This window comes from Callorhinus ursinus, unplaced genomic scaffold (genome assembly GCF_003265705.2).
Source record: "Callorhinus ursinus isolate GAN/ISIS: 27379988/994484 unplaced genomic scaffold, GSC_fseal_2.0 scaffold19, whole genome shotgun sequence".
Lineage (NCBI taxonomy): Eukaryota > Metazoa > Chordata > Mammalia > Carnivora > Otariidae > Callorhinus > Callorhinus ursinus.
The window spans coordinates 19,925,999-19,997,739 of NW_027397081.1; the positions used below are offsets into that span (position 1 = coordinate 19,925,999).

The following is a 71,741-nucleotide window of genomic DNA, read 5'->3' on the forward strand; positions in this document are numbered from 1 at the left end:
TTTGTCTAATGGAGACTCTATGTTTGTCTTGAATATATCAAATATTTATATTTAATGACATTAACCTTTTTAAATTAATGATTTTATTTATGTTTTACTCAGCAAAGCTATGTACTCAAGCCTTTTACTTTCTTCAACAGATGAGAGCACATTAAAGAAATGATCATACACAAAAGCATTTCACCCTTTAAGAAATTTAATTTATTAAAGACCAACATTTATTCAGAAAGTCTGGCAATGTACACAGCACTGCGTTTGATAGTAAAGGTCATACATAAAACTGAATGATAGAATGATGCACTTGATCTAGGTTCTCAATATGGGACAGAGAAAGGGTGAAGAGTGAGGAGGCCTATTGGGGAAAAAAAGCCATTCTCCCTTTCTCTCCTTGTTTCAGTGTTCTTTCCTGTGACTAGGTGGATAAATCAGGCAGCTCCTGTATTATAGGTCCTGCTGTCTCTAATTCAATCAGGAAAGAGGAAGAGTCTCCACTTGGACTCAGTTTAAGCCACATTTTCCATTCAACTTAGCAGAGAACGCTGTGATGGGGAATACGGAGATTTTGCTGATCTTTTAGTCCTCAGTTTGCTGGTGAATACTGTTTTCATTTTTTATGAGTTAGAACCTAGGAGTTGGGTAGAAGTCTAAGTACTAAGCCTATTACAAGTCGCTCCAATAGGGCATGAGAGCAATCCCAATAAGGAAAAGTCATAAGATTGCTAGCAAATGCTTGAGGTAGGTAACCATGAATTTATAGTATTGCTAAACTGTCTGGTTTGTGATTTTTCTCTAAGAAAGCCTCATGGGATGGGTTCAGGAATAGAGCAAGCAGGTGGGATCACTGAAGACTAGGTAGGAAGTACATGATGGAGGGAAGGATTCAAGTACTTTGGAACAGTTATAATAATAGTAAAAAATCTAAACTAAATAAGAAGCTAAGATAAGAAAGAGTTGACAGGAAGAAAGAAAGCGACGTAAACAAATTAGAAGTTTCAAGGAAGTCATTTATTCATTCTTGAAAAATTTAGTAGCAACTGTAGTGATGTGCTAAAACTGTTATGTTCTGGGGAGCCTTGATGGCTCAATTGGTTAAGCATCTCACTTTGGCTCAGGTTGTGATCTCAGGGTCCTGGGTTGGAGTCTCACATTGGGCTCCCTGCTCAGCAGGAAGTCTGCTTGTCCCTCTGCCCCTCCCCCACTCATGTTTTCTCTCTCTCAAATAAATAGAAAAATAAAAAATAATAAAAAATAAAACTGCTATGTTCTGGTGAACAGGGACTGTCCTTGGTCTCTGCCTTCAAAGAGCTGACAGTCTAGTAAAAGAAGAAAGACATTAATCAAATAATCATACATATAACTTATAATTATTTAATGTGGCAAATGCTAGGAAGAAAAGTTCAACGGATTGAAAAGTTATAATGAGAGAGTATTTGTGTTCGCTCATGTTTCTCCTTCCTGTCAGTAAACATATGTGCGCATTATGAATTATAGTTACGTGGTGTTCCCTGAAGGTCAGGGAGGAATTCCCTGGGAAAATGTAAACCAATCGGAGACCTGAAGAGTGAGTAAGGGTGCAGGAAAGGGAAAGCACAGCACATTTTAGGTGGGGCCAAAGCCTGTGCAAACACTTTGAAAGGGAGCACAGCCCACTTGAAGGACCCAAGGAAAGAGAGGAAAAGAATTGAGAGATCAGGCTTGAGAGGCTGAATGGGAAATGATTATTCAGAGCCCAGCTGATCCCTGTAAAGGGAAGGATGGTGTCTCTGTGAGGAGCTTTAAGAAATGCTAAGAAGGCTTTTAGCAGCATTGTATTTGAGTGTATTAAGGGAGTGAGGGAACACGAAAAGATAATCGTAGCTGTGGGAGGGAGCTAGACTACACCGGGGGTGACAAATAAAGATCTTTGCAGTACAGAATTTGAGATACTTATTCAGGAAAAAAGCAGAAAAGACAGTCACTAGGTCAGAGAGATGCTACTAAGAATGTATGTGGATTAATGCCCTGCTTTAGCCTAATCTGATGACACCAGAACAGAACTTCAATTTTTGCTCTTTGAGTTTCCATACCAGAACATACACTGAGAACCAGACTTTGATTCTGATAATCAGGTAAAGCCCCCACAAAGGTATCTTCTGGGAACACTCAGAAGACTAGAGCCAACTGAGGATAGAAAATAATGAGGATGAGAAAAACAGAACCAGACTCTGTGGGATTAAGATATTTTATTATGAATTAGTTCAGACACAATTTATAAACAACATAATACACACTACACCATTGGTTTTAGGAATGATTGTCCAGTTTTTCCTCCAAAGTAATTGTTCTTTTTTTCCCTTAAAACTTTCTGGTTTGCATAATTAGTCTCTCTTGGTCCCATAATGAGAAGTCTATTTTCTTTTTTCTCTTGAAAATAGCTTATAACCCTATGACCCAGCAATTGCACTACTGGGTATTTACTGTGAAGATACGGATGTAATGAAAAGAAAGGGCACATGTACCCCAATGTTCATAGCAGCAACGTCCACAATAGCCAAACTGTAGAAGGAGCCAAGATGTCCTTCAACAGATGAATGGATAAAGACAATGTGGTTCATATATACAATGGAATATTACTCAGCCATCAGAAAGGATGAATACCTACTATTTACATTGACGTGGCTAGAACTCGAGGGTATTATGTTAAGTGAAATAAGTCAATCAGAGAAAGACAATTATCATATGGTTTCACTTATACGTGGAACATAAGAAATAGCCCAGAGGATCATGGAGGAAGGGAGGAAAAACTGAATGTGAAGAAATCAGAAAGGGAGACAAACCATGAGAGACTCTTAACTCTGGGAAACAAACTGAGGGTTGTGTAAGGGGAGGGGGGTGGAGGGATGGGGTAACAGGGTGATAGGTACTGAGGAGGGCACGTGTTGTGATGGGCACTGGGTGGTATCTGAAACTAATGAATCAATGAACTCTACATCAAAAACTAATGATGTACGGTATGTTGGCTAATTGAATTTAAATTAAAAAAGAAAGAAAATAGTTCTTTTAAAAATTAAATGTTACAATCTCATTGCAAAATCGTAAAAGTAAAGCAGAACCGTAGAGAAGAAAGTGGAAGTCACCCCAGACTGGATTTCCCATTTTTAATATTTGGGTGAACACTCCTTCAACCATCCATTTATACATAGATACATTTATGTGAAGATAAAAAATAAGGCTTAGGTATTCACAGTCTTTTTGTTGCTTCGCCTGCTATAGGAATTTTGTCTTTGTCGTATTCCCTGGGCCTTTGTTTTATAGAATCAGTGTACTGGGTAAGGAGAAGGAAAGATTCATGAATAATAGAAAAGGTCGGAGTAAATTGTGGAAAATAGAATGAAGAGTTACAGTTGGTTAAGAGAAGGGATTTTTGAAGGGCTTGAAGACAGGAATAAGAACTAATGTGGGATAGCTCTCATACATCAGAGGTAGCAAAATGAAAAAAGCTGGAATAAGGTTTTTGGGCTGTGTGTGTAGAAGGTCAAACATTTATTTTCAAAGTTTCAGCAAAATTGCTGGATTATGTACAACTGCACGAGGATGTGAGCTAGAATCCTAGTTCTATCTATAAGCAAGCTGTGACTTAGGGAAATTTACCTGATATCCCTAAACTTTGTTTCACCTTCTGTAAAATGATCTCAGCATTCTTACATAGATAAATTAGATAATATACATAAATCAATTGCACAGTGCTGGTTAAGGGGTAAGGACTCAGTGAATGGTAAGACCAGGCAGATCACCTGAAGTCCACCTTAGGCTACATTCTTCTCTACCCACACCAAACTGAGGTATTTAACAATTAAACTGTGACCTGAGAGGGTTCAGTGATATACGTAGTTACAAGACAAGGGAGAGAACTAGCAAACTCAAAAACCACAGGATATGTGAAAACTGGATAAGCAGGTTTATTTTTAAGTTGTGGTCACATAGCATAAAATTTACTATCTTTACCATTTTTAAAAGATTTATTTATTTGAGAGAGAGAGAGCATGTGTGAGCCAGGGGAGGAGCAGAAGGGGAGGGAGAGAGAATCTCCAGCAGATTCTGTGCTGAGCGTGGAGCCTGACAAGGGGCTCAATCTAATGACCCTGGGATCATGACCTGAGCTGAAACCAAGAGTCAATGCTTAACCGACTGACCCATGCAAGTAGTCCTATCTTTACCATTTTTAAGTGTGCAGTTCAGTAGTGTTAAGTACATCTGTACTGTTGTGCAACGAATCTCCAGAACTTTTTGCAAAACTTGTTGTGAAACTGCAACTCTATATCCATTAAACAACTACCCATTTTCCGCTCTCCCAGCCCTTGACACCCACCGTTCTATTTTCTTTTTCTATTGATTTGACTACTCTGAATGCCTCATGTAACTGGAATCACACAGTATTTGCCTTTTTATGACTGGTATATTTCACTTAATATCATATCCTCAAAGTTTATCCATGTGGTAGCATGTATCAGAATTTCCTTCCTTTTTAAGGCTGAATAATATTCCATGTACATATATACCACATTTTGTTTATCCATTCACCATCAGTGGATACTTGGATCGCTTCCAGCTCCTGGTTATTGTGAATAATGCTGCTATGAACATGTTATGAATATGAATATCTTTTCAAAACCTTGCTTTCAATTCTTTTTGATATATGCTCAGAAGTGGAATTACTGGATCAGATGGTTATTTTAATTTTTTTGAGGAAACACCATACTATTTTCCACAGTGGCTGCACCATTTTACATTCCCACCTATAGTGCACAAAGTTTCCAATTTCTGCACATCCTTGCCAACACTTATTATTTTCCTTTTTAAGTAATAGTCATCTAAAGTGTATGAGGTGATGACTCATTGTGAGTTTGACTTACATTTTCCTAATGATTAGTGATATTGAGCATCTCTTCATATGCTTGTTGGCCATTTGTATGTCTTCTTTGGAGAAGTATCTATTTAAAAATGGAACTGTCCATTTCTAGAATGGTTAAGTAGTATTCATTCATTCATTCCACAAACTTACACTGGATGTTTACTATGCCAGTGGGTGTCCTGAGTACACGACAGTGAAGAAGACAGAAAAGAAATCTGCTGAACAAATATCAGTACTAGTTTGATGAATATCTGCCCATAAACACCATGCAGGCTTTACCAGATACCATAGCATGTGAATTCTTCCACCAATAGCTAGCATTAAAGGGGCAGCAAACTAATGCTAGAATTGCTTGGATCCAGCATATTAAGTAGGATAGGCATTTTCAAAGTGTGGGAATAAAATTCTTTGTGATCTTAGGTTTTGCTAACCAGGTTAGAAGGGGCCAGAGAACCTCCCTATTGCACCTTAAATCATTTATCTACACGTAAATGAGCTTCATTTTGTCTCATGCCTTTTGTAAGGGCAGCAATATATTTTATTTGAGGTCTTCACTTTTTTGGTTTTGTTTTAATGGTTTCAAATAGGATGGGAAACTTTGTGAGTAAAAATGGAATACAAAAACTACAAATCACTAAAATGTCTGTGAAAGCTGGTATGTTATACAGCTAAGGGCTGGTATGTCTGTGAGATTTCCAGTAAATAGTACCCACTTTTTCCCTAGATTCTGGAAAAAAAATTGAAAAATAATGATCAACTCTAGTATCACTGGAGACCAAGTTGGGAAAAGTAACTTGGTGGGAGAACCAGATGATCATGGTAATAGAATCCCAACCCCATAATTAGGCCATCGTCTTTTCTTTTCTTTTTTTTTTTTAAGAATTTATTTATTTATTTGACAGAGAGAGACACAGCGAGAGAGGGAACACAAGCAGGGGGAGTAGGAGAGGGAGAAGCAGGCTTCCCGCAGAGCAGGGAGCCCCATGTGGGGCTCCATCCCAGGACCCTGGGATCATGACCTGAGCCAAAGGCAGAGGCTTAATGACTGAGCCACCCAGGTGCCCCCATCTTCTTTTCAAACAACACAGACGGGAAGACTTTCCCAATCCCTTCACATTAAGGAGTAACATTGGTGGGATGGGGTAGTAGGAAAACCATGACAACAGGCGTTAATAGGGCTTGGGTCTAGGCTGGCTTTACCATAAATAGATGTGTTAAAAAGGGTAATACAATTATTGCTATAGCTTAGTGCCACTAACTCCATATGGGAGAATGGACAGTGACAGAATAAATGGGGATAATAATGAAGTCCATATATGAACATGACCTTTGTCAGTGCATATTTTCCCAGTTATTTATTGAACACCTTCTATGTGTCATGAGCTCTGGAGAGAGGTCATGAGGATGAATATATTGCCAAGCAGGACCTTTAGGGAGTTATGTAAATGAGGAATTAAGAGTAGGAGATTTGGAGCTAACTGGATCTGAGTTTGAGGTTTGGTTTCCTACTTACTGTGCAAATTTAGGTCCATTATTTGAAACCTCTAATCCTCAAAGCTGTTTTTTTTGTTTGTTTGTTTCCTTTAAAAAACAAAAACTCTACCATATGAAGGTGATGTGAAGATTAGATAATATCTGTGAAATGTTCATCATAGTGCCTGGAGAATAGATCATGCTCTATAAATGTTAATTAATACTATTCTTGGCAACGTGGAGGAACTGAAATGTTTATAGGCAGAAAAGAAGAATATTTCAAGTTCAGCAAGAGAAATGAAATGAGAGTGATCTGGCATAGAGATGGACTAATGAGGGGTGCTTCTGGGACCACCACAGGTCCTCACTATCTTCAACCAGACAAAATTGGCTGCCCATTAGAGGAATAAGAAATCTGTCTCCAGATGCTTGCTATGCCCTATGGATTCCTTACTCAGGAATAAGGCACTGAGGATAATATTAGTTGTAGAGTTATTTATAAGGCTGCAGGGGTTAAACAAACAGAGAAAACAAACACAGAAAATCTTATTAGGCAAACAAAACAGAATGCTTTCAAGGAAGCATTTTCTATTGTTTAAAAGGAGGAAATATGTGGATGATGTTGAGAAATAAATTTCCATAATCCATTTTTAAAAACCCATAATTTATTCCCGAGAAATAAATACTACATTGTGGAACACTCTTTTCAGGGACCTTTTCACTTCTCTGTTTCTTAAGGAATAGATTAATGAGTTCAGCATGGGTGAGACGATGTTATTTAATATCTGCACCATGGCACCAAGCAAGGGGTTGGGTGTGGGCTGCAGATAGATGATGATAACAGGACCATAGGCACAGAGGATTGCAGTGAGGTGGGCACTGCAGGTGGAGAAAGCTTTCTGCCTGCCCTCTGCTGATTGGATTCTCAGAATGGCAATCCCAATGCGCGTGTAGGAGACACAAACACTGAACAAAAGCATTAAAGCCAGAAAGCCAACATTAGTGGAGCCCACTCTCTGGGCCAGGGAGCTGTCAGCACAGGCCAGGGGTGAGACAGCAGGAATGTCACAGAAGAAGTAGTCCACCCGGTTGGAGCCGCCGTAGGTTAACTGAAAGGTGAAGGAGGTCAGGATGGTGGCATGAAGGCAACCCACCAACCAGGCTGCCACGACCAAGCTGACACAGACCCCAGGTCTCATGATGAGCATATACCTCAGTGGGTGACAGATGGCCACAAAGCGGTCATATGCCATCACAGAATAGAGGCAGCCTTCACTAGACCCCAGGAAATGGTAGAAGAAGAGCTGAGCCGCACAGCCCTCATAAGAAATGGCTTGGCTTTGGCCAGAGAGATAGAATAGCATCTTGGGACAGGTTACAGATGGGAACAACATGTCAAAAATAGATAGGAGTCCCAGGAAGAAATACATGGGGGTGTGAAGGGTAGAGGAAGAAACAATTGCTGTAAGGATGAGTAAATTGCCAAGCAAGGTGAAGAGGTAAATAGATGAGAAGATGACAAACAGCACAGTCTCCAGTCCCTCTGTCTGAGGTATTCCCAGTAGAATAAACTCATGGAGCTCTGTGTGATTCCTCATGTTCCTGGAGCAGACAAGATGATGAAAGCATGAATGTAGAGGCTGACTCGTGGCAGACACAATACCAACACATTAATCACCACCAATATTTTTTTTTAATTTCTTTTAAAGATTTTATTTTTAAGTAATCTCTATACCCAATACGGTGCTTACACTTAAAACCCCGAGATCAAGAGTCACATGCTTGCCAACTGAGCGATCCAGGTGCCCCAGTCTTTGTTTAAATATAAATACGATGCTGAAATTAAGATTTAGGGATTAGATCAAAGACACTTAGGGGGTGGTAAAGCAAGTCTATGCTTTTGTATCTCAAGATATCATCTTCCTTCATGAATACGGATATACAAAGCAATATGAAACACCACCATGGTGAAATACTGAATGGGCTAAGGGAACAAAGACCTCAATATTGAACAGATGAACATAATTTCATTAACATCCACAACCAATTATACAGCAACAAATGCCTTAAACTAGACTAGCCTGGAAGCCTCATCCTCCTGATTCCTTTTCAGAACATCCCTAGGGTTACTCAAAGCCATTGTCAAATGCCCTAAATATTCATCAAAGGTTAATGTGGGCACCCACATCTTTGATGACAGCAATGCATTGTGGTTCAGTGCAATGAGCATTAGAATTTGGATCATATTAATATTATTCTAATTAAATATATTTCTTAGTTCGAGCATTTTCTTATTTGGTAATGCTCATTTGAAAGAAAAGAAACTGAATCTGGATGTCATCCTGGGGTTTTAAATTGTTTAGAGATTAGCAGCTAAGTTGTATTATTGGGAAGGTTGATTTTAGTGAAGTTACATCATATATAAAAATGCAGCTATGGGATATTTAATATTTGCTAACAGTTGGAATTTTTGAATTCTTAGTGCAATAAAAGTATTTTAATTCTGCAACTGTTCTGTGTTTTCTGCTTTTTATTTTTATTTGATTCTGGTAAGAAAACTTACAATGAGATCTACCCTCTTGACAGGTTTTTAAGGGTACAATATTGTTAACCATAAGCACGATGTTGTGCAGCAGATCTCTAGAATTTATTCATTTTGCCTTACTGAGAGTTTATACCCTTTGATCTGCTCCCATTTTCTCTCTCATCCCTGCCCTGGCAACCACCATTCTTGACTTTGTTTCTTTTTTTTTATGTTCAGTTAGCCAACAATAGTACATCATTAGTTTTGATGTAGTGTTCAACAATTCATTAGTGGCCTGTAACGCACAGTGTTCATCACAGCACGTGGCTCCTTAATGCCCGTCACCCAGTTACTCCATCCCCCCACCTGCCTCCCTTCTGTAACCCTTAGTTTGTTCCTGGATTCCAGAGTCTCTCATGGTTTGTCTCCCTTTCTGATTTCTATGAGTTTAACTATTTGTTTCATTTTAAAGGAAAAAGTCCCAAAACAGAATATGCTGAGAATCAGGAACTGCTGCTAGGGTGTGCTGTGGTCAGTTAGCTGTCTTTTACAGTGCTGGCATTCAAAGGTGCTTGTGACTTGTCCCAAAAGAGATGATGTTTTCACTTTCAGCTTTTACTTTCATGATTTGTTTTTTGGAAATCCAAAGTATATGAAAATTGCCTAATTATAATTTCCTGACTTCTAATTATAATTCCTGATTGAGGGGCACCTGGGTGGCTCAGTTGTTAAACATCTGCCTTCGGTTCAGGTCATGATCCCAGGGTCCTGGGATGGAACCCCACATGGGACTCCCTGCTTGGCGGGAAGTCTGCTTCTCCCTCTCCCACCCTGCTGTGTCTGTCGCTGTGTCTCTGTCTGTCAAATAAATAAATAAAATCTTTTAAAAAGATAATTCCTGATTGATTTCTCTGATCCTCTTTTACACCTGAATTTGTCGCTAAATCTGTAGTATTGATCACAGTGCTTGTAAATAGCTGGCATTTAAATATTTCCTGGATAACAATAGCCAAACTGTGGAAAGAGCCAAGATGCCCATCGACAGATGAATGGATAAAGAAGATGTGGTCTGTATATACAATGGAATATTATGCAGCCATCAAAAGGAATGAGATCTTGCCATTTGCAACGACGTGGATGGAACTGGAGGGTGTTATGCTGAGTGAAATAAGTCAATCAGAGAAAGACATGTATCACATGACCTCACTGATATGAGGAATTCTTAATCTCAGGAAACAAACTGAGTGTTACTGGAGTGGTTGGGGGTGGGAGGGATGGGATGGCTGGGTGATAGACATTGGGGAGGGTATGTGCTACGGTGAGCGCTGTGAATTGTGCAAGACTGTTGAATCACAGATCTGTACTTCTGAAACAAATAACGCAACATATTTTAAGAAAAAAGAAAAAGAAGAAGATAACAGGAGAGGAAGAAAAGGGGAGTATGTCAGAGGGGGAGACGAACCATGAGAGATGATGGACTCTGAAAAACAAACTGAGGGTTTAGAGGGTAGGGGGGTGGGGGGATGGGTTAGCCTGGTGATGGGTATTGAGGAGGGCACGTTCTGCATGGAGCACTGGGTGTTATGAACAAACAATGAATCATGGAACACTGCACCAAAAACTAATGATGTAATATATGGTGATTAACATAACAATAAAAAAATTAAAAAAAAATTTAAATATTTCCTGGATAGGTAAATGAACAAAAAGTTGGAAATTAGTTTATGGTTATAGTTTGACTGTAAGTTCCATGAAGAGACCGTGTCTATTCTTGTTCAGCCCTATATCTCTAGAATTTAGAAAGTAGTAGCACCCCCCAAAATGTGCGTGTTTGAATAGAACTTTAGAATGCTCTGAAATGATTCCTTTTGTCTTCAGACTATTTTAAGTCTTTTTTTATTAACCTTGGGAATCAATGGCTGTGGTGAGCCTCCTTTTGGCTTGAGGGTCCATGAAGGGAATTTAGGTACACAACGTAGAGTATCTAATTCCTGAACTAGAAAAGATAGGATGAGCCTTGAACATCTTCATAATTGCCAGTAACTCATCGTTGTCTCTTGCTGGGGGAGAAACATGTAAGTGATAGGAAGAAGAATGGACTTTCCTGAAGAGAAGGAAAAGGAGGAAGTCATGATTGGTGGAAAGTTCTGTAGCAAAAATAAAAGGACGTAAAAAGGAATTAGTGTAAAAATACTAAAATCAGACAAAAATTATTCACACAACCATAGTTCTAGATTTAGATTATGCATCTTAGTTCATGTGATAATTAGAGCTAGAACAGCATTATCGCAATATATTGATGCAATTGATTTACTTTGTTATTACTGTCTGACGGTATCGAGTCTCTAGAGAGACTCGGTTTATTGTATTCAGTTCTTTAAGTCGTTGGGTTTCTTGTTGGAGGGAAGCCAGTGTTCCTTAGTTTTTTCTCAGATGACTTTTGAGTGCTTCTGGTGAGAGATCAGCTGAACCTGAAGTCAGTTTGTACTTGTGCTGAAGCTTGCACCATAGGCACCCTTGTGGACTTCAGAACAATTTCGGTCTAGGTTCCATGAACAGAGAGTTAATAGAATGCTGCTGTGAGGGAATGGTGATAAGGGAAGACAAGACTTTTGTGCCAGGCAGATTTGATTTCAAGTCTAGGCTCTTGGGGTGCCTAGGTGGATCAGTCAGTTGAGCGTCTGACTCTTGGTTTCAGTTCAGGTCATGATCTCAAGGTCATGAGATCAAGCCCCATGTCAGGTTCTTGCTTAGTGGGGAGTTTCCTTCTCTCCCTCTCCTGCCCCTCCCTCCTTCTCTCAAATAAATAAATAAATCTAAAAAAAAATATATTTTCTCCATGTCAGGGAATATATTTAATTCTTTAATCGTAAGCAACTGTGTGGTGCTTGGAACATGAAAGTTACTGAATTAAGGCTTAATGAACAAAAAAGAATAAATGAATGCATTCCTGCGTGCTGTTTGATAGAGTGAATGGGGGAAAGGATTCTAGTCATTGCCTAAAATGAGAAGGAAGCTCTTGACTGTGATTTCTTCCAATAATCCTTGCTACCCAGTACTCCAGGGTGAAAGTCAAAGTGAAAAATTGAGAAAGATGGGGAGATGCTCTGAGACTTACGTGGTCAAATGGTCATGACTGGCTCAAGTAAGGAAAACAAAATTTTCCCTCCTTTTATCTTCAGCTTCTTCTATAGAGGTGTGGGGCTCTCCATTTCAAATATCTCTCTTCCCTAGGACTGGACTTGGGTGGTCTATCTGTAGACTCCAACTGCTCTTTTGCATTCAGACTCACACAGAAGGAGGATGCTATACATTCGACGACTGTCCTATCACGTAGTGTGATTTCCTCGGAGTTAGCAGAAGCAAAATGATCTTCTACCTTTGTAGGACTTTAAATTATCTCATAGTCCCTCTGGATCCCCATCCATGATGTAGTCCAAGACTCAGGGAACAGGAGCTCTCCGAGCACAGGGAGCAATTAAATGCTGGGTGTTGAGAGAGTTTAAGAGTGAAAAAATAGTACATGGTAATCAAGATAATCTTGAAAGGAATTGGGAGTCAAAGAGCTTGTGGTTCCTCCAACCACCCAATTTTTCTGCTGAGTAGACTTTTTTGTTCTTTACAAGCCTCAGAGATTTGGCCACTTCTCTGTCATTTTTTTCCCCCCAATTTCTACCTATTCCCTTTTTGGTTGTAGAAGAAATTCTAGCATGGTGGAAAAGCATCCACCTTGGAGCCAGAAGGTTCTGGTATAAAGAACAAGCCTGTTTCTCATCAGCTATAAGCCCTTGAGAAGGTCAGTAGTCCTTTCTGAACCTTAATATAGGTTATAATATGGAACTATAATAGTATTTCACAGGGTGATTATGAGGAGTAAAGGAAACAATGCTTACACAGTTCCTGACACAAACTACTTGCTCCTACAATTTTTACTGAAAATGGAGGGAATGTAGATTTCTCTTCATCATTAGAAACTTTGCTCCCCCCCCACTCCTGCCTTACCCAATTTTAGGATGAAGTTTTGTTTTCTTTGTCTGTTGGCTCAATTTTTTGTTTGTTTTTTTAGTTTTGTTTGTTTTAACTTCGAGTAATTATAGTGAAAGACATGGTAAGTAACAGAAACAAACTAACATTTCTGGAGTTGGTAAAAATGTAAGAAGTCTAGGAATCCTTCTCATAATAATAGCCTGTTCGCTAGAGACTCTAAATGATATAAGATTTTCAGACTCTCAGCATTTAACCAGGCCAACCAAGAAAGGGAAAAAAGTCCCAGGAAAGGGAAAGTGGAACTAACATTTAAAGAGTGCTTACTTGTGACAGACATCTTTAAAAATCTTATTTTATTTAATTCTCACCACATAGATATAGGGTAAGTATCATTAGTCTACTTCGCAAATGATGATATGGATCACCAGAGAAGTTAAGTTCCTTCCTCGAGATTACACAACTCTTCAGTAGTAGAGGTAAGAATGGAGCCTAGACTCATGGACTGAATTCAATGGCAAAACCAAGTTGATATGAAAACATCAGAACCTGACTCCTAGTTTTCTTTACAGTTTTTGAGCCTCTGGATAAGGAAGGTATGCCTTCTATTGGTCCTCAGGGATTTAGACCCATGGGCTTCATCCTGCCTGTCTCCTTTTGTACTTATTTGTGCTTCTTTGCCCAAAGTATATTTGCTTATAGTCGATGGAAATTATTACTCTTAAACAATAGTCAGCATCTTCTAAGGAGTTTCTGACAAGCAACTAAGTGGTTTTGTGATGACAGCCATTATCCCTGTGTGAAATTAAAGCTCTTCATCTTACTATGTAAATTACTTAGCACTGGTTTCTCATAAGAATTCAATATACAGTAGTTAGATCTGTATTTTTTTCCAATTCATCCCATTGATTATTCATCCATCTATGCTAAATTCCTGTTGGGCTCCATTTTCATGTGATCTCTCCAAGCATAAAATTTGCAAGTTACCCCAGTGATTACATAAAAATGATGGCTATTAATTGCAATTGTTATCACTGATAGGTCAGGTAATAAATGCTTATAAGACTTGTGTACATTTCTAAGCATTTATTCATTTGATCTGTCGAAATCTATCTTACAATATCTATGATGGAGAGCAATCACAAGTCCTAAGAGGAAACAGCCATCAGCATTTATATGTATTTATTCATTAATCAAATAATTTTATGCATTTTAGGCATTTCTTTACTTATGGTTTGAAAGTTTTAAGAACACATAAGGGCTCAAGTATGATAAGAACAAGAGGAAGGCTTAGATGAATCACTGAGGAAACATCAGGAGAGAGAAAAACAACAGGAGACTTAGATGAAACTCCATCATGATAAGAGACATGAGAGAGAGAACAGCAGGAAATGATAAGTGACATAAGAGAGAGAACAGCAGGAAATGATGACCAAAACAGCTTGTTCTGACCTTATTAAGTATCTCCCCTTTTTAAAAAAAATATTTTATTTATTTATTTGAGAGAGAGAGAGACCACATGAGCAGGGGGAGGGGCAGAGGGAGAGGGACAAGCAGACTCCCCACTCAGCAGGAAGCCTGACATGAGGTTCCAACCCAGGGGCCCTGAGATCACAACCTGAGCCAAAGTCAGACATTTAACCAACTGAGACACCCAGGTACCCCTGTGCTAAGCATTTCTATGCAGTAACACCAACAACTCTTCTGTCAGGAAGGGAAATGACTGTCAAAAGAACTGGATGAAAATAAGCAGCATTCTATGATCAACACACACGAACATAAATAGGGCATATGTGTTGCCTTGGTAGGTGCTGAAATGGATCAGACACTCTTCTCATAATTACAGAACTTTCTTTCCATTTTGTGTAAATATACTTTTCATATTCAAAAGAAGATTGTTGGCCTTAAAAGTTTACTCTTCTTATTGATCATAATCAGGTATTAGGGAAGATAAGGAGTGTGTGGCACAGAGCCCAAATACCTGTTATGAACCATAGAGAAATTCATTACTTTCTCCTGTAAAATCTGTGCAAATGCAGTGGTTCTACTCCATGAAAGCCTCAGGGACTTAGGACCCTTCTGTCTCGTGGATTCTCCATTCTTAGGGGTTTTCACCCTAGTCTTCATAGTCTAAAGTGGCTCAGAATATATCTGCATTCCCATAAGTGAATAGGAAGAGGGTAAAGTGAGGATGAGGTCATAATCTTTTCTTTGAAAAGGTGTGGTGTGAAGTTGCACACGTCATTTTTTATTTCTCATTGGCCAGAACTTAGTCCTAAGGTCACACCTAGTTTTAAGGGAGGCTGGGAAATGTCTTTATTCTGAATGGCCATAGACTTGGCTCATCTTGTGCTAAACTTGAGAATTGACACTGGAGGATACTTAGCAACATGCAGTCGTGAGGACAGATTTTTGAGTGGAGACACCTAATCTAAAGTAGGTTGTATTATACAACCTATTATATTACAAATTTTGTTTTCCTTAAGCATTTATACCACTAGATATTTTCTTGTTTATTTACTTGTTTATTTGTTTATTGAATATTTCCTCCCCCTGCAATGTAAACTCCAGCTAGGGAAGGGTCTTTGTGTCTTGTTATTGCCACTATGCCAATGTTTAGAACAATGCTTTGCCTACAGTAGAAGTCCAATAATTTTATGTTGACTAAAGGAATGAATTACCTGTTCTCTTTCAAAATCTGATCATTGGATTCATTTAATAGTCTGTATGCAGAGAGTGAAATTCTTCATGTGTTTACACTAAGTATGAATAAACAGATAATAAAATGTATTCATATTTTTAATAGCTATAAAGGTCTGTTTAATTATGTATATTGTGCCAGGTTCAGAGGCTTTTCATGTAAGTGTCCTTCCAATAACCAGCATCATATGTATGTTTCCTGATTCAGTTCCTTCCAACCCAGCTGCCATGTATAGTCTGTGGAATTTCTCTAGTCCAGCTGGGTCAGATGATTTTTCCAGTATTTCCGTGTTGTTGACCAGACACTGTAGCCAACAGAAGTTAGTCAGGAGAACCAACACCAGATGTGATTTCTACCAAGAGAAAAGGATCATTCCCTCTCACAATGAGTTTGGTACATGTAAAGAATGTAGTCCTAAAGCCTAATAATGATAAAATAGAATCTGTGCTTATATTGTGCTTTACTGTACATGGGTCTACACACGCGCGCGTGCACAGACTCACACACACAGATATCACCTCCATTAAGATCCATTGGATCTTTAATATAAACCCAGGGAGGTAAATATGCCATTATTTTCATTTTACAAATAAGACAACAAACTCAGAGAAAGTAAATATGAATGACATCGCAGAGACCAAAATCAACCTGAGTTTTTCATACGCATATTCTCTTTATCCTATACCTATTCTCAATGGCAATATGATTCTTTCTTTGTCAGATTTAACATCGTTCTGAAATAAAGAAGACATAAGAAACTTGATCCCTTCTAGCGTCTTTTAGCCAGGAAAATGAGCATAGGTGTTCTCACTTACTTACATTGTTATCCCCACTATCAAAAAACCCAAAAAACAAAAAACAAACCCCCTCCCCAAAAAACAAAACCAAACACCTTAATTTTATGATCCTGATGAAAAACCCATAAACCACCCATGACTGGAAGCCTTGGTCCCTGTGAGCATTGCCCTGTTTCCTCGCCACCCCCCCACCCCCACCCCAAACCCTTCTCCCCCACGATGTTAGGAAGGATGCACTCTTGGGACAAATGACTCAAATTAGAGATGAAGAGTCAATGATATAATGTCCATAAAGTTCACGTTCTACCACACAGTATTATTAGCAGGGCCTAGTGCACAGTAAGCCTTTGATAATTAAGTCTGTTACAGAAATAGGATGTGATTGTTGATGTTCAAGCATTTCACTGGTTAAAAAAAAAAAAATCTTCCCTTTGCCTATCCTCTGATGGTTCCCTCACTGAGACTAGGCAAAGGAAAACAAACAACGAATCATGGAACACCACATCAAAAACTAATGATATACTGTATGGTGACTAACATAACATTATAAAATAAAATTAAAAAAATAAGAAAGGAAAACAAGCAAACATTCTAGGGTTGAAGAATTTTCCCTTGATCCCTTAATCAAATAGTTGCTACTTTATAACCGGTCCCTAGAAGGGGCAGGTCTTCTCAGAAATTTTGAACCGCAGCTGTTTTCTCCTGGCTGTGACTCAGAGCTCTCAGACTGCGGGAGAAGGTAGGGGACTGGCAGGCCTCGCTGGGGCTGGATCCCACCCCTTCACCCTGATGGCTGAGACCCGTTCTTTCCCCAACGCCAAATATGCAGGGGTTTGTTTTAACTGCAAGCCCAACGGGGTGGGGTATTGAGTTCTGATGTTAGGTCCCTGGGAGTTTTCTGCAGGTTTGGCTGTTTAGGGGGAGTCTTATGGGGGCTGGATAAGGGATTAGGCATCCCTGATCCTCTCAAGGTCCTTTTTTTTTTTCTTAAAACTTTCCTTCTCTTTTATTTTACTTTTCTTTCTTTCTTGTAGAAAATTGATATTTTCTCAATTTTATCTGAATTTATGCTGTGGAAATGGAGTTTAAAACCTCCCCCACTCGCAACCGCAGCCAGATTGCAGCCCCTAACCCCTTTCATATAGAGATATTCAAGGGGCCGACTCTGATCCCTTCTGTTAATGCTTGGACACTGCAAATCTAGAACTGAAACTTTAAAGAGTAAATCTACGTAAGCCCCACTCCGCATTCAAATCGCCTCTTGGTCTGGATCACGAGTTTTCAGGTTTCCTGCAACAGGCTGCAGGGGTGTGGCTCGCTGCGCCAGAGCTCGCCGGCTCCTCCCTCTCCCTGGCGGGTGCTGAACCGCAAGGTGCCGGGATTCCTGGATTTCTGAGGGTCCACCTTAACACGCAGCCCCCGGCTCAGGGAGCCCCCCCCCCCCATGTTCCCAGCTGCCTCGTATTGGCTTTGACCTTGGTCAGCTGCTGTGGTCAGTCTTTGCCTACCTGTTGCTAGGTGCATTTCTGAAATGGTGGGGGAGAAGCTGCAGAAGAACAAATTTTCCTCAGAGAGGGATTTGTTCTGAGGGCATAAGGCTGTTTATTTTTGTAGGAGACACCTCTCTGCTCTGTCTTTTCACCTGAAGCCACCCTTGGTGAGTACTGCCAAGCCTTAGAGCTTTGCTTGCCTGTCGGGTTTCTTCAGCTGTTGTACACCTGTATCCTGGGTCCTTCTCCTGCTTTAAGCTTCCTACTGATGTTACTAAAAATTCTTCCTTCCCCAGCGCCAGCCTGTTGCACCAGAGACCTGACCCCAGTCAAGCATCTGCAGGATAACCCTTTTCCTGAGCATTCTCTCCTCTCCCTACAGCTGCTACTTCCCTCTGTGTTTCTATCAATTGCGAGCCATTTAGTCACCCGCAGTTTTTATCCAGTTCTGCAAAATAACAAACATGGAACCAAAAGCCTGATGTATTGGTGCTGATTTGTGGAGATGGGACACGATGTGCAAGAAGCACCAATGCTATCAGACAGATGAGGCACATGGACATTGCTCTGGATGGGGGTAGGGTGTGAGGTTTAAATGGTGATTGGGATGAGCATAAAGGGCCTAGAAGTATTTCTGCCAGAATCTTCAGGATCCTTGAGGGGGGATGTTCTAGGAAGGAAAGTTGCCTTTCTCAAGAGCCTACATGTTTTTCTGGACTCTGAGTTCCTGAGTGAAGCTTGGGCTTCCCCATGACTCATCTGTCCTGGGACTCTGGATAAGCACATTAGTTTCACTGTCCTTCAGCATTCTTTGTGCACCAGGCATTTCTGTTTTAGTTCCTTAAGTTGTATTTTCAGTGACATGTCCCCTAACTGGTGCTGGAGATTGCAGCTCATGTCACCCTTGACAGAACAGGGAGAGGCAAGGTCACAAGTGATTCTGTTCAGAGTGGTCAGAGGGCAGCTTCCAGGGCTATTAGGGCCAATGACTAGGACCAGACCCACCTGCTAATTCTCCGGATAAAAGAATCATAATGTAAATCATAGTCTAGGTATATAAATTTATCTCCTTGTTGCCATATCACATGAGGTGGTTGTCTAAGATTATAATAAAATTTGGAAGATACAGGTAGGATGACATGATTTAAAATAGAGGACATGTTGCATATATGATATTTATATATGTATATTAGAATATCTTGGACAGAGGAAACAAACAGTGATTTCAATTATGAGCCCCAAAAGAAAAGTCACAAGATAAATGATCTAAGTTGCAGGGGACCATTCTGGATCAAGCAGTTTCTTACGAAGCGGGTCTCTGGGTAGCATGAACCAAAGTAACAGCCAAGGTCTATTTAACAACCATAATAATTATAACAGGAACAACATTTCCTTGTATTAAATACACTTTCGAAAAAGTGAAACTGGTATTTGAACCAGCCTTGGGTGTTTCAGAGACTTCCTGTTTAGTGGGGACTTAGTGAGTCTTACAGCTTCCCCATTTGGGTCTGACCTTTAGGAGAAGGCTTACTATTGGTATCTTTGTCCCCTTCTTTATAGCTTTTTTCTCCTTCCAGCTCCATCATCAATCCTCTGAATATATTCTTATGCTGGACAGAAGCACATAAAGTCTGGTATTTGAATAAATAATCCCCAACATATCACTGTTTTCATGATGTGTCTTTTCCACAGTAGCCCTATATCACCATGGTGCTCCCTGGTGGCCTACTAACCCGCAAAGAGGAACCAGGTAAGCCTGATTCGTGACCCTTACTTGTCACTGTATCTTTGGCATCTGGCCCCATGCCTGGCAGGCAGGAAGACTTCTATTAAAGTTTGTTCACCTCTTGAACTCTGGTCTATCTCCAGTACCCCTGAAGAGCATCTGTGTGACCTTGTCCATTCGTGAGTTTGTGGCTGGTGTGTCTGCTACCTTAAACTATGAGAATGAGGAAGATGTTCCTTTGGAGACCTTCTTTGTGTTCCCCATGGATGATGACTCAGCTGTCTACAGCTTTGAGGCCGTGGTGGATGGGAAAAAAATTAAAGCAGAATTACAGGAGAAGAGGAAGGTACTAGGGATGAGTAGATTACCTCTCCCCGTCTTATTTCCTTCATGCATACTCTTAGGATCTCTACAAATGCTCCTCCACAAAAAGTGCTGATGTGGAATGCTTTCTTCTACTCCCCTCTAGCTGCTATTTTCCTAAAATCATTGGCGGGGCGGCGGGGGGGGGGTGCGGCGGCGGGAATCAATCAGAGGCATTCAAAGTATAGCTGTGAGCTTGGCAGGACCGATCACAGGCCTTCTCCATCAGTTTTTGTTTCCTGTACTACTCATCACTTCATTCAAACATGCCGCCTTTGCTGTCACCTCTCTTTCTCTGTTCTCCTTAGGCCCACAGCATCTATGAGAGTGCCATCAGCAACCGCCGCCAAGCTTTCCTGTTGGAGGAGGACAAGTACTCCAGGGACGTCTTCTGTTGCAATGTGGGGAATCTGAACCCAGGGTCAAAGGTGGCACTCACCCTGAAGTCCGTGCAGGAGCTGCCCTTGGAAGCAGATGGAGCCCTGCGCTATGTGCTCCCAGCTGTTTTGAATCCTCGATACCGTGGCTCTGGTGACTATTCTTTCCTTTTAAATCCCTGTGGTGGGTGATATAATTTGGGAAACCCCCTCAAGGTTGTGGGGGGGCTAAGAAGCGTGGGAAGGGGAAACAGAATTAAAGTCACTTTTTGTAGGATCGTTTGAGGACAGTTGCCTTGATATGAAGACTCCTGTAGTTCCTTTGGAGGACCTGCCCTATACATTCAGCATGCTTGCCACCATCAGTTCCCAGCATGGCATTGAGAGGATCCAATCCAACTGCCCTTTCAGTCCTACTGAATACCTTGGAGAAGATAAGACTTCTGCCCAGGTAATTCGTAAGAAAACACTGTTATTGCCAGCACCCCTATTCTTTGGGTTCTGATCTTGTTCCTCACTCAGTCCCTCCAAAATGGTCCTTACTTTCCCCTATTAACTAGAGGGAATCCCACTCTGTTTCTTCTTTATCCCCATTTCTTCTCCAAAGCCTTCTCTTCATCCTTGTCCCTGCTCCTGACCACACTTCCTCATGGAAGAAGCCTGTAGCTCTCAGCCCTGACCTCAGCCGCACGCAGCAAATGGTGAGAGTTCTAATATGGATCTTTTGCTTGTTCTTAACTCAGGTTTCCTTGACTGATGGACACAAATTTGATCGAGATGTGGAACTCCTGATTTACTACAGTGAGGTGCACACCCCCACTGTTGCTGTGGAGATGGGGCAACCTAAAGACAACCCAGGTATGCTCTTTCTTCCTTTGTAGTGACCACCTAAAGGGGAACTCCTGTCTTGGAATTACCCTCAAGTTACCCTCACTTTTCTTTCCTCCTGTCCAGTAGTGGGTAAAACATTCAAATAGCTTACATTATGGTGTGCAAAAATGGTGAGATACAATGATTATCCATCTACGTGATTATGTCTTGTAGGCAGATTAAAGTGGGTCAGTACATAATTGGATCAAGGACATGGACAAATAATTCACAAGAGAAAACACAACTAGTTTACAAACATAAATGACAACAATCAGTCTCTACAAGTGCAAATTAAGATTAAAAATAACTGGAAGTTTGTATCTCTTAATCCCTTTGATCTATTTCTATTCTATTCTATCCCCTTATGTATTATCTATTTTACTAAGAGGTATAGATTTTCAGTTGCAAAATAAATAAGTCACAGAGATGAAGAGGAGAGCACAAGGAATAGAGCCAATAAGATTGTAATAATATTTGGTGGTGGATGGTGACTATACTTCTTGTACTGAATGCTGAGTAATGTATAGAGTTGTTGAATCATTATGTTGTATCCCTGAAATTAATATGACACTGTATGTTAATTATACTTCAACAAAAAAAGTAAATATTCATTTGTAGGAAAAAATGAAATAAAAATAACTATGTGATATTTTCACTTTTCAAACTATCAAAGATTTCCAAATCTGATAATGCCTCATCATCCATCTCCAGAGATTTTTTTTTCATCTCGCCCTAGTATCTTAACTTCTAAGACTAAGTTTAGTTTCTTAATAGATTTAGTTTCATAATTTCTTTAATTTCTCACATTTTCTAAATTCTCCTGTCTACATGTGTACTTTTCTTTATGATTATAACTAGTATCACCCATGTCAGTCTGTTGCTGTCTTGGGGCTTTCCCGGGCAGCCATGCCCCTGGATTGCAGGGACCATGAAGCCAAACTAGAAAGATACTGCCACTTCTGAAACATTTTCCCCATTTGTCGAATGGAAGGATGTTTGGGGACAGTCATAGTCAAAGTGCCCTAGCTTGGGTTAGGTTCTTACTTCTGTAGCTACAACCAATCTGAAGACAATTTCCTGCAGTTGGTCCTCCATAGGGCATTCTTCTCTCTCACTGTTAATGTTTGGCTAAGTCTGCTGAGAGCTCCTTAGTTTGTCCTCACTTGTTCAACCATTTTTCCTCCAGGCAAGCTGTCCATGCTAAAGCCGTTAGAGGGGCTCCCAACCTCAACCAGGTTTGCTCTAGCTTCTCTTGCGTGAAGCTCCATGCTCTGTCTGTACGTTAGTTGAGTCCTTTTGTACTTTTAATGGGTTCCCCCTTGGGTGTCCAAGAAATACTCCCACAGTAGTGGGGGTCTGGTCTTCAGTCAGAATTATTTTAATCCACCACAGAAAGTTTTATAATCCTGAATCTTAAAAGATATGAGTTGAGATCTCAGTTCCTGTCCTTCCAAGCAGTTCCCTTGGCCCTTGGCCCTTGGCAGAATTCCTCATCTGTTCCTATGGCGGGCTCCGCAGGCCAGAGGGGGACATCGGGGGTAGCCTTTATGATCTTGTGAATCCCTCTAGCAGGGCCACGCAAATCTGGCTTTCCAGACCATCTGTCTGGTCAAGACGACTTGCTGTTCCCATCCGTATAAAGAAGCAAACAACTGGCAGCTTGGCTCACTAAAACCATTGAGAGTTCTGCCAAATGAAGCATACCACTACATGATGAAAATACAGCATTTGTATTTTTTAAACTTAGAGTGTACTTAACCATGTTAAGAACATGATTTTTTAAAAATTATATGTATAATTTAATAAAAGTAATATAAAAATTATAAAAACTTTCTAAAATTGTTATTAAGAGTTTAACCTGAGTTAAGCTCTCGGTTGAGTTCCCTAAATGTATGCTATCACTTAACCCTTAAAATAATCTTGAGGCAGGTATTATTACTTGGATTCTTCAGATGAAGAAACTGAGGCTAGCAAGCTGAGGAGCTAGGGCTTGAAAAGTCTTATTTAAAAATGAAGAAGCAGGGGCACCTGGGTGGCTCAGTCGTTAAGCATCTGCCTTCGGCTTAGGTCATGATCCCTGGGTCCTGGGATCGAGCCCCGCATGGGGCTCCCTGCTCAGCAGGAAGCCTGCTTCTCCCTCTCCCACTCCCCCTGCTTGTGTTCCTTCTCTCGCTGTGTCTCTGTCAAATAAATATGTAAAATTTTTTAAAATAAATAAATAAAAAAGAGGAAACAGAAACTCATGTAGGTGAAAATAACTTGAGCCACACCAAAGGAATTATAGTAGAAATACCTAGGTAGTGCATTTTGTGTATCTGGCATTGTTCTAAACACATTAGATATATATACTTATTTCATCATCATGGCACCCTTTCTGATTTACCAGTCTAGCCCCAATCGCATTACAATCAGCTGTGTCTTAAAACAGAAGGGAATTTATCTTGCCTATTAAAAAAAGCTACTCTTCCACCATGTATCCAGAGATCTAGATTTTTTAGAAGTTATCCTTGAACCAGTGTTTAAGCAAACTTGCTGAGTTGCACCCGTTTTATTTGGAAGCCAGTTTGGTCATTGGGGTATCCCAGGGTTAAGAGATTAAAATGAGCCGCATCCTATAGGCATACTGAATCCCAAGGCTACTGAGAATTTAAACTCATCATTCTTGAATCACTTTATAAAAATAGGATATTGGAATTCCATTCTTTGTTAACTTATATTTTCTGAACTATAAAACAAGTGGATATAACCCAGCCATTCTCATTTCATCTCTATCTCAATACTAACATTTCAATTCCTGCATCAGTTTTCACTTGTTCCTCAAAATAAAATCAAAGCTTTGACAACTTGGTAACAAAGGCCAGACTCCCATGGTTTCCTCTGTAGTATTGTTTGGGTGATGCTATTAGAGTCTAACACACATCCTAGCTCTGGAGATGTTTCATACCCAAAGCAGACGGACTTTCCTTGGTGTGTATGACACTATACTCTCAGCTCTTACAAATTGTCAACATAAGAATTCCCCATAAACATCATGTTTTCAAAAGTGTAATTAAAGACTTAAATAAGGACCCATGTGATAAATTTCCCATTGATTTGATTTGAAAGGAGGGTGTCTCTGCAAAGAAATTAGCTCGATTCTTCTGGCAAATGCTGGAACATTTTAACTTCATGCATTTCACTCATTTACTTAGCTGCTAGGAAACGAGCATCCAACTATATATTTTAATTATGGCTTGTGCCTGGTAACCTCTACCGTCTTTTTTCTCTTTCATATCTTTTCTGCTTCTATATCTTTTAGGTTTATAACTCACCTCAAACCCTTTGCCAGCAGACACAGTATGAAGATCGAACAGTGTTTTAGATTCGGATTTTCTCAACTCCCTATCTAACTCACTATGATTGATTCTTGAGGTCTTTAGTATTCTTGAGTTCCTTTTCATATTACAGTGTCCTTATCCTTTCTAACTAGATGGTTTCATGAAAGATCCGTCTGCGATGGTGTGTTTCTACCCAAATATCCCAGAAGCTCAGTCACCAGTTATCTGCGGAGAATTCGTCTTCCTCATGGACCGCTCAGGAAGTATGCAATGCCCCATAAGTAAACAGGATAAATCTCAGCTGCGCATAGAGGCAGCCAAGGTAAAACTAGTTCCTCTCTCTTTCTGGTTACATGCACAAATGGGGATGAATCTCAGGAGTTAAATTAGGGCCCATCTGGAACTTTGGGTGTGTTCCCCATCTGAGCTACATCTACCATGACCACTCTGAGGCTAGCCTTGGACTGCAAGGGCCTGGACTCATGAAGTGGGTGAAGGTCCGCCCTCTCAAGAGTTAGATTGGCAGCATCTGTGTGTCTGAGAGGATCCTCTCTCACCGTCTCCCCGTACTCTCTTCCTTCAGGAAACACTGCTTTTGCTGCTGAAGAGTTTGCCTATAGGCTGTTATTTCAATGTCTATGGATTTGGAAGTTCCTATGAGGCATTCTTTCCGTAAGTTTCTAGAAAGCCCATTGAGAGTCCAAAAAGATACTTTAAAGAAAGGCCTAGATTGCTGAAGGGGGTTACTCCACAGTTGACTTTGGCAGTGGTTATTTCAGGTGACGTTGTTTACAGTGGGGGCATCTCAATTCAGGGACTTGGTACTGCATGATGTTGAGCCGCTATCATGTCACTGGGCATCACTGGGCATGTTTGTTTTTTTCTCAGGAATAGTGTGCAATACACTCAGCAGACCATGGAGGAGGCACTGAGGAGAGTTAAGCTTATGCAGGCTGACCTGGGGGGCACGGAAATCTTGACACCACTCCAGATCATTTACAGGGAACCTTCCATTGCGGGCCACCCACTTCAGGTAGGAACTGGAAGAGAGCTGATAGGAGGCGACAGAGGGAATGAAATCTCTGTTCAAAAATCCATACCCCAAGCTTCATTGTAGGATTGTTAATATATGATATATAATTCAGAGTCTTCTCTCATATAGTAAGGAGAAAAAGACAAGAAGCATGTGATAGAATTCTTTTTCCTTAGCTCTATGCTGTGAGCTGTGGGTGATGGAGGTCCTTTTGCAGAGTTCCACAAAAGCCTTAGATGAGACGAGAAGGGGGAGGTGAGGAAAATCCCAGGTGCCCAACAAACCTTGTGAGAACGTGGTGCAAGTGACCATGGAAAATTAGGGCCCTCATGCCAGTCTGAGGAGGCATCAGTCTCTGCCACAAAGTGGTTGATTTTTTTCCAAGGGTGAATTCTGGTATCTTAAAAATGATCTTCACAGAGATTTGATGAATGTCTTCTTTCCCTCGACAGCTTTTTGTCTTCACAGATGGAGAAGTTACTGACACGTTTAATATAATTAACGAAGTCAAGAGAAACAGGCTGAGGCACAGGTAGGTAGAGAATGTGATTTCTGGGTGACTGATCCAGGTAGTGCCACCTATAGTCTAATCCACATGACATTCTAATCCAGTGTTGACATTCCTTGTGGAGGATAGAGTGATTGAAGAATTTGTTTTACGAGCTGACAAATTCTTTTCTATATCATGTCCCCCCTCTCCACTAAAAGATAATTTCCTAAATAACATCAGTAACACCACAAAGTCATTGTCCTTTATTCTTTCTAAACCAGAATGGAAACAGAAATTAAATAGTAAGACAGGTTTTTAAAACTATAAACATCTTTATCAAAGTAAAACATACACAAAACTACACAAATCATAAGTATTCAGCTGATCACTGTTATCACTTCGATCACTCCTAACTTTTTCCTCTCCAAAGGAAATAGCTCTCCTAATTTATAACACCATGGTTTATTTTTGTTTTTAAATAAAAATAAATGGGTTATACAATATGTTTTTGTTTCTGTGTATCTTCTTTCCCTCAGCAGTATGTTGATATTCATACATATTTTGCATGGAGCTGTGGTTAATTTTTATTGGTGTATAGTATTCCATAGGGTGATTATGCCATAATTTATTTATTGATTCTTCTGCTGATAGACTTTGGTTTAGCTGCTAAAAATAATTCTTCGGTGAATATCCTAGCATTCTTATATATGTATTTTTTGCACATACACACATAGGCATGTATACATACTTATTTCATATATATGTGCATGTATATACATATGCACACAAAATTTCTTTGTGTTGATGTAGTTGTAGAATTTATTGGGGATGCCAGATAGTTTTCCAAGTTATCGTACTAATTTAATTCATACCAGCATTGTATGAGGGTTCTAGTTGCCCAGATTCCTATCCAAAATTTGGCATTGTTTGTCTTTGTAAATCTTAACTAATTTTGTAGGTGTAAAGTGGTATCTCATTATGGTTTTAATTTGCATTTTTCTGGTAACTGATGGAGTTGAGTGCCTTTTCATATTTATTAACCAGTTGGCTGTCCTGTTTTGTGATGTACCTTCAAATCTCTCCTATTTTTTTTTCTGTTAGGCTTTCTTTTTTTACTGATCTCTAGTTCAATCTGTGGTCAAGACACAAGGGCTTTGTTAATACGTTCTGGAAATATATTTTTTCCCATTCTATAGCTATTCTTTTCACTCTCCGAATGATATCTATTAATAGTTTTTCGTCATTGTAATATAGTTTAATTTTTTAGTCTTTACCTTTACAGTTAGTGTTTTTGTGTCCTGTTAAAAAGTCTTTTCCTACCCAAAGTCCTGAGCTATTTTTGTTTGTTATTTTCTAGAAGTTTTATCATTTTTTCTTTTATAGTTAGATGTATAGTTTGCCTGGGTTTTATTTTTATGCATTGTGGAAGGAAGGGGCCAATTTTCATTATCTCTTCATGTTGATATCAAATTGACCCTGTACCATTTAATGAAAAGTTTGTCCTTTCCTCCCTGATGTACAGTGTCATTTTTGTCACAAATAAGCATCTACACATGTATTGATTATTTCTAGATCCTTTGTTCCATTCCATTAGTCTATTTATCTAGACATGTGCCAGAATTATACCAGATAAATTTATGTAGCTTTCTGATAAATATTGATTTCCAATAGAGTAAGTATTCAACTTTGTTTTTTTTTTCAAGATTGTCTCAGCTATTCATGACTCTTTATATTTGTATTTTAGAATTATCTTGTCAATTTTTACCTAAAAAGGAGTCTGTTGAGATATCGATCGATTAGAATTGCATTAACTTTAGGGGCACCTGGGTGGCTCAGTCAGTACAGCATGTAACTCTTGATCTTGGGGTTGTGAGTTTGAGCCCCAAGTTGGGCATAGAGATCACTTGAAAAAAGAGAACTGCATTGATTTTATAGATCAGTTTTGGGAGAATTTAGTATTTACCAAACTGAGTATTTTAGTGTATTTACATGGTATGTCCATCCGTTTATTTAAGCCTTTCTTTTTTTTTTATTAACATAAAATGTATTATTTGTTTCTGGGGTACAGGTCTGTGATTCATCAGTCTTACACAATTCATAGCACTCACCATAGCACATACCCTCCCCAAATTTAGGCCTTTCTTGATTCTTCTAATATGTGCTCCCAATATTTTATTTAAAAAATTTAAACCTATAGAGAAGTTGTAAGAATAGAACAATATGTCTTCCACCAGATGTCAACATTTTCCCACATTTGCTTCACCTATTTTTTTTTTGGTCTGAAATATTTGAGAGCAAGCCACAGATACTGTAATTTTTCATATGCAAATAATAATGCACTTGTCTTCTAAGAACAAGGACATCCTGATGAATAACCACAATAAAACTAATAAATTCAGGGTATTTAATGTTGAGATGATACTATTGTCTTTTTTTTTAAGATTTTGTTTATTTATTTGACAGAGAGAAACATTGAGAGAGGGAACACAAGCAGGGGGAGTGGGAGAGGGAGAAACAGGCTTCCCGCTGAGCAGGGAGCCCAACGTGGGGCTCGATCCCAGGACCCTGGGATCATGACTTGAGTCGAAGGCAGATGCTTAACGACTGAGCCACCCAGGCGCCCCAAGATAATACTATTATTATCTAAAGACAGGCTATATTTGCCAAGTGTTCTTTTTTTTTTTAAAAGAAATTTTTGAAAAAGATTTTCTTCTTTATTTTAGAGAGAGAGAGGGGGCTGGAGAGAGTGCATGAGTGGGGGGAGGGGCAGAAGGAGAGGGAGAAGGAGAAAAGCAGACTCCCCACTGAGCAAGGAGTCTGACACAGGGCTCAGTCTCAAAGACCCTGAGATCATGACCTGAGCCAAAATCAAGAGCTGGATGTTTAATGGATTGAGCCACCCGGGTGCCCTAGCAAGTTTTCTAATAATGTCCTGTATAGATTTTTGTCTTTGTTTTTGTTCCAGGAGGAAATCGAAGACCAAATATTTTCATTGTTATGTTTTTTTTAATCTTCTCTACTCTGGGAGAGATCCTCAGCTTTTCATTATCTTTCATGACGCTGATATCTTGAAAGAGTACTAGCTAGTTATTTTTGTAGAATCTCAATTTATGTTTGTTTGACTATTTAAATTCATGTTTGGGGTAATATTAAATATTTCAGGAAGAAATATTCCAAAAGTAATGTTGGGTCTGGTGATAAGTTTGACCACTTCATTAAAGCTGGTATCTGACAGATAACTGAAATTTTGTAAACATCCTGTTCTCGACAAATATTTAGTCAGTAGATTCAGCATTCATTGATGATTATTGTCCAAATGTTATTACTGTCAGTGGTTACAAGTAGTGCTTTTTAAATTCTGTCAACTTTTCCAGATTAGTTGGCATCCTACTGTAAAGAAGAGTTTCTCTTCCTCCTCCCCCCTCCCTTCTTTTTGTTATAGCAACATATACTTGTAGATTCTTTAATTATTTTTCAATTTTTTAAGATTTGTTACTTTCATTTTTCATTTAGAGTCTCAAAATTCCAGATTTGACCAGTGGAAGCTGCTTTTCACTTGCTCCTATGTCTTTTTTGTGTGTCTCTTTGGTTTTTGAAGATTTCTTTCTTTCTTGCAAAAAGAGTTTCACTCACCTGTACTTTCCCATTCCTGTAGCCAGCTATTTCTACAAGAAGCTTCATTTCTTTTAGTGAAAATGATAAATAGAAGTCTATATTTGAGTATTAGGTGTAACTCTTTGTTACTGGGCTGTTATTGATGGTAGGCATTTTTGGCAGACTGAACCAGTGAATGTTAATTTTTTTTTTTTTTTTTACTGATGCCCTTACTTCCAAGGGAATGACATAATGTTCTTTCTCTTTTTTCTTCTATTCCATATTTGTGTTTTCTTTCCTCCATGGTGAAAAATCTGGTTTCCCATAAAATTAGTAAATATACTCATCTCCTTAATCCAACAATACACACCAAATCTCTCTATAATGTTTTCTAATTCTCTGTGTAGATGTCTTCATGCCTTTTTTATTAGATTTTTGCCCTAGGTGATTTTTCCCCCTATTTTAAATAGTATTTTTGAAACATTTTGTTTACCAGGCACTTATTTCCATGTACTAGTAGCTTTTAAAATTTACATTGACTTTTTATTCAGTGACTTTGCCTTATTTAAATATTAATTCTCATAGTATATTTGCAGATTCTTATAGATTTTCTATGGATAATCATGTTTGCAAATAATGTCAGCCTTATTTTTTTCCTTTCCAGTCCTTACATATTTATTTTTCTTCCCTTCTCTGTTGCCTTGGAAAAGAGTTTCAGTACAAACCTGAGTAGATATGGTCATAGCTGGCATTCTTATCTTATTTTGGCCCTCAGAGGGGACATGTTCGACACTGCATCAATAAGTGTGATTGTTGAGCGCCTGGGTGGCTCAGTGGGTTAAGTGTCTACCTTTGGCTCAAGTCATGATCCCGGGGTCCTGGGATGGCCCCCTGCTCAGCGGGGAACCTGCTTCTCCCTCTCCCTCTGCCTGCCACTCCCCCTGCTTGTGTTCCTCTCTCACTTTCTCTCTCTCTCTCTCAAAATAAATAAAATCTTAAAAAAAAAAGTGTGATTGTTGGCTATAGGTTTTTTTTGTAGATATCCTTTATCAGATTAAGGAACTTTTATTTCTGTTTTGAGAGTTCTTTACTCTTTTTTTTTTTTTTACAAAAACAATGAGTGGTAGTGGAATTATATTGAATGCATTTTATGTATCTGTTGAGATAAGTGTATGATTTTATCCTTTTTTCTTTTAATGTGTGAATTATAATGACTAGTGTTAAAATTATAATGAGTAGTGTGAATTATAAGGACTAGACCTTGCCTTTCTGAAATAAACCCAAATTAGTGGTGATGTATTAACCTTTTTAATGTGTTTTTGGATTCAGTTGACAAATACCTGTTTTGGATTTTTAAATCTATTTTTGTGAGAAATATCGACATGTATTTTCTTATAATATTCTTGTCAGGTTTTGAAATCAATGTTATGCCAGCATGATAAAATGAGCTGAGAAGAGTCATTTATTTTTCTATTATCTGAAAGATTTTCTTTATTAAATGTTTACTAGAAGTTGACAGGAGGCTTTTTTTTTTTTGGTGGCAAAGTTTTTAAATTTCTTTCATTGAAATGAACTATTCATACTTCTATATGTTTGCTTTTTGTGGGCATTTGTATATTTTATCTAAATTTTCAAAATTTTTTGCATAAAAAATTATGCTGTATTTTCTTATGCTGTTGTTAAATTTTGTAGAATCTGTGATATAATACCTTTTCATTCTTGATGTTGGTTATTTGTGTCTTCTCTGTTTTTTTCCTTGTCCTAAATGCTTGTCAATTTTAGTAATCCTTTCAGAGCACCAGCGCTTTTGAGGTTTTTAAATCCTGTCTATTCTATGGTAGTTTTTTATATCAATAATATTTGCCCCCATCTTTATTATTTCCCTGTAAATTCGCCCCCATATATATTCACTTCCCTTTAAATTCTTTGGGTTTATTGGTTCTTCTTTTTCTAACCTCTGGAGATGGATGCTCAGGTAGTTGATTTTGAGACTTCTTTTTCTTTTTCTAATATATGTATTTAGATCCTTAAATTTAAGCATATCTACATCTGAATCTTAAATCTGGATCTGTCCGTGTCCATTGACATCCACTTAAGAGGATTTTTCTAATTACCATTATGATTTTCTAAAACCTATGTTATTCAGAAGTAATAGTGTATAATTTCCCAGTATGGGGGGTTTTTCTATTCCTTCATTAACGTCAGATATTTTATATGAAAAGTTGTAGAAGTTCTTTGAGCCTCTAGATGATGTTATGTTCCCTCTGCAAGGATGTACTCTTTGCTTCTGATGCGTTGCTAGACTAGAAGCAGGTAATCTGAGTTCAGTTAGAGTCAAATGGGCTTCAGTCATTTGATGGCTGGCTTATTTCAGATTCACCTCTACCTCTGGGCTGTAGTTCTACAGGGTTGTTTTATAAAAACCTGGGGTGTCTATAAATAAGGGCACCTTCTCTTTGGAAAGTCCAAGTCTTGGCTTTTCATGCTTTGAGCCATCCATTTTGTACTTGGCACTAGCTTTAAGGGGTAACAGGACACCAGATGCCAGGCTCATCTCTCTTGCCTCCCTCCTCTCCCATGTCTTGGCCCATAGATTCCTATTGTCTTGGTAACCATTTGATGTTTTCAAAAAGATTATTCAGAATATTATATATGGGTTTTCCAGTTCTCTACTGGCTGAAACAACTTTTTGGCATTGCTGCGAGCAGAGGGTCCTTATGTCATTCTACTTTAAGTCAAAATCATATATTTAAGTTCTACTTCTGCTGCTTGCTGGCTGTTTGCATAAATCAACTAAACTCCCTAAGTCTTAGTTTCCTCATTTGAAAATGGGAATAATAGCGGTACTTAACCTTATGGGTTTACTGTGAGGGTTCAAAGGGTATACCTAAGTAAAGCACTAGGAACTGTGCTTGACACAAAATATGTGCTATGTAATTTTTTGCCATTTTTATAATTGTATTCCTTATTATCACCCACAAGAAGCACTTAAGTAAGTTCTAAGTATATTGTTAGCCATCAATAAATATTTCTTAGCTTTAGTTTTATACATAAAACACTTAAACATACACATAAATGCCCTTTAGTAAGCCATAAGGAATGTAGGCTTCAGTTACAAGATTGTGTTGGAAATTTGAAGGTGATAATATCAAGATGATGGCAGGCTGTGGTCTCTAGGGGGCATGGTCAAAGGTAGGTTACCATAATTAGAAGTTCAGTTCTTAGCCCTTCAATTTTAGAATAATAATCCTGATGCTGACATCACTAGAATTGGGGATGATGACTCACACTAACCTAATTCAAAAGAGACTGATACATAAGCCAAAAATTCCAGTGTATTAATTTACAATGAGAAGTCTCCTTGTCATGCCTTCTAAAAATGCTTGTATTAGTATTACCAATACATTCTGCTTATAGACAGTTCTATTTGGGAAACCAAATTGTGATTAAAAATCTTGGTGCACACGGACTATGGCAGGGAGAGAACTCTCCAGTTAGAACTCTTTCCCACCTTAAAACTGGTCTTGCCAGGGTGGATACGGTTCCAGTACAACGTTAGTCAAGCACTGATGATAATGTCTATTTTGTCCTAATTCACCTAATATATACATATATATATGGTACTGATTCTAGAAGCAGTACATCCTCATCAATTTTTTTAATAATAAATCCAAAGAATGGGTTAATTGGACAGTGATGAAGTGGTGAATTAGGACAAAATAGACACTATCATCAGTGCTTGACTAACACTGTACTGGAACCGTATCCACCCTGGCAAGACCAGTCTTAAGGTGGGAAAGAGTTCTAACTGGAGAGTTCTCCCCCTGCCATAGTCCGTGTGCACCAAGATTTTTAATCACAATTTGGTTTCCCAAATAGAACTGTCTATAATATACATATATATATATATATATATATGGGATCTTACGATCAGACAGATTAGTATTCGAATGTCATCTCTACCATTTAGTTGGTGTGTGATCTTGGACATATTTCTTATATTCTCTGGGCTTCAGTTTCATGCCCGTAAAATGAAGCATAAGCCTGCTTCATAGGAGTCTTGTAATGATTAAACTGCATCATCAATTTAAGGCATTTGGTCTCCTGCAACATAGAATATGCTCAACAAATTGTAGCTATAATGCTTTTGGTCAAGGAAGTAGACTATGTATTCTTGACTATATGTATTAATTTTAGAATTTCACGCTTTAGTGCCTGTCTCTAAGCTCTTATCCTTGTATAATTGCAGATGTTTCTCCTTTGGTATTGGAGAAGGAGCCTCTACCAGCCTAATAAAAGGCATTGCCCGGGTGGCAGGTGGCACTTCAGAATTTATCACAGGCAAGGACAGGATGCAGTCCAAGGTGAGGGACAGGCCTGTGTCCAGAAGCGGTGATGCAGAAGGAGTGTGGAGCAGGGGGAACATGGCCACAAGGGCAGAAGCAACAGCTTGACACCAGGATTCATATTCTTATATCCATAGCACCTTGGGCTATCATACATAGTGGGGCTACTTTGGACCTTATGTAAAAGGGGCCCACTGTAGTTTCTGGAGAAATGGCATCTGGTCCTACTAGTTGGAAGCCCAGAGACAAGATGCTGGAAGAGATTAGGGCTTTGTGTTTAAGACCAGAAATAGAGAAACAGAGAATTTTGACTGTCATGATTGAGATTCTAGATGTGTGCTTGAGGAACTCTTCTGGTTGGCTATATCCTATCCTCCATGCACATGAGACAAAGAAAACAAGAAGGAACAATTGTAGTGTGTCTGGTAGATTGGTACAGGTGGTACGTTGATACTCCATTTGGTTAGTATACACAAGGGAAGGCATCTTCTAGCTCTGCTTCTACTTGTAAGTTCCTCTTTTTCGGGTGATGTTATCCTTTACCTTATCCTCCCTCACCATGTCCTAGGATAGTATTAAGGAATAGGCATAGCATATACTGTGTTGCATAGAATCTGGTGCATAATAAATATTCAGCTAACAATGGTCATTATTGCTATTGTTATATTTTGTGCTTATTCTGTTCTCTTTCCTCCACCAGGCTCTTAGGGCCCTGAAACGTGCTCTACAGCCTGCAGTAGAGGATATTTCTGTGAGCTGGGATTTGCCTCGTGGCCTGTCTGCTAAAATGCTTTCACCAGAACAGACTGTCCTCTATAAGGGTCAGAGGTTAATCGTCTATGCCCTTTTGAGTGGGACCATGCCTGTGAGTTCCTATTCATGTTTGTTCCTCTCATCAGAGTAGCTACTTCCCTAAACTCTACTCTGGACAATTTTCTTAAAACCAATGGAGTCTCATCAAGAGATCACACTTGCCGGGTGGAGCCAGTCTACTCCCCTTCTCCATAATTTCAGGTTTCTGATTTCCTGAGCTACCTGGTTCCTAGTCAGACATTTTAATGTGTTGGGTTGGGGAACGGCCTCAGTTGTGAACTTTCTCTTGGTGACCTCTCCCTTACATCATGTCTACTCTTTACTTTGTAGCCAGTAGAGGCAACAGGAGAAGTCTACCTCAAGTACACACTCCAGGGCAAGAATTTGGAGAATAGGGTGACATTTTCTCTACAACCCAAGCCCGATGACAAGTGAGAATTTTGTTTGCTTTGCTATTTTCTTTCTTTCTCTCTCTCTCTCTTCCTTCCTTCCTTCCTTTTTTCTTTCTTTCTTTCTTTCTTTCTTTCTTTCTTTCTTTCTTTCTTTCTTTCTTTCTTTCTTTCTTTCTTTCTTTCTTCTTTCTTTCTCTGCAATCATCGAGAGGGTTGGTTTCTTTCTCTTAATTTGGGGGGCTCGGTTGTGTCCCTACAATCACTTTACCTTTCTAACCCATTCAAGTCTTATCTCTTCCTTTTTCTGGCATTTTCCTCTTTCTGCCAATGCTAACTTCTGAGGGCCCTGAGTAACTGGCACATGCGTGCTCTTCCCTAAGTCATGGGGTGATTCTCTTTTAGCTTCACCATTCACCGCCTTGCTGCCAAGTCCTTTCTCCGGGCCAAGGACATGGGCTTCAGGGATACTCCAGCAAAAGATAAAAAAGATGTGCTGAAAATCAGCATTGATTGTGGAGTCATAAGCTCCCAGACAGCCTTCATTGCGGTCAACAAGAATCTCAACAAGCCAGTGCAGGGGCCCCTGACTCGTAGGGATGTTCCAAGGCCAGTTCTGTTGGGTGCAGCTTCAGTGATGCCACAATACCTTGGATGTGGTGAGTTTTACCCCCTTGGAACGCATGTAAATTAAGGGGCTCTGGATATCTAAACACATCATTTGAGGTAAAAACCTGTGATGTTGAATTTTTTCCCCTGTCTCTCCACATCTAGGATTTCTGGCTGGTGTGGGGCCTTTCTAGGAAACTAGAAAATATGCCATAGGCAGTGAGATTTTAAATAATCCAAGGGAAAAAAAAACAAGGACAATTGAAACAAAGTGCACATAAACACTGAGTATTCAAACTGTCTAAATCTGAAGCTGATCCTATTGATGATTCAATGGTTAATGATTATACAGATGGCTGATGGGAGTGATCTGGGAGTGTTAGGGAATGGGTGTCCCCGGTGAAAGCCAAGCAGGCTTGAGTATAGATATGAGGAGCTTAAAGGTTAGAATCGTGGAGAAATTTCCTGGGCAGGATTCTGTGGCTGGAGGGAAATATGTGATGTGAGTTGTAGAGGCAGGCTTCAAGGTGAGCCCAGAGTTTTGTTTAGACAACTGCATGTATAATGGTATCATTTATTTAAATAAAGTAACAAAAGTATAGGAGCAATTTTAGAAGGTATCATGTTCAATTATTTTTGAGTATTTTGAACTCGAGATCCCTATGGAATATGCACATGAAGATGCCCAGTAGGAAAACAAATAGATGGGCTGGTGTTCAGAAAAGAGCTCAGGGATAAAGATACACATCTGGCAATATTTAACATCTAGGTCATAACTAAAATCAGGAGAATAGTTGAGATTATTCATGGGGCAGGTATAGAGTGAGATGAAAGGGGGATGAGATTGAAACACTGAAGAAAACCCAGTATCTAGGGATGGGTAGCAGAGCATTCCTCAAACCAGAATAAAAAAGGAATGAAGTAGGAAGAAAAGTGCATATTCAAAACAAAGGAAACTATGATGTAACAAAGGGAATTATCAATATCAGATACTGCAGACAAGTCAAAGTAAAAACTTGAAAGGGGATGATGGGGTTACTTATCAAAGAAGTTCTTGTTCATGTAATCAAGAGCAATTTCATTGGCTTAGATTGGGAAAGAATCCATATTACAGAATGTTAAAGAGAAAGAGAGGTGGGAAATGAGCGTATAGACACTTTTGATAAACACTTAGCTGAAAAGGGGAATAAATAGAGAGTGATATGTATAGAAGTTGTAGAGTTGAGGTGGATTTTTGTGTGTTTATTATATCTCTTTAAAATTTCAGAATGGGAGAGATTTGAGGATGTTGTAACACCCGTAGGAGAGTGTCAGCAGAGAGGGTTGACATTTTTGGGGAGGGGAAAAGGGTAGTTAATTGAAATGTGTGTTTGAGGAAGAGAAGATGACCCATAGAGCAGCAGTGGAAGGATTAGCCTATAACAGGACAAGTATTAGGACACTGTCCCACTGTTGCCAGGAAGAGTAGGAAAGGTGGTAGGATTCGATTCTAGTTCACAGGCTGAGAGGCAAGAGCTTGGAGTTTCTGTCTGATAGGTTTTTTTCAATAGTTTTTTTTTTAAAGATTTCATTTATTTATTTGACAGAGAGAGAGACAGTGAGAGAGGGAACACAAGCAGGGGGAGTGGGGGAGGGAGAAGCAGGCTTCCCGCCGAGCAGGGAGCCAGATGCGGGGCTTGATCCCAGGACCCTGGGATCGTGACCTGAGCCGAAGGCAGATGCTTAACGACTGAGCCACCCAGGCGCCCCAGGTTTTCAATAGTTTTAGTGAAAGAGACAGCAAAATTCACTAATGAGTATGAAACAAGAAGCGGTAGAATAGAGGGTTTGAGGAAAGGGTTTGCAGTAGCTCCATGGACAACTAGAGAGTGAAATTCCCAGGGAGAAATAAGGCATTTGCCAAGGAGTGTTGAGGGTCCAGTTTAATTTTGATATCTTGACGTTTTTAGTGGCACTAAACTAGCAAAGGGAAGCATACCCCATGTGATTCATTTCAGCGGGACTCAGCAGCTTTGGTGTAAGAACAAAGCGGGCAGAGTGTTGGCTCACACTGGGTTTTGCCAGATGGGTGTGATGAAAAGGAAATCAGATACTCGGAGAGACGGGTAAGAGAGTGGTGGAGTGTGGGACCTGGGATTGAAGCTAAATAGAAAAGAGACTAAAGACAGAAGGAAGTGGATCGTAGGGAAAAAGCAGAGGAGACACAGACTGAGAGATCCAGATGAAGTCAAAGGCCAGGTAAAAGACAGATCTCTGAGTTAGAAGGCTGCAAAAATTGGAGACTGTATTTAAAAAGTAGGATTATTGTATGTGTGTGTTCGTGTGTGTGTGTGTGTGTGTGTGTATTTTCCAATTTGTTTTTTACAGGTGGAACAGTTTTGCTGGATAATGAGATTCTGGCTTGGGAGGGAGTGACTGAAATAGAATGGAAGCTGAAGCCCTTTGATTTGAGGAAGTCAAGAAGCTTTGAATGAGGGTGCTGGATGGGTTATCTACAAGGGTACCGAAATCTCTCCAGTTGATGGCAGGCCTTGCAATGAAGCGCAGGTCTAGAAACTAGCATTCCGATACTTTAGTGAATAATGGAAAGTGACAGAGAGGTTGGAGGTTGACAGCATTAAGGTATGAGGAAGGCAATCCAGATGAGGGTGGAGCAGTAATGAGCTGGATGCCACAGTTGGGACTGAAGAGGTTGCCAATCCCACCTTCCAAACCTGGATACTTGGGCTATGTAGTACCTTGAGAGAGCACCCTGTGAGAGGGATAGAGGGAGAACAGTTTTTGGAAGAAAAAAATTAGTTTTTAAATTAAGACAAGTAGTTGGAAAAAGCCTCCTGTAATGAAAGGAAAGATGCAGGAAAGATCATTGTCAGGTATCAAGGGTTCCAGAGGACACAGTAGGAAGGGCTCAGGTGGTGAGCATGTGTGTAGGAGGTGGGCTCATGGGAGAAGAAAAAAATGCTCAGTAAATATGGTGGCTGAGGCAGACATGGATAGGAGGGCAGGTGTCCCACATTCTCAGGGCCCTTTGCCCATAGCAGAGAGCAGAGGAGCCTCAGTCTTAATGTCTGTACTGGTGTTTTTCAGCTCTTCCAAATGCCAAGTCCTCCTACTTTTCCCCTGCATCTCAGCCCACACGGACCAGTCGTTATGAGGGTATGCCAGATCAGCGGGATGGTTGCAAACCCTGTAGGCCCATGGTTAGCAAGGACCTGTGCGCTCTAGGTAAGCATCTTTCCAGGGACTTTTTCTCACCCATGTTTGTCTCTCACCTGTGTAGAACTGGACAGACCCCATGCTCTTGGTCATAGACTAAAGAAGAAATGCATGTTTCTCCAAAAGGCCTCTCCTCAGATGGCAAGGGCTCATTCTCCCACCAATAGGACCAACTTTGAAACTCATTGTACCGATGAGATGGGCCTCAGTTCTCTTCTCTGATCTGTGGGACTGAAGAACTAATCTTCCACGCTCTACTTCCTTTGGCTTTCTCTAGCTAGGAGGTAATCTGTTTGAAAAGTGTCAGGCAGAGGGTGAGATTTGTCCAGTCTCTATGTTTGCCGGGGTCAGCCTTAGATTAGTCTATGGTATAGGACCCTGAAACGTAGCCAGCAGAGTCTGGGTCAAGCCCTGGTTAAACGTTGCTATCTCAGCAGGCTGGGGGCCTCCCTCTGCGGAACTCTGCTGCCACCCTGTTTGGGCCACCTGCTGCACTGGTCAGCCTTTTACAAGTTGGGTTTGAAAACAGATCTTCCCGATGCTGGCTAATGACTTCTGTTCTGTCACCAAAGGGTATTCTTGGTCATTACCTTGTGTTCCAAACAGCTGGGCTTCTCATATACATGACAAATTGAGTCAAAGTACATTTGGCACCAAGAAGTACCTTTTCGACTAAAATGGGCTTAAAGGCAACTTCTTTCTAGTCTCCGATCTTTGTAGCAAGAGTTTGTGGTATACAGTTGTTTAATCATTTAAACATCTTATTTGCCATTTACCCTCTACTTATTCATTCTCTTTAGGTTGCTAGTTAAAGAGAGGGCTTCAAGGTCTCAGGTGGAGTCAGATCTCTGTCTTCCCAATTACTGTGGGGTTTTAGGTAAATTAAGTCACTTTCCAGAGGCTTAGCTCCCTCAGCTGCACAACTACTCACCTTACAGGGTTATCATGAGAAAATTCTTAATGTTAGTCACAGAGTAGCTTCTCGCTTTTTGTTAGTTCCCTAGGCCTTCCCAACTTAGAATATTCCAGCTTCAACCTTTCTCTCTTACGAATCCTCTTACAAGAGTAGAGAGAAAAATTACCCAGGAGTGTTAACCTTCTGGTTCTTGTGAACTAATTAGCAACTGTTTCTTTTTTTTTTCCCCCCTTTAAATTCTTTTATTGTTATGTTAATCACCATACATTACATCATTAGTTTTTGATGTAGTATTCCATGATTCATTGTTTGAGTATAACACCCAGTGCTCCATGCAGAACATGCCCTCTTTAATACCCACCACCAGGCTAACCCATCCTCCCACCCCCTCTCCTCTAGAACCCTCAGTTTGTTTCTCAGAGTCCATCGTCTCTCATGGTTAGTCTCCCCCTCCGATTTCCCCCCCTTCATTCTTCCCCTCCTGCTATCTTCTTCTTATTCTTTTTTTTTTAACATATAATGTATTATTTGTTTCAGAGGTACAGGTCTGTGATTCAACAGTCTTACACAATTCACAGCACTCACCATAGCACATACCCTCCCCAATATCTGTCACCCCGCCACCCCATCCCTCCCACCCCCCACCACTCTAGCAACCCTCAGTTTGTTTTCTGAGATTAAAGAATTCCTCATATCAGTGAGGTCATATGATACATGTCTTTCTCTGATTGACTTATTTCACTCAGCATAATACCCTCCAGTTCCATCCACATCATTGCAAATGGCAAGATTTCATTCCTTTTGATGGCTGCATAATATTCCATTATATATATATATACCACTTCTTCTTTATCCATTCGTCTGTCGATGGACATCTTGGCTCTTTCCACAGTTTGACTATTGTGGACATTGCTGCTGTAAGCATCGGGGTGCACATACCCCTTCGGATCCCTACATTTGTATCTTTGGGGTAAATACCCAGTAGTGCAATTGCTGGGTCATATGGTAGCTTTATTTTCAATGTTTTGAGGAACCTCCTTACTGTCTTCCAGGGTGGCTGCACCAGCTTGCATTCCCACCAACAGTGTAGGAGGGTTCCCCTTTCTCCACATCCCAGCCAACATCTGTCGTTTCCTGACTTGTTAATTTTAGCCATTCTGACTGGTGTGGGATAATATTTCATTGAGGTTTCGATTTGGATTTCCCTGATGCTCAGCGATGTTGAGCACTTTTTCATGTGTCTGTTGGCCATTTGGATGTCTTCTTTGGAAAAGTGTCTGTTCATGTCTTCTGCCATTTCTTGATTGGATCATTTGTTCTTTGGGTGTTGAGTTTAAGAAGTTCTTTATAGATTTTGGATACTAGCCCTTTATCTGATATGTCATTTGCAAATATCTTCTTCTATTCTGTTGGTTGTCTTTCGGTTTTGTTGACTGTTTCTTTTGCTGTGCAAAAGCTTTTTATCTTGAAAAGGTCCCAACAGTTCATTTTTGCCCTTGCTTCCCTTGCATTTGGCGATGTTTCTAGGAAGAAGTTGCTGCGGCTGAGGTCGAAGAAGTTGTTGCCTGTGTTCTCCTTTAGGATTTTGATGGACTCCTGTCTCACATTGAGGTCTTTCAACCATTTTGAGTCTATTTTTGTGTGTGGAATAAGGAAATGGTCCAGTTTCATGCTTCTGAATGTGGCTGTCCAATTTTCCCAACACCATTTGTTGAAGAGATGTCTTTTTTCCACTGGACATTCTTTCCTGCTTTGTTGAAGATTAGTTGACCACAGAGTTGAGGGTCCATTTCTGGGCTCTCGATTCTGTTCCATTGATCTATGTGTCTGTTTTTGTGCCAGTAACATACTCTCTTGAGGATGACAGCTTTGTAATAGAGCTGGAAGTCCGGAGTTGTGATGCCGCCAGTTTTGCTTTTCTTTTTCGACATTCCTCTGGCTATTCAGGGTCTTTTCTGGTTCCATACAAATTTTAGGATTATTTGTTCCATTTCTTTGAAAAAAGTAGATGGTATTTTGATGGGGATTGCATTGAATGTGTAGATTGGTCTAGGTAGCATTGACATCTTCACAATATTTGTTCTTCCAATCCATGAGCATGGAACGTTTTTCCATTTCTTTGTGTCTTCCTCAATTTCCTTCATGAGTCTTTTATAGTTTTCTGAGTACAGATCCTTTGTCTCTTTGGTTAGATTTATTCCTAGGTATCTTATGGTTTTGGGTGCAATTGTAAATGGGATCAACTCCTTAATTTCTCTCTCTTCTGTCTTGTTGGTGTATAGGAATGCCACTGATTTCTGTGCACTGATTTTATACCCTGCCACTTTATTGAATTCCTGTATGAGTTCTAGCAGTTTTGGGGTGGAGTCTTTTGGGTTTTCCACATACAGTATCATATCATCTGCAAAGAGTGAGAGTTTGACTTCTTTTTTGCCGATTTGGATGCCTTTGATTTCTTTTTGTTGTCTGATTGCTGTGGCTAGGACTGCTAATACTATGTTGAATAGCAGTGGTGATAGTGGACATCCCTGTCGTGTTCCTGACCTCAGGGGGAAAGCTCTCAGTTTTTCCCCATTGAGAATGATATTCGCTGCAGGTTTTTCATAGATGGCTTTTATGATATTGAGGTATGTACCCTCTATGCCTATACTCTGGAGAGTTTTGATCAAGAAAGGATGTTGTACTTTGTCAAATGCTTTTTCTGCATCTCTTGAGAGGATCATATGGTTCTTGTTCTTTCTTTTATTAATGTATTGTATCACATTAAGTGATTTGCAGATGTTGAACCAACCTTGCAGCCCAGGGATAAATCCCACTTGGTCGTGGTGAATAATCCTTTTAATGTACTGTTGGATCCTATTGGCTAGTATTTTGGTGAGAATTTTTGCATCCATGTTCATCAAGCATATTGGTCTGTATTTCTCCTTTTTGATGGGGTCTTTGTCTGGTTTTGGGATCAAGGTAATGGTGGCCTCATAAAACGATTTTGGAAGTTTTTCTTCCATTTCTATTTTTTTGTAACAGTTTCAGAAGAATAGGTATAAATTCTTCTTTAAATGTTTGGTATAATTCCCCTGGGAAGACATCTGGCCCTGGGCTTTTGTTTGTTGGGAGAGTTTTGATGACTGCTTCAATTTCCTTAGCGGCTATAGGTCTGTTCAGGTTTTCTATTTCTTCCAGATTCAGTTTTGGTAGTTGATACATCTCTAGGAATTCATCCATTTCTTCCAGGTTATCTAATTTGCTGACATGTAGTTGCTCATAATATGTTCTTATAATTGTTTGTATTTCTTTGGTGTTGGTTGTGATCTCTCCTCTTTCATTCATGATTTTGTTGATTTGGGTCCTTTCTCTTTTCTTTTGGATAAGTCTGGCCAGGGCTTTATCAATCTTGTTAATTCTTTCAAAGAAGCAACTCCTAGTTTCATTGATCTGTTCTACTTTTCCTTTGGTTTCCATTTCATTGATTTCTGCTCTGCTCTTGATTATTTCTCTTCTCCTGCTGGGTTTAGGCTTTATTTGCTGCTTTTTCTCCAGCTCCTTTAGGTGTAGGGTTAGGTTGTGTATTTGAGACCTTTCTTGTTTCTTGAGAAAGGCTTGTATTACTATATACTTTCCTCTTAGGACTGCCTTTGCTGCATCCCAAAGATATTGAAGAGTTGTGTTTTCATTTTCATTGGTTTCCATGACTTTTTTTAATTCTTTAATTTCCTGGTTGACCCATTCATTCTTTAGTAGGATGCTCTTTAGCCTCCATGTATTTGAGTTCTTTCTGACTTTCTTCTTGTGATTGAGTTCTAGTTTCAAAGCATTGTGGTCTGAAAATATGCAGGGAATGATCCCAATCTTTTGGTACCGGTTGAGACCTGATTTGTGACCTAGGATGTGATCTATCCTGGAGAATATTCCATGGGCACTAGAGAAGAATGTGTATTCTGTTGCTTTGGGATGGAATGTTCTGAATATATCTATGAAGTCCATTTGGTCCAGTGTGTCATTGAAAGTCTTTATTTCCTTGTTGATCTTTTGCTTATATGATCTGTCCATTTCAGTGAATGGGGTGTTAAAGCCCCCCACTATTACTGTCTTATTGTCAGTGTGTTTCTTTGCTTTTGTTATTAATTGGTTTATATAATTGACTGCTCCCATGTTCGGGGCATAGATATTTACAATTGTTAGATCTTCTTGTTGGATAGACCTTTTAAGTGGGAGATAGTGTCCTTCCTCATCTCTTATTACAGGATTTGGTTTAAAATCTAATTTGTCTGATATAAGGATTGCCACCCCAGCTTTCCTTTGGTGTCCATTAGCATGGTAAATGGTTTTCCAACCCTTCACTTTCAATCTGGGGGTGTCTTTGGGTCTAAAATGAGTCTTTTGCAGACAGCATATCAATGGGTCTTGTTTTTTAATCCAATCTGATAGCCTGTGTCTTTTGATTGGGGCATTGAACCCATTTACCTTCAGGGTAACTATTGAAAGGTATGAATTTAGTGCCATTATATTGCCTGTAAGGTGACTGTGACTGTATATTGTCTGTGTTCCTTTCTGATCTATGCTGCTTTTAGGCTCTCTCTTTGCTTAGAGGACCTCTTTCAATATTTCTTGGAGGGCTGGTTTTGTGTTTGCAAATTCCTTTAGTTTTTGTTTGTCCTGGAGGGTTTTTATCTCTCCTCCTATTTCCAATGACAGCCTAGCTGGATATAATATTCTTGGCTGCATATTTTTCTCATTAGTGCTCTGAATATATCATGCCAGTGTTTTCTGGCCTGTCAGGTCTCTGTGGATAGGTCTGTTGCCAATCTTGTTTCCACCATTGTAGCTTACCAATCTCTTCTCCTGAGCTGCTTTCAGGATTTTCTCTTTGTCTCTGAGACTCGTAAGTTTTACTATTAGACGTCGGGGTGTTGACCTATTTTTATTGATTTTGGGAGGGTTTCTCTGTGCCTCCTGGATTTTGATGCCTGTTTCCTTCCCCACATTAGGGAAGTTCTCTGCTATTATTTGCTCCAATATACCTTCTTCCCCTCTCTCTCTTCCTCTTCTGGGATTCCAATTATTCTAATGTTGTTTCATCTTATGGTATCACTTATCTCTGGAATTCTGCCCTCTTGATCCAGTAGTTGTTTATGTCTCTTTTTCTCAGCTTCTTTATTTTCTATCATTTGGTCTTCTATATCACTAATTCTCTCTTCTGCCTCATTTATTCTAGCAGTTAGAGCCTCCATTTTTAATTGTACCTCATTAATAGCCTTTTTGATTTCGACTTGGTTAGATTTTAGTTCTTTTATTTCTCCAGAAAGGATTTCTCTCGTAACTTTCATGCTTTTTTCATGCTCAGCTAGTATCTTTAAAATCATCATTCTGAACTCTAGTTCTGACATCTTACTAATGTCCATATTGATTAGGTCCCTGGAAGTCGGTACTGCCTCTTTTTCTTTTTGTTGAGGTGATTTTTTTCCATCCTTCATTTTGTCCAGAGGAGAATAGTAGAATGAGAGAACAAAATACTAACAGGGTAACGACGTTCCCAGAATATATACTCTATAAACAAATCAGAAAAGACCTGAAACCGGGAAAAAGAAAGGGAAAGAAGAAAAAAGAAAAAAAGAAAAAGATAAAAACAAAAACAAAACAAAACAAAAAACAGAATATGATCAAATATGATCAGGATGGTGCATAGATCAGTGCCATACACTAGATTTTGGGCTTATTTTGGTCTGTTAGAATAAAGTGCCTCCCAAAATTTTAAAGAAAAAAAACTTATATATGTACAAAAATAAGGGTTAATATGATGAAGGGTTGGACTATAACTGTAAAGATGAAAATTATAAAAGATTTTATAAAAGGAATTGATAAGATAAGAAGTTGATTGAAAAAAGAAAGAAGAGGATTTAAAAAGAAAAAAAAGGGAGAGAATGTGATCAGGCAGGAGAGTAGAACAAAGCCATACATTAGAGATTTAGGGTATATTTTGATCTGTTAGAAGAAACTGTATCCCAAAAATTTTAAAGAGAGAGCAACTTATATGTATATTTACCAAAAATAAGGGTAACTACTATGAAGGGATAGAATATGATCTAAAAAAGATAAATAAAAAAGATTTTTTTAAAAAGGGATTGATAAGTTATTGGTTAAAAAAGGGAAAAAACAATTAAAAAAAAGACAGTTAAAAAAATTAACATTGAAAGACTAAAGAATCATGGAAAAAAAGCCATGAATTCTATGTGCAGTATTCCCCTAGCGCTCGAGTTCTGCCGTTCTCATTGATCAGTATACTTGGTCTTCGCTTGCTGGCTGTTCTCGCTGATCTTCTGGGGGAGGGGCCTGTTGCCGTGGTTCCCAAATGTCTTTGCTGGAGGTGGAATTGCCCTGCCCTTGTGAGTCCGGGCTAAGTAATCTGCTCCAGTTTGCTCTTGGGAGCTTTTGTTCCCTGCAAGCTCTGGTACAGCTTTGGAGGACGAGAGTGAAAATGGTGGCCTCCCAATCTCCATCCCGGAGGAGCTGAGAACTCGGGGCCCCGCTCCTCAGTGTGCCCCCAGAGAAAAGCAGTCAATCACTCCCATCTCCCCGGTCTCCGGCTGCATTCCGTGCTCACCCGGCCTGTGACCGAGCGTTTCTCTCTCTGGCACCCGACCCCGTGTGGAGTCTCCAAGCCCAGCAGATCCCTGTGGTGCACTCCTGCTCTGCTCCTCCCAGGGGAGGAAGGGGAGTGTCCCCAGATCTGCCTCTTGTTGGGTCCCTGCTGGAGGAGCAGTGGCCCAACTGTGTCACTGATCACGGTTTATGGCCACCCCGAGCTGAGAGCCCACGCCTCGGCTCCGTCTCTGCAGCCGGCTTCCCCGCTCCAGTACCTGGGAGCTCTCCTGCACTCAGGCACCCCCGGTCTTTCTGTGACCCCGAGGGTCCTGAGACCACACTGTCCTGCGAGGGTTCCACCCCCCCCCCCCCCACTTAGCCACTGGAGTGACGTCCCTCAGTGGAGCCGGCTTCTAAAAGTTCTGATTTTGTGCTCCGCGGCTCTAGCACTTGCCAGAAGTGGCTGACAGAGGCCCCCTCCCCCGCCGTCTATCCTCCCGAATATCGTCTCGGATTCACTTCTCCGCACGTCCTACCTTCCAGTAAGTGGTCGCTTTACTGTTCAGAGTTGTTGCTATTCTTTTCTTCGATCTCCTGTTGAGTTTGTAGGTGTTCAGAATGTTTTGATCCCTATTCAGCTGAATTCCTGGGACCAGACGAAATCCAGGTCTCCTACTCCTCCGCCGTCTTGCTCCATCCCCTAGCAACTACTTCTTATAGGGAGCCAACAAAGGGTCTTGTAGGTACTTTGCATTCTTCCTCATCCATTAGGCATTATTGGCTCCAATTTACAGAGAAAGCCGAGATTCCCTTTGGTTATATAACTATTGTGTTTTCAGAGTTAGCCAAAGTGAGATTCAGACGTAGATTGTTGAAATTCAGGGCCTTAGACTTTTTTTCCCATTAGAGTAGAATTGTTTTTCTAGTTATGGTTCTTTTTGAGTGCTAATTTCTACGTTGCTCTAAGTACATCATCCTATATGATGGAGGGCCAGATGTGAGATACTTTCTGTGTGGTTTTTAGGTACTTGTCAAGCCACTGGGATTAGATACTAGACTACTCTCTGAGGTACATTCCCAAGTGCCTCCTTTACATATGCTTTCTTTTGAAATTTTTTAAAATTAAAATTCAAGCTGTATTGGTCTAGAATTCTTTAATATATGTCAAGTTTTCAGGCCCATTAAATAGGAATAAAACTTTAAGCAGCATTATCATTTTTTTATTGCTAAATTTTTTTCTCTTTTTTTATTATGTTATGTTAATCACCATACATTGCATCATTAGTTTTTGATGTAGTGTTCCATGATTCATTGTTTGTGCATAACACCCAGTGCTCCATGCAGAACCTGCCCTCTTTAAGACCCATCACCAGGCTAACCCATCCTCCCACCCCCCTCCCCTCTAGAACCCTCAGTTTGTTTTTCAGAGTCCATAGTCTCTCATGGTTCATCTCCCCCTCTGATTCTCCCCCTTCATTCTTCCCCTCCTGCTGTCTTCTTTTGGTTTTTTTTTTTAACATATATTGTATTATTTGTTTCAGAGGTACAGGTCTGTGATTCAGCAGTCTTACACAATTCACAGCACTCACCATAGCACATACCCTCCCCAATGTCTATCACCCAGCCGCCCCATCCCTCCCAGCCCCCACCACTCCAGCAACCCTCAGTTTGTTTCCGGAGCTTAAGAATTCCTCATATCAGTGAGGTCATATGATACATGTCTTTCTCTGATTGACTTATTTCACTCAGCATAACACCCTCCAGTTCCATCCACGTCGTTGCAAATGGCAAGATCTCATTCCTTTTGATGGCTGCATAATATTCCATTGTATATACAGACCACATCTTCTTTATCCATTCATCTGTCGATGGACATCTGGGCTCTTTCCACAGTTTGGCTATCGTGGACATTGCTTCTTACTGCTAAATTTTTAAGTGCAGCTCCCCTAGATTTAGTGTTCCACTCAGGTGGCCTACATTGTCACAGAGAAAACAGAGGAAGGACTAAGCAGGCGTCATGGTAGGATCTGCTTCACTCTGCACTATTGCGATAGCCTGTCTGTGAAGTCAGATCTGTGTTTCTCAGGTATGCTAAGGGGTCAGTAGCTCCATAATTTCTCATCCTCTCTTTCTTTCTTCGCCAAAGTCTTTGGAGATAATCATCTTGTGCAGCTGATTTCCCTCCAGAATGCAGATGGTTCCTGGTATCTGGATGAAAATCTGGCTGGGATCCTAGGTAAAAGTTTGGAAGACTTACTGGCTGCAGTCCCTGTCAAGGTAAGAGTCAGAGAAGAAAAAAGGAGGCTGCATGTTTTTGAGGGGTTGGGGTCAGTAACGAGATATGGGTGAATCATTATTTACCTGAGAAAGGAGAATAGAGAAGGCCATAAGCTAAATTAATTTCTAATAAACGGAGGTTGAAGGTTTTTCTTGGTATGTTAGAGCAGGAAGAACAAGGAACTAATAACCTAGTTGGTGGGAGTTGATGGATAACAAAGGGAAAGCAAGCATCCTCTCTCACTTTATATTCCCTGCCCATCATCTAATATTTTTTGAGCAATTACTCTATGCCAGACACTGTGCTAAGCACTTAACATCTACTTATTTATTCATCACCATAATTAAGTAAGGTAAATCCTATTCATATTGTTGTTTATAGAGAACTATAATAATGTGTCTGAGGTTAGCCAGCCAATCTGTGGCAGAGCTGGATTAAATTCTAGAACTGTCTTCAGGACCCACATTGCTTCTCTTCAAAACAAAGGATGTGGTCCACAAATTAGCAAAATTTCACTGAAGTCAGGTTAGGGGAAGTATTAATAAGGATGACCTAGTTATTTCGAATGTGTTTGAGTACACTGACAAGGGCAGATTACATTCCACAATCTCAAGGCAACTAACCAAATCTTCTAATTGAGAAATTGTTAAATAAGGACAAAATGCCAAAAACCTGAAAGATGGGTGCCATTCTGAATTTTCAAAATGTGAAAGGTGGTTAAATAAACCTCAGAGACCCTGTAACTGCATCATCCACTACAGTATCCACTAGTCATGTGGCTCTTGAGCACTTGAAATATGGCTAATGCAAATGAGAAGCCAAATTCTTAAGTGAATTAAAATGTGCTATAATTGTGAAACACATGCTGATTTCACTTGTGTGAAAACTTAATGTAAAAAAAAAAGGAATGTAAATATTCTCAATAATTATTTTTGTATTGATTACATGTTAAAATGATATTTTGAATATATTAGGTTAAGTACAACATATTAGTAAAATAATTGTAACTGTTTATTTTTATATTTTTACATGTGGCTACTAGGACATTTAAGATTATATGTGTGTTTAGCATTATATATCTGTTGAAAAATACTATTCTAGAACAAATAATTAAAAGGATAATTTATCAACAAGTGGAAGAAGATACAAGAATCATGACATTCTAACTTGGTTTCATTGGGAAACCAATGACAGGTCAGATTAACATTTCCTTCTTTGATAATGGTAAAAGGGCCAATAAATCCAGGGAGTCAGGAACCCTGGTGTACCTGAATTTCAGTAAGGAATTTGAATTTTTTAGATGATGAGTGTAGGGACTGAGAACACATTCATTTAAAATTCATTTCACTGAAACTTAAAACAGATTCTTAGAGCCACCTGGCTCTGAATTCTCTGGAGGTTTATATTTTCAATGAAGATTCAGATCCCATGCTTTCCTGTTTGTAAATTTGCCAAAACTGGGAGATGGAGTATTGAGAAAATGGAGATCCCAAAAGACCTTGAACAATGAAAGACTTGCAATATTTTGTGAAAAAAATATACAACTTAATAAGAATCAAAATACTGTTTTTGGCTCTAAATCCTCAACTATATAAGCAGAGATTAGAAGCAAAATGACTTAAGAACTGTTGCACATGGAGATTTGAGGTAACCGCCAACTTCAGGGGTACCAGTAGATGTGATACATGATCAGTGGAAGGCAACAGGTTGTCAGAAGAGCTGTGCATGTTACATATTTTGGGCTGTGGTCATAGAAATTCATTAGTACACTGACCTCCAGATATGACTATTTAAGGAGATATATATATATTTTTAACATGTAATGTATTATTTGTTTCAGAGGTACAGGTCTGTGATTCAACAGTCTTGCACAATTCACAGCGCTCACCATAGCACATACCCTCCCCAATGTCTATCACCCAGACACCCCACCCCTCCCACCCCCTTCCCCTCCAGCAACCCTCAGTTTGTTTCCTGAGATTAAGAATTCCTCATATCAGTGAGGTCATATGATACATGTCTTTCTCTGATTGACTTATTTTGCTCAGCCTAACACTCTTTAAGGAGATATATTTTAAAAACCACTCTGATGTTTGTTTCTAGACTAGATTAAGCATGGGGATTCTTACTGCTTTGACATGAACAGTCCTCTTAAAGAAAAATTAAAGGAATTGGGAATTTTTAAAAAGATTTATTTATTTATTTATTTATTTGGGGGGGAGAGAGAGAGAGAGAGAGCACACGTGCTTGCGTGCCCTAGCTCAAGCTGGGGGTGGGATGGGGCAGAGGGAGAGGGAGAAGCAGACACCTTGCTGAGCAGGGAGCCCGATGTGGGGCTCGATCCCAGAACCCTGCGATCATGACCTGAGCCAGAGGCAGATGCTTAATCTACTGAGCCACCCAGGTGCCCTGGGAATTGAGATTTTTTTTTTTGAAGATTTTATTTATTTATTTGACAGAGACAGCGAGAGAGGGAACACAAGCAGGGGGAGTGGGAGAGGGAGAAGCAGGCTTCCCGGCTGAGCAGGGAGCCTGATGTGGGGCTCTGTCCGAGGACCCTGGGATCATGACCTGAGCCGAAGGCAGACGCTTAACGACTGAGCCACCAGGCACCCCAGGAATTGAGAATTTTGATTGAAACAGGATTCCTCAGAGAAGACTTGATAGCTGTTTCCAAAGTTTAAAGGTCGTGATATAAAAGAGCAATTTCTCTTGATCTGTTGACTCTAAAAACTAAAGTTGGGACCATAGGTGAAAACTCACGGGAGACCGTTTTCCGTTCTGTGGCAGAGACTCTCTCTTAAGTGACATGAGCAGGATGACTCGAATCAGAATATTGGGCCTCCAGTCCCAACTGTGTCATTTGTTAGAAGGCTAACTTTGGGCAAATCATTTCACTTTCGTGTGAATCAGTTTTCTCTCTTAAAAATGTCATTATTGATAATTCCTCTTGTTTTGTTTGGCAAAGATTCAAATGAAAATACATTATAAAATACAAAGCAATTATGCACGTGTTTCTCTTCTCATAGCTTCGTCATCCTTGCTGGGGTTGTTGTAGGAGCTTTGAGCACTGTCCTGATGGTTATGCTGGATTTGAAAACTTAAGACTTTTCTACCTTAAGACTCAGGGGATTATTGCCCTGACATTCAGGGCCTGGCATTATACACAGGTCATGACATTTAAGAGCAGGTTGGGCCAAAGTGAGTGAGGAGGGAGCGGAGCTGTTTGCATCCCCTTGAGGGGCTTCCAGCTCCGACTTGGAGGCTTCAGGGAAGTCTTTGTCTATTGTACAGGATGCAAATTCCTCAAGCTGGGCCACAGTCCTGGCAGTGGTCTGGCTGCATTCCAATGCTAAGCAGATGAAGGGTGAGTGGGAACTTCTGGAAAAGAAGGCCAGAACCTGGATTCACATCCATGCAGGTAGGAGTTCAACGCTAAGACCCGCTCTCCTTCCTTCCTTAGGAAGCTAGCCATCTTCCCTGGCGTGGAGCCTCCAGGCCTGCTAGAAGGTGACTGGGGAGCAGTTCTCAAAGTCCCCTCCCCTGACCGTTCTGGTTCAGACCTTTTCTGGTCTCCCGGATAATCCCCTCCTTGGTAGGATGAGGGTGCGATCTTAAATTGGGGGAGAGGAGAGGTGAGTGAAGAGGGAAAGAAAGGGACATGGGTGGGGACCGTGAATTGTGAGAAGGACGTGAAGTGGCGTTTGTTCTCCTCACTGTCTCAGCACTATGCTGAGTATAGGGTTGGAGAGGAGCTCTCACTCCTGGGGGGTTTACTATCTCACTGCTGTTGAGTATTTCCGGGGCCGGAGAAGATGAAAGGGACTCTGGGCAGTAAAAAGACTGAAGTCAGGGGTGTTGAAGAAAGACAGGAGCCAGGAGCCAGGGTAGCAGATCAGGCAGGTGTATGGTGAGTCTGGGGGGAAGAGTATTTACTCTCACCATGGTTCTTCAGCCCTCATTCTTGTTTTCTCCTCGTAACAGCCTCCATCGTGCAAGAGCTTGTGAAGGCTGCTATTGTTTTCACCAAGTCATCCGTGGACCCCGCCATCTTTGGCCTCTGAGGAAACTGTCCAGAAAAACAAGTGTCTCTCCCATGCTACTGCTCTTTGCTTTATGCTCTTCTGCTGTGGTATTATTTTTGTATTTTACCCTGATCCTATCAGTTTCTTGCCGTCAGAGTGGAGGATGCGCACATCCCACCTTGCCTCTCTGTTCCAGGTTCCCCTTGGGTAGGATGATCCACCTTCCCCAGCATGTACCCTCAGCCCAGCATCAGTGGTCCCAGAACCTGTTCCCTTTCTTGGAGGGATTTCAAGCGTTCTTAGGCAGTAACATTCCTCCCAGGTTTTCCAGAGGGACCACATGAAAAACAGGTGGCGTGCGCGCCACACTCAAGGGTACAGCACTGATGTTAGGGATGCCTGAATAAGAGAATGCTGTGCATTATATTTCTCTATTCCCTTTGATCTTACATACTTATCAGGATCAGACAGGTGAGCTATCCAATTTTCTATTCTAAGATAGGATGGAGAATTGGAGCGGAGGTTGAAAGCCAATCCTGGGATCAATATAACCTCAAGATCACGAAGAGAGAGACTCCAGGGGGTCCACTGTGAGAGATGGCACTGCTGGCGGCCTTCTTGGTTGATTCTGTTTGGATTGTGCTAGCCAATACGGCATGCCTTCCCTCTCACTGCCTAAGGGACTGGATTGAATCATCATTGTTGGAGACAGATGTTTCTCCTGAATTGTTTAACATCTCAGTGAGAAGGTGATAGTGAAATCTTCAGTCCTGGCCTGAACCCATGAGGCCTCTAAGCGGGCTCTGATCTGTAATAAAGACACGGGGACAGGCCACGGTGTGGGATGAAAAAAAGTGGGTTTAAAGGCAGCTTCGCCTGAGACCTGAGCCTGGATCACTCAGCCCGTGAGGAAGAAAGGAACTCCCCATGATTGTCTCTGAGCTTTGTCCTACATACTCGATCCTAGTGGAAATGACCTGTTTGATGTCCCCCCAAATACTATTGTATTAATATTAAGATGGTTATATCTACACTGCATTTTCTTGTATCTGATCTTTTGTACATTTTAAACCTGCATTGGTTTTATTATCCCTTATAGTCCCTCCCAGCTTTGCCGATGCCTACACTGTTCACACCGTGTCCTGCCCCGTATCTTCTGTTGGAGGCAAGTAAAGGACACTGATCAGAAAAGCACTATTAGAATCCTGACAGTACAGACGAACCATGAGAGATGATGGACTCTGAAAAACAAACTGAGGGTTCTAGAGGGGAGGCGGGTAGGGGGATGGGTTAGCCTGGTGATGGGTATTGAGGAGGGCATGTTCTGCGTGGAGCACTGGGTGTTATGAACAAACAATGAATCATGGAACACTGCATCAAAAACTAATGATGTAATGTATGGTGATTAACATAACAATAAAAAATAAAAAAAAAGAATCCTGACAGTACACTTAAATAGTTACATGATAATGGACAAATGATTTAACCCCCCGGGAGCTTAGTGTCCCTATCTGTAAAAGTGGGATTACCCTAGAACTCCGTTATCACTTTCATCTTGAATACTTAAGAATTCTGAGCGGGCCCTTAGTTCACTCAGGTAGAGAATGGCCTAGACCTGAGTTCTGTTGAACATTAGGGGAATTAGCCTGACTTGTATGGTGGAGACTGATTTCCCAGGACTTTCTCCCGAGTCTGTTTATAGCTGAGTGTGACCTGTGGAATAGGGCTGTGACATCACCGGGAAGCTTGCTAGAAATGCAGTCTTAGGCAACCCCAAGAACTAATGTATCAAACAAAGTCTGCCTTTTAACAAGGTCTCCCGGTAATTCACATGCACATTAAAGTTTGAGGGCTCAGTCTTTAGGCTTGTATCCATGGCTGCCCTCTGGATAGGTCCTATCCATGCTATGACAAGAGACAGTTTCTTAAAGACCATGCAAGTTGTAGAACTATCCTGTGCTCACAAAGAGATGGCCCTTTACATTGATTATACGGATCATTTTTTTAAAATGATTATATCTATTTATTTGACAGAGAGAGAGAGCCAGAGAGCATAAGCAGAGGGAATGGCAGAGGGAGAGGGAGAAGTAGGCTCCCCACGGAGTAGGGAGCCAGACTTGAGGTCCGATCCCAGGGATCTGGGATCATGACCCGAGCCGAAGGCAGACGCCCAACTATCCAAGCCACCCGGGTGCCCTATACGGATCATTTTTTATTGCATTTATTGTCCCTTCCCTTTTTCTTACCTTTAGCTTGCAGACGAAGCTAGGGCTTGGGGACTTTTACAGCAAAAAAAACAAAACAAAAAATAACAGCAGCAAAAGCAACCTTCCATTTGTCTTCTTTAAAATGCAGAACCAACTATGGTCTTAAAGTAGCATGATTTTGTATTTCCATTCGGGCTCACGCGATAAAATGTTGTGCCAACTGTAAACTCCTCACATTTAAACAAGCGTCGGTCTTCATCATCAACAAGTATGTTTTGGCACATTTATTGAAGCCCACTTTCAAGGCTGGTGCCTCATGTTTTCGGAAAATGGAAAGCACCATCTGTACTTTCAGGAACCGATGCTCCGGGCAAGGAGCCCAGGAGAGAAGCTCAGCTCAGCTCCCATTGGTCGTCCACACCCTGCAGCTATTTCCTGGCCGCAGAGATTTGGCCAGGAGGCAGATGGCAGATAACACTGCCTCCAGATTCTCCCATCACACTGATCCCAGTACCTCCAGTGCAGGGGACCCTGCTGCACACAGACTTACTAATAAAGCCTAGTGCCCATCTTCCCCAGTTCCAGCATGGTCACCCTGGGGATCATTTAGCATGTGCTGTTCTTCTCCCAGCTCAGCCGTCGCTTCCTTAAAAACAGGTCATGTGTTTCTAGTATCTGACTGACCAGAAGAAAACCAAGAAAAACCTCATGCAATGAGCTAACTCCATGCATTGATTCTCCTTTAGGCTTCATTGGTTTTCGCCTCACGTATTGTGATGTTCTCTTGTTAGGTGTAAATACATTTAGGATTATTAGATCTTCTTGGAGAATTCACCCTTTTATCATTATGTAATACCTAGATCTCTGATGGTTTTCCTTCTTCTGAAATCTGCTTTGTCTGAAATGAGTATAGTCACTCCAGCTTTCTTTTGATTAGCATTAGCATGGCATATGTTTCTCTGTCCCTTTATGTTTAACCTACATATGTCTTTATATTCAAAGTAGGCTTCCTGTAGACAGCATATACTTGGGTCTTTTTTTGTTTTTGTTTTTATTAATCCGCTCTGACAATCTCTGATGTACTTATTCATATTTAAAGCAATTATTAACATAATTGGATTTATATCTACCATGTTTAACTGTTTACTATTTGTTGCATTTGCTTTTTTCCTCCATCTTATTTTGCCTTCTCTGGTTTGAATTAAGCATTTTATGGGATTTCCTTTTATCTTCGCTCTTAACCTATCAATTATATTTCTTAATTTGTTTAATTGCTGCCCTAGCATTTGCAATATACATTTGAAACTAGCCTGAAGTCCATCTTCAGATAGCACTAAACCACTTTATGTGTAGTGCAGGCACCTTATATGACAGAGTTTTCCTAATTTTCTCTCCCACCCACCCATTGTGGCATTGCTGACATTCCTTTCTCTTACCTGTGTATTATGATTTCCCAATGCTCTGTTATTATTACTGCTTTAAAATTTATCTTTTAAATCAGTTAAGAACGAGAAAAGATTTGTTTCGCTTTATTTACTCTCCAACACTCTTTCTTTTTTATGTTGATCCGAATTTCTGACCTATATCATTTTCTTTCTTCCTGAAGGATTCCTTTTAACATTTCTCACAGGACAGGCGTTCTGGAATGGGTTCCTTTGATTTTTGTTTGGGAAAGTTCATAATTCTTCACTTTGGAAGGAAAATTTTGCTGGAAGAATTGTATATCCTATACTTTAAGCATTTTAATAATTTCACTCCACTCTTTTCTTGCTTGTATAGTTTTTGACAAGAAATCTGTTCGTCTCCTCCTCCCCCTCCTCCTCCTCCTCCTCCTTCTTCTATTTCTTTTCTTCTTCTTCTTCCTTTTATTTATTTATTTATTTATTTATGTATTAAAAGATTTTATTTATTTAATTGACAGAGAAAGACACAGCGAGAGAGGGAACACAAGCAGGGGGAGTGGGAGAGGGAGAAGCAGGCTTCCCGCGGAGCAGGGAGCCCGATGCGGGGCCGATTCCAGGACCCTGGGACCATGACCTGAGCCGAAGGCAGACGCTTAACGAGCACCCAGGCACTCCTTCTTCCTTCTCTTTAATGGGTAAGGTGTTTTCACCCACTCTGGCTTCTTTCAAGATTTTCTCTTCATCTTTGGGTTTTCTTTCTCTCTCTCTCTGTATGTGTGTGTGTGTGTATATATATATATAATTTGTAGGGATGCTCTACTGCATCTTCTAGGATGTCTGTTGCTTAATGAAGGTTTTACTGTTTCTGAACCTTGACCTACTTGTCTGCTTATGCCATGGAAATTGGGTACTCTAGTTTGCTTAGCAGACGGGGCTATATCTTAGGCACTGCTAGATTAGTGATCTCTCTGCTGGTATCTGTCTGCTTTCTCTGATCCAGGAGCCGTTCCAGTAGTCTAGCCTGCTGTGGTGCCTGAACCATATCCCATCAGTTTACAGGCTTTGATAATGGGAGTGGGGACCAGATAGAAACATGAGAAATCACTTAAGAATTGGTTATGACTGAGGACACCAAATCATTCAAGAGCGTTCCAGGGGTTCAAGTCCCTGATATTTCTATCATTCCCACCTTTCTGCCACCAAAAACGTAGAAAATATGAGTTTTATTCCTACATTTATTACTTTAACTGCTCCATTAGGTGGATTACATCTCTTTCATAGAAACCATTAAGTTGTCAAGAAATCAAAGAAATTGAGCACTTCCCCACTAGAAGAAAGAAAGAAAAAAGGAAAAAAAGAAGAAAAAGAAAGAAAGAAAGAAAAGGAAAGGGAAAAATAGCAGCCTAACAAATTTATCACCCCTTAACTAGCCATCATCCTGCTCTTTTCCATTTTGGCTCATAGTCCAATTCTTCCCCAGAGTTTTTGCAGTAAGAGAGGAAATTTTTGCTTAGCCATTCCCCCCCAGACCCCTGTGCTGCCAACAAACAATAAAGCACCTGTCACTGGACCAAGAATGCCTGCTATTTATAATCAGAAAGTTCTGCTGAATGATTCGTTGAGAAACCAGTTGCTTCTGGAATATGCCAGTGACTTACTTAAATTCCTGGAGTAGAGGGAAAAGTATTTAAACAAGGCAGGTGGTTTTCTCTGATTAAAACAAGGATGATTTCAATATAAGGCGAATTTCCCTGCAAATATACCATAGTGAGACAGTTCTCTTGTGAAATATCTACTGAACTTTCTGGGACTCATTCCTATAAAACAGAACATGAGCTGAACAAGCTTCTCTCTTTTGCTCTCTCACTCTCTCTCACAGTGGAAGGCCATAATCTTGTCAGATAATACAAATACAAACAGTAATGACTATGAGGGTATGCATAACCCTCCTCGAAATCTCTAGAATGAGTCTACTAATAATTCTCTGATGCAGGGACAGCTGCTGTCTGTATGGAGTCATTTTTGGAAGCATGAATGATGTAGTGGAAAGAGGGATAAGACTGGGAATGCCTGCACTCTTCTACTGTCTAACTTTAGGAAAGTCACAGTTGCTCTGAGTTCCAACGTCCTCATTCGTAAAATGGGTCTCATAAGGGTCACCTTACAATGTTCTTGAGAGAATTAATTAAAAGGACATAAACGTGCCCCAGAAAACCGAAGCAATCACAGAAGTAAGGTGATATTAGTTATGAATGAGTATTTGTAAGTCAGAATTAGTTATGAACATTTTTCTTTGTAACTCAAAAGGAAGGGTCATATTATCCTGAATTTGAGATACAGCTTTACCATTAACCAACTTTATTACCTTGATTAAATTGCTTAAACCCTTTGAGCCCAAATTTCCTACTAGAAATGGGGAGAATAATACTACTTGCATAATAGATTTCTAGTGAGAACTGAGAGAGAGAATACTGGTAGGGCCCTCAACACAATTCTGTCATACAGCAAATGCACAAGAAATGTTAGCTATTAAAACTGTGGTCTAAAAAATAAAATAAATAAAATAAAATAAAATAAAATAAAATAAAATAAAATAAAATAAAATAAAAACTGTGTTCTATTCACTAAGACATCTTAACAGGCCACTCTCATCTGGTGAGACCCTGTCTGAGTAGCACCTGGACTCCCTCCATGACCTGTGTTTCTCCTTTTTTAAAAAATGTTTTCACAACAGTCTTGGTATTATATTAGTTACTTTTGTAACCACTATGGTCATGTTGTAATTTCTTTTGCTTAGGGATTGGTAGAATTATCAACATTAAATAGAAGTTCCACTTTTATTTTGTCAGGTCGGTATCATTGAAAAGTTTTTTTTTTTTAAGATTTTATTTATTTGAGATAGAGAAAGAGTGAGCACACAAACAGGAGGAGGGGCAGAAGGAGAGGGAGAAGCAGACTCCCGGCTGAACAGGGAGCCTCATGAGGTACTTAATCCCAGGATGCTGGGATCATGACCTGAGCCACCCAGGCACCCCTCATTGAAAAGTTTTGCAGTATAAATAAAACCAAATACTTTCAGAATTAGTAAGAGCATTAATTCAAGTTTCTCATTCAAACTGAGAATATTCTTTTTTTTTTTGAAAAGAGATTTTATTTATTTATTTGACACACAGAGAGAGAGAGAGCACATAAGCACAAGCAGGGGGAAGCGGCAGAGGGAGAGGGAGAAGTAGACTCCCTGCCGAGCAGGGAGCCCGATGCGGGGCTTGATCCCAGGACTCTGAGATCATGACTTAAGCCAAAGTCAGCCTAACTGACTAAGCCACCCAGGCATCCCCTAATTGAGAATATTCTTAATGGTATACTTACAAGATGATTCTCTCCACACCTTGGATATTTCCAGTAACAAGGAGCTAACCATCTCATAAGCCTGCATATTTCATCTACATACATTTGTAAATAATGAAACCCTTTCTTTCTACTCTGAAAATAAATCTGTCTGTACCACATCCGCCATGATTCCTGAGTCATCACGTGAAGTGGCACATATCAAGACCACCAGCCCTGCAAACACTTGAGGACCACATTATATCTCTGTTTTTGTTTGGGTACAAAACTCAAATCTCTGGAATTCATCATAGCATAATGCTTAAAGGCATTGGCTTGGTAATTAGAGACTCAGTTCAGTGTCATTCTAGCTGTGTACTCCTCAAGCTATTTCATCTACTTTACAGTTTTTTAAAAATTTTTTAAAAAGATTTTATTTATTTATTTATTTGACAGAGAGAGAGAGACAGCGAGAGAGGGAACACAAGCAGGGGGAGTGGGAGAGGGAGAGGCAGGCTTCCCGCCGAGCAGGGAGCCCGATGTGGGGCTCGATCCCAGGACCCTGGGACCAGGACCTGAGCCGAAGGCAGACGCCTAACAACTGAGCCACCCAGGCACCCCTACTTTTCAGTTTCTTTTTAAAATTTTTATTTATTTATCTGAAAGAGAGAGAGGGGAAGGGGGAGGGACAAAGGGCAAGAATCCTAAGCAGTTTCCGCACTGAATGCAAAGCGTAATGTGGGGCTCAATCGCACCACCCCGAGATCATGACCTGGGTCAAAATCAAGAGTCGGATGCTTAATGGACTGAGCCACCCCTACTTTTCAGTTTCTTTGTCAAATAATATCACCTACTTTATAAGGTTTCTATTGGAGATTAAATGTAATCATGAATTTAAAATTTAGCATAGCACTTAGCTCATGGTAAATGCTTACAATGGATTAACTGAATGTTAGCTAGTCAATAATTTTTGTCAGTCATTTGGAAAAAGTTTATAGCCAGCCCCTTTATCTATCCTGGTCATCTGCTATGGATGTGTCCAGTATAAAAATATTTCTCTTTAGGAGTACTGACCTGAAGCACACATAATGATAAAAGATGCATAATAAATAATTACTAACTGATAGGTTTCTGCCTTGAATAGTGATGTTTATTAGAGATAACTATATAGTCACATGAATGTATAGATAACTTCAAAAGCAATTGACAAATGATATCATAAGCAAAGACTTGAAGGTGTATAAGGCAACCAAAAAAAACAAAAAGGATAGAATTAGAGCTCATGCTACCATGTAAGTGATCTTGAAGGAGCAGATATTTCCTGTTTTAGAGAGTCCCTTTCTGATGCTCTTTTTGCTATTATTTCATAGCTGGATGTTAAATAAGGTTGAAAAACTAATTGTTCCCTTAGAGCTATGTCTGTGTCCCAAGTAGGGCTTAAGGGAATCTGAGAAAACTTCCAAGGAAGCAATCCAGGGAGAGTGAGTATGTGCAAGTCTTAACTGTACAAACCCTATGAGACTCAGTTCTTTATAAGTAGGGGAATTGAAGCTCCTTTGGCTAGAGCACTCTGTGCTCTGCTCAGAGACAGTAAAGGTGAGGTCTTGTTACAACACTTTGGAAAAAGTGACTGTGTTCTGGGGTGGACTGTGTGAGTGTGTCCAGGCTACTGCTCGTGTCTCACTATTAGCCTCTGCTTCTCGTCTGCTCTCTAAAGCAGGTCCATGCACAGGGGCTTTTCTGGGAACTTGTGGGAACTTCTTTTTCCAGAAATAGACTTTTAAATTGAACAGGATTACAGAATGACATAATATCTGATCGTAGGCAAGGACCACAGACTCTGAGAACCTGTTTTGATCAAGGAGAGGTGATCTAGAGCCCACAAAAATTTGCATGGTTTGGAGACACTATTCAGGTGTGACTAGAAATAGTAACAAGAAGCAGGTTGTCAGCAGCATTGCTCCCCCAGAATGTGTCTGTTTCTCTTTGCTGTCTTCAATTTTGCCCAGTTGTAGGGTGGTATATGAGTGACTCATTTTGGCTTGGTCATTCTCTTTGATATGTTTTTCAGTGTTACTTGCCACAGTTTATAATTGGAATCCCCATGTTGAATGTGACTCTATGACCTGAAAGCTCCTATGTTGGGGTTGATTTTAAGGTCTCATGTCAAAGGGATAGAAAAGGACTGTTGTCTGATCTCTAAAACTAAATTAGATATTAACTAGGTGCGCTATCAAGTCAAGACTGGAAATAACCAGGAAGAAGTAAGACAAGAAGGCTCTTCCCATCTGGATATAAAATGATGATGTGAACCCTTCTAGAAAGTGTCATTGCCCAGCAGTGGAGCAGGCTGTCTTAGAAAGCAGAGGCTGAGGGCAGTTTTCCTAATGATTAGGAGTACAAAGCCTTCTGAATGGAATGAAACAGGGTCTCAGCTCTGTCACCTATTAGCTTTGTAAACTGGGGCAACTTGCTTAATTTTCCCAAGCTTCAGTTTCCTGTTTTGTAGATGAAAATAATAGTAGTAGCTTCTTCTTATAGGTTTACTTAAAACAAATGAATCATATTGGGAAAGTGCTGAGCGCAGTCCTTGGAACACAGTAAATATTCATTAAATGGTACGTACGTATATATATGCTTGTGTTTATGTAGTAGTATTATTAAATGTGAAATGGGAGAAAGAGGCCTGTGTGTCTTCCAGGTACCATACCCTGCTCTTGCGGTGTTTGAGCTGTTCTTTGACTTCCTGCTATAAGGGCCACTCTATTTCTTCATCACAGTAACATGAAATTGATGCTTTCCTATTGCTACTATTTCTTTTGCTTAGTATTTCAGGGTTGCCTGTCATCTATATAGAAAAAGTTAAAAGCACTAGAAGAGTCAAAGCAACATCTCCCAGTAGAGATGGGGATATTAGATCTTATAAGTCTGGAAGGAGGTACTCTGAAGACGATATGATTGAAGTCTATTCAGTAATTTGTTTAACAAACATTTATTTACAAATAATTGCAGAATGCCCACTTTAAGGGAAAGCACTTAGGGGAGTAAGTTAAACATACATAAAATGAAGGAACACTTTTCATTAGGATTTATGCTTTTGCCAGATACTCTCACAGACATGTCATAAACTTTACTAAGAGGCCAGGATATTTTCATTGTTGATACTATTGTTATAATAATTATGATTTTCACTATGTAGCTGATGAAACCATGCCTGTCGTAGATGTATGAATGGTTTTAATTAGTTTAGCCAAGAAGTGGCAAAGCCAGGATTCAAATGAAGTGCTCTGACTTCTAACACAATTTTCCCCCTGACTTTTCTAGAGGAAAATGAATAGTGGAAGTTTGTTACTCAAAGAAATCATGAGAGTTCAAAATACAAATATGCCTAAAGAGAGTAAATACAAAAGAGAGAACTGAACAGCAGTAAAAAGATTTCTCAACATGAGAATATTTTGAATATATCTCTAAACTTGTGATCTTGTCACAGAGGACAACCATCAGCTTCTACAAAACATTTTTATGAATATCTCCATTTTACAGTAGGATGGAAATTGGCATTTCTTATCACCTGATGTTTTTATATACATCTTGCCGTTCATAAGAAAGCTGGTATTGCTTGTTAAAAACAGAGCCAAAGCGCTCATCAGCAAAAAGCCTGATAATTTGATGTTGGTGTTCAGACTTTGGTGTTTTGGGTTCCTTCCTGAGGTCTGACTTTCCCACAGCTATGAGGAATCTCTCAGTAGTGACTGAATTTATCCTGCTGGGCATCCCACACACCGAGGACCTGGAGAGCATGCTCTTTGTCTTGTTTTTGGGCTTCTACATCTTCACTCTTATGGGGAACCTGCTCATCCTCCTGGCGATTGTCTCCTCCACTCAGCTCCACACTCCCATGTACTTCTTCCTGTGCCAACTGTCAGTGTGTGACATACTTTTCCCTTCTGTGAGTTCCCCCAAGATGCTCTTCTACCTCTCAGGGAACAGCCGGGTCATCTCCTACGCAGGCTGCGTGTCCCAGCTCTTCTTCTACCATTTCCTGGGCTGTACGGAGTGCTTCCTGTACACAGTGATGGCCTATGACCGCTTTGTCGCCATCTCTTACCCTCTGCGCTACACGGTGACCATGAGCCACAGAGTGTGTGCCATCCTGGCCGTGGGGACCTCCTTTTTTGGTTGCATTCAGGCCACCTTTCTAACTGCTCTCACCTTCCAGTTGCCCTACTGTGGCCCCAACGAGGTGGACTATTTCTTCTGCGATATCCCGGTGATGCTGAAGCTGGCTTGTGCTGATACCTCAGCCCTGGAGATGGTGGGGTTCATCAGTGTGGGCCTCATGCCCCTCAGTTGCTTCCTTCTCATCCTCACCTCCTACAGCTGCATTGTCTGCTCCATCCTGCGGATCCGCTCCGCAGAGGGCCGGCACCGTGCCTTCTCCACCTGCAGTGCCCACCTCACTGCCATCTTGCTTTTCTACATGCCAGTGGTCCTCATCTACCTCAGGCCAACCCCAAGTCCCTGGCTGGATGCAACTGTCCAGATCCTGAACAACCTGGTCACCCCCATGCTGAACCCCTTGATCTACAGCCTCAGGAATAAGGAAGTAAAATCATCTCTGAGGAAGGTGCTGCATCACTTGGGCTTCTTTCCCGAGCAGTTGTAGGTAGAGAACACTAGCTAAGGCCTCAACGGTACCTTGTAGCTTCTATGACAATTTTATGGGGTTCTCACAAATATTTTTGAGTCGGAAAGCACAGGTATTTTTATGAATATCTCCATTTTACAGTGTGGGGACTAAGATTCCAAGAGCTCAAAGTGACTTGTCAAGGGACACGTGAGGAGTGAATGGCAGAATAAAGACTCCAGGGTGGGTGTTCTGACTCTGGGACTTGTGCTCTCTTAAGGATCTCAGGCTGCTGATGAAGGAAGGAGGGAGCTCTTCCCAGGAGGCAGAACAACCTGGACCTTCCGCTTCCCAGTATTTATGTCCTGCCTCCTCCTACATCCCCTCTTCCTCTTCTTTCCCCCTCACCCTGGCACTTCTCCCTGCAGTGATTGTCTCCTCAAATGCTTGCATCGGTGAAGCTCTACTTTTATTGGTCTAGGAGCTGTTGAAAGAAAATGGGAGAGGTGCATGCCTGAGGCTTCAAGTGATACCCTCCAAAAACATAAAGAAGTTGTGCAAAGAGAAAGTCTTCTGGCTGGGGGCTGAGGCGGGTCTCTGAGTGAAGCAGAGATACTGACTGGTGTACTGTTGGCTACAAACCCGATCTGCTGGGCTCAGACCTGGGAGCAGGCTCTGGCGGTGGGAGTGGGGTACGCGGATGAGAATGTGGAAAGGACAGATGGGCGAATCCACAGAGGAAGGACTGTGCTGTGATTCCCTTTGGACTTGGCTTTGTATTGCTCACCACAACCAGGGGGCGATGCTGGGTCCACGCTATCATTGTTTTGTGTCTTTGTTGTCTCTGTTTACCGAAGGGGTTGGAGTTTGGTCCCCATTCCTACATTTCTTCACTTATTGGCTGAAATACGCTAAGAATGAAAAAATGCACTATTTCAATACAGTGAACTATTGTATTTATGACCGAATGCAATGAGGACAATATTCAGCTTGGGGAATACAGTTGTTAAGAAGTTTCTTCTCACGGTGATGTAGAGAGAGAAGGCCACAGGGAGAATGGTAATGGAAGAGGAAGGGCAGAAGCAGAGAGACCAGCTCTCTTTTCCTGTCTGTACTTCTTACAGTGAGGGAGCAGCAAAAGGAACCTGCCAGACCAGACTAGCGCCTCTGGGTCTGAGCCTTCCGCCACTGGGTTGAGCCAACACCTGTTCCTGTGGCAGAGGCAAACTCTGGCCCACTCTCTTCTCTTAAGCTCCTAAAATCCCTCTCAGTGCTGTTTCTCCCTTGTTTCTCAGTAAACAGTTTAAGAGCCTAAAGGGGAAGGCAGAAATACGTCTGAAGTTATTTCAAATCTAGTGGATCCCAAACCCTTCTCAAGCCTTTCTGAGTCCATTTGAAGATCTTTTCCCTTTCCTCCGTTTCCTGGTTGTAGCTGCTCAAGGTCATCAAAATAAAATAATTTGGTAGAGTCAAAGATGAGACCGATTCCCTTTTATTTTCACTCATTCAGATGTTATTTGAGCAATAACTCTGTGCTGGGCGTGGAGAATGCAGAGCTGAACAAGACATGATTCTATCTGAATGAAGTCAGAGTCTGCTGGAGAAAATAAACAGATTTACAATGAATTAGAACCTGCCATGATATATACTGTGACCAAGGTATGAAATAAGGCAGAAAATGCGGAGTACATTTTTCTAGGACTGGGAAAGGACGTCCCAGAAGAGGTGTTGAAATCGAAGCAGCTTTTGTTGGTTTGTTTGTTCCCCATCCCCCTAGATGAAGAATAATTTTACAAGAAGAAACAGCACACTTCTCAATTTTTTGTTTTGTGTGCGTGTGCCTGAGTGTGTGTGTATGGGGGATGGTGGCAGTGAGAGATCATTCCTTGGGTGGGTATCTCTTAATTAATTGCTATCTATGAGTTCTTGCAGGAAAAACAAAATTAATTTCACCTGTTTTTAGGGTTCTTTCTCCAGCTCAGCTCTTTGTTCCTAGGTTGGAGGCGTCTTGCACAAAACGACTCTAACTCTGTCTCCTGAAACAATTGACCTCTGTGTTGTCTCAGGGTTCTGAGAGATGCTGGCAGCTCCCATGTCTCCAGGCCGTGTCCAGCATCTTTCCACTTAAGCAGGAGCCTGGCCCGGGGTCTGGAGGCCCAGGCTGGGTCTGATGGTGGAATGAGACTTTTCTGTATTCTATATTTAAAGGGACAATGTAAGAAGAATTTGAGGAAAAAAATGTCAATTTGAGAAACCCCAAATCAGGTAGACCCCTTAGCAGAACATTTAATCCCCAGGGGCTGAGAAAAGACAGAGAATCAAGATTCAAGAGCAGGGAGGCCAAAGAAGAGCAAGAATTTTACAGCAGAGTTTCAGAAACCATTTGGAGCAGAGAGGGTTACAGCAGCAATGTCTCCTAAGACACTGGATTCAAGCATGGTCTAGGAGTGGCATCCGAGACCTGACTCCAGGTGGATTCTAGATTCTTTTCTTTTTAAGGATTTGAGAGAGAGAGAGAGTGGGAGAGAGACCATGAGCTGGGGGAGAGGCAGATGGAGAGGGAGAGGCAGACTCCCCGCTGAGCAGGGAGCCCTACTCAGGGCTCAATCCCAGGACCCTGGGATCATGACCTGAGCCGAAGCAGATGCTTAACTGACTGAGCCACCCAAGCACCCTGGATTCTAGATACTTTAAAGGCATCCCTGTACATCCCAACCGTTTTTGCAACATATCATTGTAGTCTTCAATCACTGTTCCTTTTGGCTCCTCTCTAAATTTGTTACATAACCAATTGCCTGTTGTGAATTTCACGTACATATTTTGTTTTACCTCCAGATCCTGGAAAGAGAAACTATGATGTGGGCATCAAAAGTGGACACCTGTGACATAGACACTTGACAGTGGTGCTGAGGTGATGGTTCTCACCTGGCATGGGGGGATTGTGAAGACAGGTGTTCAAAGGAGTGTTCAGAGGAGTCGAGCCCCATTCTGTGTATTTTTTGCCCTCCTTGGGACCCTGCTGATTTGTTCTCAAATTGATTGAAATGAATATATAGTCAAAGATTAATGCTTTCATCCCTTGATTTGCAGTTTTTGGTGGGTCAGGAACACTGGCTTTACTTTTACAAAAATAATTATCCAAGCTAAGAGAATAGTATTATTTATGTTTTGCTAGTTCATTTGGGGTAAGGAGAACAATAATGCCTGTGTTTATTGGAATGCTAAATTGGTGAGACATAACCTAGTGACAATATCAAATGACATCATCATCAATGACAACATCAAAAAGACATCATCATCCTGTGGGACATATTTTTACAGTGTTTTTATTAAATAGTAAACCATTAGAAAATAATGTTAATTAAAAATATGTAAAGTATAAGGAACTCTGATATAATGAACACCTGGGTGCTACTACCTAGTTTAGGGAAGAGAGCAGTGTCAGTGCCTTGGATGTTCTCAGTAGACCCTAGCCCAGTTCCATACTCTCACCCCTGTAGAGGTCATCACTCTCCTGAATTATGTGCTTATTATTCTCTTGTTTTTCTTTTAAGTTTTACCCTATATGTGTGTGTCTCTCAATGCCATATTGCAAGTTTTTGAACTTAATATTAATTTAATTCTATTGAAATTTGCTGTTTTCACTTAAATGTTACTCTTTTGACATTTACGTCTTTGCACATGTCTGAAATTAATTCATTACTGCCAAAGGGCAAATTCCATTGTGTGACTCTACCCATGTTTATTTTTTGTTGTTGTTTTTATTTATAAATAAATGTGAGTTTCCAGAATATAAGAATCCTTTTCTTTTAAGCAGCCAAAATGTTTTGGTGGGTTTTTTCTACTTTCCAATATATCTAGATATGACACAGGGATACCATCACCAGCCTCTCTTTAAGATTTCCTTCTATAGGGAAAAGAGAAAATGAAAATTTTATTTAGTTTGGATTTTCCCAAAAGCAGACTCTGAGACAAAGGTTTGAGGATAAATAATTTTTTTTGGAAGATTATCCCAGAAAACATGATAAAATAGAGGGAAAGTGACACCGGGAAAGAATCGTCAATTAAACAAGTGTCAATGACTGCGTTACCACTGTGAGGAACTGGGGCTCAATTGTGCCAGGAATTCTCTGAAAAACGGTATAGAACAACCTCCAAGTTGTCCTACTGAGTTACAAAAGAATCTGGGGGTATTTTTATACCAATTCCTGCCCCCCATTGGTTGGTGGATGTTCTTGGGAGCATGAATTATCACACGTGTCTGGCCTGCTCCATATATGTAAGACTCAAAAAAATTCCTTGGCCAGAGACTACTCCCAGGCAGAAGACATGGGGAATCCAGAGGACCTAAGGACACTTTCTAAAGTTGACCTCTGGAGAGGATTAAGGATACAGACTGAAGTCCTAAGAAATGTTACGGTCATCACTCTTTCACTTCTAAACTAGTATCTTTCCAAAATGCAAACCACACAATACTACTCTGCTTCTTTAGGATCTCTAACAATTGTTTGTTGCTTATAGGTTGAATTACAATATCTTAGTAACTTAGTAAAGGATCTGTAGAATTTACAATCAGATCCAACCTACCTCTTTAATCTCCTCAAAGCCATACGTTCACCCAGCAACGCATCTCTCTCTCTCACACACACTCTCCTTTCTAGCTAAACTGCCCTTCTATAGTCCTCAAAGGTACCTCTTTACATTATTTATTTGTTGTCCTGTTATTTTAACAAACACATATGTATTGAGTAATTACTATGCTAAACACTGAAGTTACAAATATCTGTAAAGTCATATTCCTTTTTTAAAATTTTTTTATTGTTATGTTAATCACCATATATTACATCATTAGGTTTTGATGTAGTGTTCCATGATTCATTGTTTGTGCATAACACCCAGTGCTCCATGCAGAACGTGCCCTCTTTAATACCCATCACCAGGCTAACCCATCCCCCTACCCTCCTCCCCTCTAGAACCCTCAGTTTGTTTTTCAGAGTCCATCGTCTCTCATGGTTCGTCTCCCCCTCTGATGTAAAGTCATATTCTTAAGAAGCTTATAGATAAACATGGGAGGCAGATATATACATGATTAAAGTAAAATATAATAAAAAGAGAGAGGGAAACAAACATAAGAGACTCAATGATAAAAACAGACTGAGGGTTCTAGAGGGGAGGGGGGTGGGGGATGGGTTAGCCTGGTGATGGGTATTAAGGAGGGCACGTTCTGCGTGGAGCACTGGGTGTTATGCACAAACAATGAATCATGGAACACTACATCCAAAACTAATGATGTAATGTATGGTGATTAACATAACATAATAATAAAAAAATGTGTTTGCCAGATCAATAGCTGCATGCCAAGTGCCAAAAGAGGGGCTAATTTGCTCCAATAAAGGTAATTGTTCATTTAAAAAAAAAAAGAACAAATTGAGGGTTGATGGGTTTTAAGGAGCACACTTATTATGATGAGCACTGGGTATTGTATGTAAGTGATGAATCACTGAATTCTACTCCTGAAACCAATATTGCACTGTATGTAAACTAACTAGAATTTGTTTAAAAATATGAAAAAATATAATAAATATTTAATGAAAAATATAAAATAGACTAGTAAAATTAAAACAGAAATGACTAATCCTGTAAAGATGTTGAAGAAGTTTCCACAAAAAACATTTCAAGTATACTCATTCATAATTTTGTGCCTTTATAAATATATTCTCTCCTCTTGGGATGCCCTTCCCTGATTCCTCTGCTAGAAAAACTTCTACTCATCCTTCAAAACCCAAGCTGAACAGTCATTTTCTTTGTGAAATTTCTTTATCTCAGACATAAGTTCTTATTTCTCTGTGTTTCAGTTTTATATTATGACATAAAGTATTAATTCATCGTGTGAGAAAAAGATTGACAAAGTGACCCTAAAGGGTAACAGCTAACTAGGTGCAGAGAGGTAAAGAAAGGGAGACAGATGGGTACTTACAGTTCTGAACTATCCAACCCCTCATTTGTTGCACTAATAAATCAAAATGTGACTTCTAGATGACATTTTTAAAAAGATATATTTATTTGGGGCACCTGGGTGGTTCAGTTGGTTAAGCATCTACCTTAGGCTCAGGTCATGATCCCAGGGTCCTGGGAGAAAGCCCTGCATCAGGGTCCCAGGAAGCCTGCTCTCCCGCTCTTCCCCAATCATGCTCTCTCTTACTATCTCTGTCTCTCTCTCTCTCTCACAAATAAATACAATCTTTTAAAAAATTATTTATTGTATTGGAGAGGGAGAGAGAGTGTGTGTGTGCGCAGTGAGTGGGGGGGAGGGGCAGAGGGAGAGGGAGAGAGAAAATCTCAAGCAGACTCCATGCTGAGTGTGGAGCTTGACTCGGGGCTCCATCTCACAACCCTGAGATCATGACCTGAGCTGAAATCTGGAGTTGGCTCAATGGACTGAGCCACCCAGGGACCCCTCTAGATTACATTTTATTATTGGCTCAGTCTATATACGTTGTTTGTTAGATGTTATTAAGTATCTGCTAGGAACAGACGCTACTTTGAGAAAAATAGTATTAGTTTATGCCAACAGATGTAACAGAATCAGACAAGTGTGGTTTAAATTTTACCTTAACACGTATGCCCTTTATGTCTTTTAAAAAGTTACTTAACTAACTTGAATTGCTATATTTTAATTGGTACATTAAATTAATATTTAATTATTTAATTAAATAATTACGTTTTTAATTTATAAAAAGTTTATAATTTTTAAATTATATTTAAATTTAATTATATTTAAATACTTAAATATAAGTATTTAAGCTTACCTCATTGAATTGTAAACACTGACTTGGATGTTTCTTTAAATCACCTAACAACTGTATCTTGAACATGATAAATATGTTACCTTTCCCTTTTTGTTTCTTAAAAAACGCATTTCTTTAAAAAAATGCATTTCTTTAAGTAAAAAATAGACAATAGAAAAGCAGTGTTCAGTTTACAAGATTTCTCTTTGGAAACAATTCTTCAAGAGTATTAGTGGCAAGGAGCGGTGTTTAAGAACAATGTTTGAGAGTGTGCTGGGCTTTGTAGCCAGACAGATCAGAGTTTAAGTCCCCTGAAGGCCACTTGTCATTTGTGTGGTGTTAGGCAAGCTCTCTTCACATGTATTTTGAGGAGGATGTAAGTACCCAACTCAGGGTCACCATGAAGGTAAAATGGTGTTATCCATGCAAAGGGTCTTAGTGGAGGGCTTAGCGTAGAATAAGTACATGGTAATAGCCAATACTGTGTATAATATGACATTTTAATTTAATACATTCATTTCATACATTATTTTTTAGTTATGTAATATTTTGGATTGAGGCAAAATCGATGAGGCTCTGTTTCTTATT

The 71,741-nt window shown here is 40.2% G+C and overlaps 3 protein-coding genes across 7 annotated transcripts; 2 read left to right on the top strand and 1 right to left on the bottom strand.

The window, feature by feature from the left end:
- Positions 1-7,029: 7,029 nt before the first annotated feature.
- Positions 7,030-7,962, bottom strand: LOC112840162 (olfactory receptor 10N1-like). The gene has a single exon (XM_025893390.1). The coding sequence runs from the start codon at positions 7,960-7,962 to the stop codon at positions 7,030-7,032; it is 933 nt and encodes a 310-aa protein (XP_025749175.1).
- A 9,083-nt stretch (positions 7,963-17,045) lies between these two features.
- Positions 17,046-53,839, top strand: VWA5A (von Willebrand factor A domain containing 5A). Of its 5 annotated transcripts, XM_025893821.2 has the most exons (19): positions 17,063-17,109; positions 17,985-18,027; positions 19,553-19,610; positions 19,730-19,932; positions 20,258-20,480; positions 20,602-20,777; positions 21,070-21,184; positions 24,666-24,835; positions 25,097-25,185; positions 25,402-25,546; positions 25,999-26,078; positions 33,880-33,994; positions 34,677-34,841; positions 35,120-35,220; positions 35,584-35,837; positions 38,875-39,012; positions 48,645-48,775; positions 52,071-52,197; positions 52,761-53,839. In XM_025893821.2, the coding sequence occupies exons 3-19, from the start codon at positions 19,568-19,570 to the stop codon at positions 52,838-52,840; spliced, it is 2,355 nt and encodes a 784-aa protein (XP_025749606.1). In that variant the 5' UTR covers positions 17,063-17,109; positions 17,985-18,027; positions 19,553-19,567; the 3' UTR covers positions 52,841-53,839. The 5 variants fall into 5 exon arrangements, with proteins under 5 accessions (XP_025749604.1, XP_025749606.1, XP_073760000.1 ...); XM_025893819.2 differs by lacking the exon at positions 17,985-18,027 and having other exon boundaries at positions 17,046-17,109; XM_073903899.1 differs by lacking the exon at positions 17,985-18,027 and having other exon boundaries at positions 17,091-17,109; positions 19,556-19,610.
- Positions 53,840-63,395: 9,556 nt separating this feature from the next.
- On the top strand, positions 63,396-64,404 carry LOC112840538 (olfactory receptor 10D1B). The gene has a single exon (XM_025893971.2). It carries the CDS (start codon positions 63,469-63,471, stop codon positions 64,402-64,404), a length of 936 nt encoding a protein of 311 aa, XP_025749756.1. The 5' UTR covers positions 63,396-63,468.
- The last annotated feature ends 7,337 nt before the right edge of the window (positions 64,405-71,741 follow it).

Bases quoted from the DNA above. Each gene is read 5' to 3' on its own strand.
- LOC112840162 (XM_025893390.1), bottom strand. From the start codon at position 7,962: ATGAGGAATCACACAGAGCTCCATGAGTTTATTCTACTGGGAATACCT.
- VWA5A (XM_025893819.2), top strand. From the start codon at position 19,568: ATGGTGCTCCCTGGTGGCCTACTAACCCGCAAAGAGGAACCAG. The intron at 19,611-19,729 runs GTAAGCCTGATT...GTCTATCTCCAG, and splicing joins AACCCGCAAAGAGGAACCAG to TACCCCTGAAGAGCATCTGT. The intron at 52,198-52,760 runs GTAGGAGTTCAA...TCCTCGTAACAG, and splicing joins CTGGATTCACATCCATGCAG to CCTCCATCGTGCAAGAGCTT.
- LOC112840538 (XM_025893971.2), top strand. From the start codon at position 63,469: ATGAGGAATCTCTCAGTAGTGACTGAATTTATCCTGCTGGGCATCCCA.